General features: G+C 36.2%; 3 protein-coding genes and 1 pseudogene across 6 annotated transcripts in view; 2 read left to right on the top strand and 2 right to left on the bottom strand.

The window, feature by feature from the left end:
- The window catches only part of ADAMTS6 (ADAM metallopeptidase with thrombospondin type 1 motif 6), a gene marked incomplete at its 3' end in the record, with an annotated part of 238,514 nt that extends 227,359 nt beyond the window's left edge, over window positions 1-11,155 (bottom strand). The window contains exons 1-2 of the mRNA XM_008049780.2: window positions 10,604-11,155; window positions 3,270-3,645 (exon numbers count right to left, since the gene is read on the bottom strand). Coding sequence (XP_008047971.1) covers window positions 3,270-3,366 — 97 coding nt within the window. The remainder of the gene's footprint in view (window positions 1-3,269; window positions 3,646-10,603) is intronic.
- LOC103251181 lies at window positions 1,169-1,762 on the top strand (annotated as a pseudogene).
- A 16,962-nt stretch (window positions 11,156-28,117) lies between the features above and the next one.
- CENPK (centromere protein K) lies at window positions 28,118-67,831 on the bottom strand. The gene is made up of 12 exons (XM_008049778.2): window positions 67,749-67,831; window positions 64,578-64,583; window positions 60,607-60,611; window positions 60,341-60,494; window positions 58,702-58,758; window positions 53,282-53,354; window positions 42,610-42,656; window positions 36,900-36,982; window positions 36,705-36,803; window positions 36,265-36,391; window positions 31,414-31,467; window positions 28,118-28,955 (listed from the first exon to the last, which is right to left on the bottom strand). Exons 4-12 carry the CDS (start codon window positions 60,455-60,457, stop codon window positions 28,797-28,799), a joined length of 816 nt encoding a protein of 271 aa, XP_008047969.1. The 5' UTR covers window positions 60,458-60,494; window positions 60,607-60,611; window positions 64,578-64,583; window positions 67,749-67,831; the 3' UTR covers window positions 28,118-28,796.
- Window positions 67,832-70,097: 2,266 nt separating this feature from the next.
- PPWD1 (peptidylprolyl isomerase domain and WD repeat containing 1) overlaps window positions 70,098-72,089 on the top strand; it is a 23,762-nt gene continuing 21,770 nt past the window's right edge. For 2 of the 4 annotated variants that reach the window (XM_021708419.1, XM_021708418.1), the window contains exon 1: window positions 70,098-70,355. Coding sequence is in view for 2 of the 4 variants with exons in the window: in XM_008049774.1 (XP_008047965.1) it covers window positions 70,166-70,355 (190 nt within the window). In the remaining 2 variants the exon portion in view is untranslated. Of the gene's footprint in view, window positions 70,356-70,672; window positions 70,703-72,089 lie in introns of all 4 variants that reach the window. The other 2 variants (XM_008049775.2, XM_008049774.1) reach the window with 2 other exon arrangements.

Raw genomic sequence — 72,089 nt, 5'->3', positions numbered from 1 at the left:
AAATAACAAGCAATGACAAGCACACATATGTAAAAGAAAAGAGTTTAGGTCAGATAAAAATCTGTTTATACCCAACGAGAATCTCTATAGTCTTGTAGAAGTTATTATTTTAAAAAAGCATCACTAGAAAAATACTGCAGCCACTTTGGAAAACAGTCTCACAGTTCCTCAAATTGTTAGACATGGAATTATCACATGATCCGACAATTCTACGCCTGAGTATATTACACAATAGAAATGAAAACACATACCCACATAAAAACATTCACATATGAATGTTCTTACCAGCATTATTTATAATAGCCAAAAAAGGGGAAATAGTCCAAATTGCTATCAATTGATGAATAAACAAAATATGGTATATCCTCACAATGGAATATTATTCTACAATAAAAAGGAATGCAGTACTGATACATACTACACAAAAATGAGCCTTCATAATAACTGCTCTCATAATCAAAGCTCATTATTGAACGTTTAACACATTATGCTAAGTAAAAGAAGCCAGTCACAAAAGACCACATACAAACCATTTATATGGAATATCCAGAATAGGCAAATCTCTAGAGACAGAAATTTAGAAACTTAGAGGTTGCCTACAGCTGATGTGAGAAGTATTTTGGAGGGAATTTGGGAATGACCGCTTATCAGGCACAGCGTTTCTTTTTGGAGTGATGAAAATGTTCTAAGATTGATGATGGTGATGGTTGTAGAATGCTGAAAATACTAAAAACCACAGAATTGTATACGTTAAATGGGTGAATTATATGATGTGTGTATTATAGCTCAATAAAACTGCTAAAACATCAGGTTGACTAAAAAATCAGAGACCTGTTAAACATATTTTCCTCACTTAGATGTACTAATTATTACCCATCTAATCTACTTCCTCAGCCATGCCTTCCTTCAGCTAGATTTACCACTAAGAGAAAACAAATGTCTGCCCATTGCCTCATTTTTCATAAATGGAGTTTACCAAGAGTGCCTGGAGAGCTAAGCTGGAAGGACACACGGCACTTCCTCTGGCATGGAAATGCCTGCCCATGTGTTTGTATTTGGACCCAGACTCCAGTTCGGGAACAGTCTTATAGCTGGATCACCAGGGAAGAGAAGTTCTAAAGCAGAAAGAAGGTAGTGCTTCTTCCTGGACACTTATGTACAGCTAGAAATGGGGACTGGACTATCAGCCCAGACATCTATCCTGTCCAGCCTATCTTCATTTCAGTCCTTCCACATTGTTATTCTGGGTTTGGACTGTGCTGGGAAAATGACCGTTTTATACAGGCTGTAGTTCAATGAGTTTGTAAATACCGTACCTACCAAAGGATTTAACATGAAGAAAATTAAGGTAACCTTGGAAAATTCTAGAACAGTCACTTTTCACTTCTGGGATGTAGGTGGTCAGGAGAAACTAAGACTGCTGTGGAAGTCATATACCAGATGCACAGATGGCATTATGTTTGTTGTGGACTCTGTTGATGTTAAAAGAAGTCAAAACTGAACTTCACAAAATAATGAGGATATCAGAAAATCAAAGAATCCCTGTACTGATAGTTGCTAACAAACAAGACTTGAGGAATTCATTGTCTCTCTCAGAAATTGAGAAGTTGTTAGCAATGGGGGTACTGAGCTCACCAAATCCTTGGCATTTGCAACCCACCTGTGCAATCATAGAGTTGGACTGAAGGAAGGACTTGAGACACTACATGACATGATAGTTAAAAGAAGAAAAATGTTGTAGCAAGAGAAAAAGAAAAGATGACTATCAATACCTTTAGCATCTCTGTGTAGCAGGTATTCTCTGGTCTGAATTTTGGCAGATGAAAAGATATCTACAGCCTGGTTTGCCTGTCTGCCCTCCTGGGTGCTATTAAAGCTTTGTTTTGTTGAATAATCAGATGCCCCACTCTGTTGCTTTATGGAAACTGACTAAATGCAGTTTTCTGAAAGTGGTCTCCCTATCCCACAGATCTTTTTGTACTATCATTTCTGGAAGCCAAGCAAGGATAGTAAATTGACCAGAACACAGCTGTGGAAATTTGACCTGAAGTTAGTGAAATAGAACTTTGAAGAGTGTTAAAAAAAATGGAGTTTACCCACAAATATAAACTCCCATGAAACCATAGCCAAATGGAAATAGGTTAGGAGACAGTATTTACTTCATTTCTTACAAAAAAAGAGTTCATATTAAATTAGTCTTTGCTTAATTGATCAACTTTGCTACGCATGGACTTCTAGATATCTCTATCAATCTATAGTAGTCTTGAAAATCTGGCTCATTGGCACCAAAAAATGATCTGTTACTATGCATTCATGGGAGGAAAATCCAAAAGGTATGACTTTCAATAATTCTATAAGGATTGAACTGATCCGTGGAAAACAAAATGACATTTACTCACAGGATCTTCTTTGTTAAGATTTCAAGGACATAAAGTTCAATTCTGCAAATTAAAATGATAAGGTTTAGAGACAGGGCGCAGTGGCTCATACCTGTAATCCCAGCACTTTGGGAGGCAGAGGCAAGAGAAATGCCTGAGCCCAGAGCTTTGAGATTAGCCTGGGCAATTTGGCAAGGCCTTGTCTCTATAAGAAATAAAAAAAATTAGCCGGGAATGGTGGCGCACACCTGTATTTCCAGTTACTTGGAAGGCAGAGGAGAAAAGATAGCCTGAGCCCAACAGGTCAAGGCTGTGGTAGCAGTGAGCCACTGCACTCCAGCCTGAGCAACAGAGTGAAATTTAGACTCAAAAAAAAAATTATAAGGATTAGAATTTGGAAAGTTGAACTTCTTATAATTCTCACTCTTTTACCCTGATTCTAGTCTTTGGGTGAATTCTTAAGTTTGGAAAGGCATTTTTTAATGAAGAGTCCATATTGAAAGAGTTATATATTGTAATTTATTTGGTTTATTTATCTTTTAAAGCATAGACTTTCGAATTCTCTTTGAACATGGTCTTGCCCATAAACCCTAGAAATAAGTGAACCTACTAAAGTTTAGTATTCAGACGTAGAAGGCTTTGGGGTCTATAGTTCTCCAAGAAAGACTGGTCAACTCTAAAATCCACTGGAAGTGAAATACTAGCAAGACAAGTTAAACCAACTTGTAGAACCCTTAACATTTATGAAACTAGCACTGAACTGACACAGTGGGTTTCCATTCTATCATTACATATCCCAAACAAAGTGTTCACCCAAACTAAATATTCAGAATATTTTCTTGTCTGACTAATAGCAATATTTTTTGTCAGTTTCAAAAGCAGCAATCCTACCTTGAGAACTGTATGCAAGCCTTTGGTCAACATGAAATTCCGATGAAGCCATGATGAGGCTCAAAATCCAGGTCAACGTCTTCCACAAAATTTCCATAATTTAGAAAACTGGATAATTTTTTTCAAGGGCTACCTATGTGCTAGAGAGTCAATATCATACCAAAATCGAAGCATAACAATTGTATTTCTTTAAAACTTGTTGCAAATTAGTTATTAGATGTTCCACTGTTTAACAGGCACTTTTTTCCAACATCCTGTGCTTTCTTCTATATCTGGATTCATTTTCTCAATTCAAATGAGCAAAATAATGATGGTAAAAATTTTCATAAGCAAAGCATTAGGCTGATTAGTTACTAAAGTATGGCCATTTTTTAACCTAGAAAAACAAAAACAAATTTAAGTTAACTGAAAAATATCCTGAATGGACAGACCTACTATATATTACTGAATGCATGCCAAAAGATATAACTACAAAATAGCTTAATATAGTTAAATTAGACCATTGTTGCTCTTTATAGTCTAGATAAACATTCACAAGATTAAACACAGAATGGTTAGCAGCATGATGCCAGAACTATTAATAATCAAAGAAGGAATCTAAAGAGAAATCATAATTCTTTTTAAAAACTTTGAAGATAACAATTGAGTTCAGTAAGCTAACTTCCTTTTGATAAAATAAAAAGTGGACTGACTTCACAGTGTAAGGTCATTATATGTAAGTGACAAACAATATATGATCCCATTCCATAACATGCTTTTTAAGCATACTCATCCAGAGACTGTTGTTGCTTTATGAGGCATCTATCATTTTTTTTCTGGCAAAATAGATCTACAAATACAGAGTGACATTTAGCAGCTGTCTGTGAACATTGAGACTGTACCACAAACTAAACTTCTAAAAAATTGAACCATATTTACTATAACCCTTGACTTTAGTCAGAAGTCTTATATGACTTATAAGACAATTCATATGAAGTACCTTCAACTCTCTAGAATGTAACTGAAAAGAAAATAAATTTTTGAAACTTCATTTCAGGTATCACAACAGATTCAAGTCCTATCTCAATTACTTTACATTCACCTAACAACCTCAATCAGAGTCTGTGTATTCAAATGAGATGCAGCACATTCAGGGTGGTATGACTAAAGAGAGTCTGTGCATTCATACTTTATACAAAACAACAGCATACTTGACTACCTGATTTCCCAGCATACAGCACATTAGAAGAAAATAACTAAGGAACTAAAAACTAACCACTGACAGCAAAATGGTGGGAAAAAAGGATTAAAAAATGAAAAGGTAGTTTTAGAATCCCAAAGCAATGTAGTTTGGGGTAGAGGCAAATGGTTCTTATATAGTTTAATAGCTCCTACTGTGTGTATAGCTGTATTATAGCTGAATATATAACATTCATAATACTGTGCCTGAGTCCAAAATAAAAAGGTAAATACTTTTAATACGATAAATTATTGCTAATGAGTTAGGGAAGTACACAAAGGATATTGAAAAGATTTTTATGCCAAATCCATAATATATGACATTATCATATTTAATAAATGTTTACTACATATCTATTGGTTAAAAAAAAGAATGAGTAAATAGTGGTTAAAACAGAATCACTTTAGGCATATAAAAGAGTATTTTGTAGTTAACTGGAAAATTAACTTATGTGGAACATGTCATTCCCCATGGAGCTAGAAGTATTAGTTATTACAACATATAAAACAACCACAACCATTTACAATTCCTTACGTCCATCTGTATAAGTTATTAAACTACTAAATCTTGGAAAAACGAATTCATTAATCAACAATATTGCCTTACTATGTTTAAAAGATAATGTTATAAGAACATCACAATACAGAAAAGTAGTAAGGGACAAAGGAAAGATTAAGACAATCCTTGCCCTTGGGGAACTCATCATCTAAATAATGAGAAAAAATTCAAGGCAGACTGACAAATACCATAATAAAGTTAAAATGAGTCGTTACAGGTAATCAGATGAAGAAGATGACTTCCAAGTCAGAGAAGAATAGATCGAGGAATGTTTTGAAAATGGGAATATCTGAGATAAGTCTTGGTAGATGAACGAAATTTCACAAGTCAAATTGAGGGAGGCAATCATTACAAACTGAAGAAATGTATTCCACAAAGTCTAGATGGCAAGAAAAAAATGGCCAATGGTAAATACCATTAGTAATAATATGAACAGTAAATTTGGTTCTTGTGTAAAAGACTATCAAGTAATATCTGGAAAGGCAGTTTAAGGTCAGACCAAAAATAAAGAACTGCCGATACCTATATTACTTATTTTAATCTCCATAATGATCTTGTGAAGTAGGTATTACTGTCATTATGGCAGAACAAACTGATGGCCCACTCTTGTGTAATCTCCTCCCCTTAAATAATTTGACTCTAACCAATAGAGCATCTCAACATTGAAGGAGTATCACTTCCATGATTAGATTACAAAAGATTCTGACTTGTATCTTGCTAGCTGACTCTCCCTCAGTGACTTAGAGAAAGCCAGCAGCCATACGGAGAGGTCTACATGGCAAGGAACCGAGAGTAGCCTCCAGATATTACCAACAAGGAACTCAGGTCCTCAGTCCAACAGCATGCTAGAAACAGAATCTTATCCATAATTTGTGGGTTTAGAAGCAGCTTCTTGCCCAGTTAAGCCTTCTGTAGAGACCCCGGTCCTTACCAACATTTTGATTATAGCCTTGTGAGAGATCCTAAATCAGAGGACATACTAAGCCATGCCTGAACTCCTGACCCAGAGAAACTGTGAGCTAATAAATGTATACTGTTTTAAGTTGCTAAGTTTGTGATAATATGTTATGCAGCAATTGATAACTAATATAACTGCCAATTTACAAATAAAGAAGCTGAAGCTCACAGAGATTAGATAGGTAGAAAACAGATTCACACACAAGGCTATCTGGCTCTAAAGTCCAAATTCTAGGCCAGGCAGAGTGGCTCACACCTGTAATCCCAGCACTTTGGAAGGCCAAGGCGGGAGGATTGCTTGAGCCCAGTAGGTCCAGGCTGCAGTGAGCCATGATCAAACCACTGCACTCCAGCCTGGACAACAGAATGAGACCTCAACTCAAAAAATAAAATAAGTCTAAACTATTTATATAATATCACACTTCCAGTTTAAGTCACTCTCATTTAAACATTCAACAGCAGTTGATAACAACCAATGTCAAATAAGATATTCATAAATAGTATGTTAATGGCAATAGTTTTTAAAAACCTTATATACAGCAATTGTTTCATCTCAAAATTAATTTTGCAATTATTTAAGCAAGACAGAAAGCACTACATATCCTTTCTCAGGCAAAAATGTAAAAAGAGATTACATCATGCCATTATTCAATAACAGTAATAAAAAGAATTTAGTTATTTTGATTTCCAACTTACATACAGTCTCCATATTCCAAACCTTCTTATAAGTTACTAAAATATAATTGTTACTTCATGAACTACATTCATTCTCATTGTTTTAATTTTTTTAACTCACTAGAGTATTTTGAATAATAGCTAACATTAAATGAGCCATTTCTGTACTTTAAATTGTAATCTTTCTTTAAATTAAACTAACACTTTTGGGTTAATTTTCTAGCAGAGGTGATGGATTTATATTGAACCATTTATCTTTCATTCCCCTATTTTTCTGGGTTATGAAACTAATGACAAACTTACAGTGTAATTGGCTGGGCTTAAGAAGAAACTAATATTCCCTCTTGAGAAATTTCCTGCTCTTCACAGTTTCGTAACCTTCTCTCTTACCTATTGTCCTATAAATACCCAAGTTAACTAAGCCAGTAGCATTGAGAAAAAAGGTAATATGTAACTATTTGGCCAGAAGTAGACTAACATATGATTTAAGGATTTGCAGTAAAAAGGGCATTGGAGCATAGTAGAAAAAGCAGGAGCCTTGAAGTTAAACAAACCAGAGTTACAGTCTTGGTTCCACCAGTAGCTACAATATCTGGCACATGGGCACTCAATAAATTTGAGTTTCTTTCTCCTGTCTCACTTTCACTCACTCCCCACTTTCTTTCAAGCTTCCAGTGCTCAGTGAAGAAACTTAACACTAAGTAAATGAGTTGGCTAGAACTCAACTAAAATCAACACAACTAACATATCTAACCACTCTTAATCACCTACACAATCAAAGTGAATGAGTTAACCTACTTTCTGACACCTGCTTGGGAGGTTGATGAGAACACCATAAACAAAAGTGCAGAGGCCCTGACTTTTCAAGATATAGTTTCCAAAGTTCAGGCTAACATTAAAATACTAGTCAATTATCCAAAAATCATAATGAATTAACCCTTTAAGTTATGTAGCAGAAACATTATTATGTTATGGAAAGCACAAAAGCTTTGAATCCTGGCCTGACTCCAAGTTACTTAACCTCTCTGTATCTGTTGCTTCATCTATAAAATCATGATAATGATATCTATTTTACAAAGATTTATTGAGAGATTAAATTAGATTATTATGAGGTAAAGTATCTGCATACTTAATTTTGACATCTAAATAATGTTAGTCCTCCCTATCATTATCTAACACCATTTTTCAAAGGCCTTCCTTCAAAAATAGTTTCATGTTTCTCTATTTCGCAAAATGTATAATGGTTAGATATGATAATGGAGTCAATCAACTAGGTTTATTATCTTTAAAGCAAACATTAAAGAACTTATTCATGATGATTATAACAATTTAGAATTTGAAAACAGAACCAAAATGTCGCTTTTACTTTGATTTTACATATGCTTTCTTTCCTAACAAAAATTTACCAGCCTGTAAAGCTAAGGGATCATTTACTTACTTCCATGGATCAAAGCTATACTAGACAAGTAGAGAAAAGATCAGACAACTTGCACTACTACAGTGATTCCCTCAGCAGTCTTCCCTACTTGAAGGGTATTACTTGCCTTTTTCCTCTATCATCTTAACTTCCCACTCAAGTGATCTGAGAGTAGCCAAGGTAATAATTTCCTCCCATGAACTATTATTATGAAGCTAAAGAACATGTATAACATCCTTCTCAACTTCTTTCATCCCTCTTAACTCTGGTTATTTATTTAAAGCTGATTTGGTCTCTATGGAAAAAGCAACAATACCATGCTCCCCTCAGGTATTTAATTTTTATATGTGAAAATTAACTTCTCATTTAATTTTTGACTTACTCTTTTAACAAATATTTATTGTCACCTAGTTATGCTAAAAACACAACTAGGCTTTAAGTACAAAGGTTTCCAGATCATTTATAAGCTTTGTGAGATTGGTTTCCAAGGAAAGGTGTAACTGAACACACAAATTACTTAAACTAACCTATCAAGAAAAGCAAGTGAGTCAAAAGAAAAATGTAAGCCACAATCTGCAAAAATCAAGTTCTAAACCACATATAACCCCAAACTTTTTTTCCAGATAACAAGGTAAATACACAGTATCTATATTATGACTTTTCCTGAAAACAGAAACATCTTTTTCTCTTAAGGTTAGCTTGATAATCAACCATGTCTTTTGGTAGAACCAAGAGCGCTATCTACCTCTTCCCCTTTAATGCGCTATTAACTCTCTTAATATGTTGACTTTCTTCATTCTCTCACTGAAGTCACAAATGATAAGATTTGGCACAAAGGCCCACCTTAAACCACTAGCAGTTACTAGTAGTTACCAAGGAAATAAAGAGGAAGTGGTAAGAGTAGACAAGAGTAGGAATTAATCTTACAGGTACTGGAGCCAGACGTGAAAAGTGTTACAATATTCCAAGCCTTAAGGTTACAGGTTTTTCCTCTTGGAAATCATAAAAATATTAATACCACTACACAGATTTCATTTGCAGCCATTTGTGGCAAATGAATGAATTTGATTTGTTTGAAATCAACTCATTTGCCTCTATATGCCGGTTTTCAGTAATCCAAAACATCAATGATCACATTTCAATACTAAATTAATATAAACCAGACTGCAGCTACCACTTTGCTGAAACACAGGAAAACAATTATCTCCAAAATTAATTTTCTTAATTTCTCTCAACTACACCAATTTTATTACATTTCTTTCCTTGTCATGAATTCTGAAAACTGTCATTCCCACCTCTTAATCAACATTAGCTAAAACTAAACAAACAAAAATAAATAGAAAAGTAGTCCAAAAAACCTGAACATAAACATAAAAGAATATGTTGAAAATCACACTCCAGTATCTTTTTAAAAGTTCTAAGCAGTGGTTCAGTTTCCCTTTTCCTCTTTGCTCTGCACACCCTCACTCCCCCAGCACCTCCCCCCCACCCCCCCATTCCACTTCGCCCAGACAGAGGGTAACAGTCTGAGCTGCCCTGGTTGAGTTGATCCTAAAGTTAACATTCAGCAGCCCATTTCCAGACAGCAGCGCTAAATCTATTTGGATAAAACGCGTGTGACCCAGACAGTTGGCATTTGGCCCAAACGCGTTGCACCGGCAGCTCAAATAAAAACAAGAGTAAGAAACTCACTCTCTTGTTCCCTCTCAGTGTGCTTTCTCAATTTCTCCCTCTCCTTGCCTCTAGCACAAGGAAAGAAATGATCAAAGACGGGAATTGTAACACACATGATCAGAAAGAGGCTTTCCAATACCCCCTTCCGCACTCTTGATCCCCCTCCCCAATCCCTGAACTTTGGTCCCACACACCATATATACAGACATACCCCGATAAACAAGGCTCCGGAGGGTTATGAGTCTAGCACGTCCCAAGTGGCCAAAAGTAAATCAAAAACACACGCTTCCATCTCTTTGATTAGCCTATTAAGAGCTTAACATATCCTAGAGCATCAGGACTACAACTGGCACATTAATGCTACCCGATGAGCCCAAGCATAAAATATGCACTTGTCTGAAGACTTAAGACACTGACATGAAACTACAAAATGCAGATTTTTCTTTAAGAAAACTGGAAATCAGTTTAAAACATACACATCGTTATTACTTTCCCAATTGCTATTTGGTGATTAATTAAAAGACTACAATAATCATCATAAAGTCCACTCCACAAAACATGTACTATATATCATACAATAAACATACTTTTTGCATCATAAAATACTTGCAAGTCCCAGATTTCTACAGCCCCCAACTAGTCTGGAGTTAAAAAGATTTCTATCTGTAAAATGAGTTCAGTCAAGCTCACTCATTGCCATAAAAAATAAAAATAAAAAAAATAAAAACACACACAGAGAGAAAAAAGTTTTCCAAGCGTTATTCGGAAGACAAGCAAAGCACAAGTTTTTTTTTTAAAAAAAGGTTTCATTGAATATTGTGAAGTCTTCCTTACCGTTTTCATCTTCAAATTCTGATAAAAAGTAAGTTTCAAACAATAGAGATTGCACTGGACGACTCACGTACTCCCTCTCCTAACTTTTTTTTTTACCCCCCTTTGCAAAGCCACACCAGCAGTTATTCTGCAGCCAGAATAAAACCCTATAGTCTGGCTAACCCGGGCTTTAGAGAACGGACTTTCCGATTTGGCAGAATAAGAGATGCCTTCACTACATCCAGCCTATCACCCTGAGATGCTGCCTTTGCAAAACCCCTTTCTCTCCCCCCCCCCAAAAAAAGGGAAAGGAAAAAAAGAAAGAAAGAAGGGAAAAAAGACTTATTGGGGGGTGGAAGTGGTGCCCTCTCCTTCCTGGACAGCTTAGTGCCTTTGCTATGCAAATAACATGTGCAGAGCATCAAAAGGTATCAGGAGAAAAGAAGACAAGAGGAGCAGGAAGGGCAGCAAAGTTTTGTTGAAGTAGCCCTAGATCTCACTACCGGCCCCCAGCCAACTTGAATTGCAGCAGGAGAAAATTTTGGCAGCTTTTCCTCGGAGGCAGAGCACACTGACGTCAGTCTGCAGATGTGCCTGGGCTGCGTCGGGTGCGCATGTGTCCTGGGTCGTCACGTGGAGGGGGAGGGGAGGTAGAGGTACAATCGGGGTAACCAACTACCAGCCATTCAGAAGGGCTTAGACAATGTCAACTTTTCCACCCTGTGAATGAGAGCAATTCTGGCCCCTCTAACCTCTCTCCCCTATCCCACTCCGCCTCTTTTCCTCCACCTCCTCCAACCTCTTTTAGAAATTCTAGCCTGGTTTGTTATTAGTTGTTTCTTGGAAAAAGGAAGGGGGGGGGTGGGGGAGGAAAGAATGAATGACTTTAGATGGACGAATGTCACCGTTAAGATCTCCGGTGTCTTTTTCCGTGTATTTCATTTAAGTCCACACAATAAAAATGTAAAAACTTGCACATAAACAGTGCCTTTGAGGACACTTAAAGCAAAGCTCAGATCAGCGGAGCAGGCGGACTTCAAAACTCAGTAGCTACATGTGTACAAGACGCCTGTGTGTTTTATATATACTTCAGCAAGTAAGGTCAGCACCAAAAGAGAAAGTAAACTAAGACCAGCACATTTTCTATCTGATTATCGACCTCAGGTTATGTGGGGCTTTAAAAGAAAAAAAAAAAGTGGAGGAGGAGGGAGAGGGAAAGAGAAAAGCTTGCATTATTTCCAGATGAGGGTGAGACTGGAGGGTGCTTTAAAGCGCAAACGGGAAAAGCTGCAAGTGGAGTGTTGGGGTTTTTGTTTTTGTTTTTCTTTTCTTTTTTTTTTGTCAGTACATTGAATGAAACTTCAATGACTGCCCAAATGAAAATAAACCCGAAGTCACCACCCCAAAAAAAGAAGGGAAAAAAAACAGGAACCCTGCTGCGATCTCAAGATAAACAAACAAAACCTCAAAAACTGGTTCTTCAAGCTTCCAATCCCACCCTTCCTCCCCCCAACACACCAGCTGCCAGTTCAGACTTTAAGGGTAAAATACTGCTACAATGTAGCACTTTCACTTTCATTTGCTGGGATAAAGCCACTGGCATTAAACAGTGGAGAAAATGCCCAATATGTTTTCTATGTCCTAAGCAAGCAAACAAAGTCTGGCACACAGATCGGAAACAGGAAAAAATGTGGAAATAGCTCAGGACAAATGCCGCCTTTCAGTAGTGTAATCTGCTGCATCATTTATCTGTCTCTACCGTTGAGTGCCGGGTAGGGAGCTGTTTAAGAGTTTCCGAGGTTGGGGGCAGGGGAAAATTGACGCCTAGAAATTCCAGTCCTTAGTGAGTGCCAAGTCGATTTCCGATGTCCAGAACCAGAAATGGGAACTGGACCGGAGGGAAGAGGTAGGGAGGATGATCTTTCTAAATACCGGCTCTTAAATTTCAAGCTTCTGCTAACATTATTGCCCATTTGATTTTTTTTTTTCTTCCTACGCCGGAGGTAGTAGGTGTAATTCTTCTGGTGAATCTATGAATAGTTGGCTAAAAGAAGGCATGAATCAGACTGAGATCGTCCAAGAATAGTTATTTCAATTCTTCTTTAAGGGTTGAAAGGGGAAAGCATCTGCCCACACAGTCAATAGTCCTCATCTTGACCTTAATCAGTAGTAGTTGGCTAAATGCCATGTAAAATGTAGAACTATGTCTGGTGGTGGCATTGGCAGTTTTAAATAAAGATGATTCAGGTGTGTGGTAGCTAAATCTCATAGTAATCATTGTAAACTCAAAAAATAATAAAACCGAGCATGGTGCTGTTTTTGCATCACATCACCCTTTAAATAGTTTTGAACCTTAGCATTCTTTGATTTTTCAAGAACTGACAGTAGATAGGTACAGCCTGCAGAAGAAAAAACAAAACAAAACAAAAACATAGATGTGAACAGAAAACATCGATACAAGCTATCTGAAAAATTTTTACCCTCAACTAAGATAAACTGCCCTACAAATTAGCAGCATTTTAAAGGAGTTTTTTCAATGGGAGTGAACTTTGGCTAATTACTTATTCAAAGAGTGCCATCCTGCGTCTAAACAGAGTAATGAAAATTTCCATCAGACTCCATGTCTCCTCCAAATGACTGAGTTAACACTGAGTTATTGTCGAAAAATGATTAAGGGTGGAAAAGGAAGTGTTAATTTAACTTTATGCTTGTGTGAACATGTTAAATTGTGTTGCAGGAAACTGCAAACATACACAAGTAGAAAAAGATATAATGAAACCTAGTGTAGTCATCAATCAGTTTCAGGTGTCAAAGCACAGCCAATTTGTTTCACCTAGATATCCATTAGTCCTTCCATCAAACCCATTGGATCATTTTGAAGTCAATCCCAGATATCATGTCATTATATCCATTAAGTATTTCCCTGCATTTCTAAAATGAAAGAACTAAATACATAACCACTACCACACCACTACTATTCTTAAAACGTTAATGACTCCTTCATATCATCAAATATTGGTACTTAGACTTCCCAACTGCAAATAAAACCTTTTTTAAAAAGCCTCTTTTTATTGGAATCAGAATTCACACATTGCATTGGCTTGATCTATCTCCTATGTCTATTTATTTGTGAACTTTTAATTGAAGTAGAATATTCATACAGAAAAGTACATAATTATATAGTTTGATGAAAAATGTTTACTGAATTTTTACAAAATGAACTTGCCCATGTAACCAACACCCTCTTAAGTCTCTTTATTAATTTTTATTTTATTATTTATTTTAATTGACTGATAATTGCATATACAGGGGATGCCAAGAGATGTATACACATTTTAAGAGATGTTATCCATGAATTACTTCTCAAAGCTAAATTAAATCACGGTAGCATTGTGTAGTGTGATGGTTGCTCAGCCCTGCTTCTGCCATTTTCTTTGTCCTGCCTGTCCCATGGTGACACTAGCATTCATTTGATTAATGCCATCTTTTGAAGAAACGTCATACTTAAAATGTGTCTACATTTTTTTGGCATCCCATGTATCTATGATAACATGATATTCTAATATATGTAAACATGGTGGAATGGCTAAATCAAGTTATTTAATATATGTATTACCTCATACTTGCCATTTATTTGTGGTGAGAAGACGAAAATTCTATTCTTTTAGCAATTTTCAAGTATATAATATATTGTCAACTGAAATCACCATAATGTATAATACAGCTCTTGAATTTATTTCTCCTAACTGAAATTTTGCATACTTGGACCAACATCTCTTCAGGGGCCCCCACCCCTTAAATCTATTTTAATCTTATCAATTCTCCTTCATTTTTTCTTTTCTTATACTATAAATCCTATCTTAATATCTTGCTATTAACATCTTACTATAGTTAGCACTTCTGTTAGCATGAAAATGTTTATGCAAAAAATTTTAAATTAAACCCTGGATGAATTTCAGTTACAGTAAAATTCTTTAAAATACAGTGACCAACTTTTTTCTCTTTCAAAACTTTTCCCTCCAGCTTTCCTTTTCTTTCTCCAATTAATTAAGAAATGAAGATTATGGGCAAAATGGAGTTGACAGCAAACTCCCGCATTTAGACCTAAAAAAAAAAAAAAACACCCCAAACTGCTAGCAGTCTTTAGAAGACCAATAAACTTAAGCAAACAGAGCTCATTCTGGAAACCAAAGATAAAATAAATGAAAATTGGGATGAGGAAGGAATTTGTATATATGTATGTATGAATTCCAAAGACTGAAAAATAGAAGCAAAGGCAGAAGAGTTTGAGAGTCAAAGAATAGGGACCGAGGAATTTTTAGAAGTAAAAACAGAGACCTTTTGTATTTTTAATACATTAACATGTGAATTAAAGTTAAATTTTTAAGTTAAAAATTGGTCTGTATTTTCAGAAAAATGAGATGAAGAATTCAGACTTTATACTTGCTTGTAATTAATTATTAAATCAAAGCTGGTGACTATCTCTAAAGAGAATTAATTATTAATTCTAACTCTGAGACAGTAAAACAGACTTAACACATTAAAACTAAATTCTACATACTTTCTACATTATACATTTTATTATTTAAACAAGATGGGATTTGAATTTGGTATAGTGAAAATATTGTCTAATCATTGCAGAATTTCTTAAAAATTGTGCAAGGGCTCAAAGCATAAAGGAAAAGATTGATGAGTCTTACTTTATTAAATTAAAATTAAGAGACCATTAAAAAGTGAAAAATGTAAGCCAGAGATTGTCAGAATTTGCCACACATAACTGAAACAGGATAAATATCTAGATATAGTTGACAAGCATCCTAGTTAGACTTAAAAAAAAAAAAAAGAACTTTCAGAAATCTATAGAGATAGGTCAAAAAAACTTCAAAATTACATAAATAGGCTAAGATCAATAAATAAATACTGATATGTTCCACTTCACTAGCAATTACAGAAATGTAAATGTTTCCCTTTCATTGGAGTGGTAAAAATGTTAAAATTTCATAATATCAAGCATTAGTGAAGATTTGGAGAACTGGGCATCTCATATACCTTTGATGGAAGTATAAAGTAAGTACAAACACCACAGAGAGCAATTTGGCAATATCTAATAAAGAAAAAAGATGTATATAATCTTTGACCCGGCAATGCCTCTTTTAAGTATATAATCTTAAGAAGTTTTCACACACAAGAAAGTCCCATTAATAATTATGGCAACATTATTTTTAGCAGTAAATAATTGGAAACAACCTAAATAATTATATATAAATAAATAAATACATTGTAACCTATTCTTACAGTGAAATATTATATAACAGTTGAATGAATGGCCTAAATCTACAAGTGTCTCCATGGATAAATTATTTAACACTGAGTTAAAACAATGCAATAAATTATGATGCAAATTAGAATTAAATGCATACATGATACCATTTATATAAATTTTTAATAGCACACCAAATATTTATTTCAAACTTACAAAAAATATGCCCAGGAAGAATATATGCTACATTGAAGATCATAGTTGCCTGTAGGAGAAAAAGAAGAGAATGGAATTAAGGAAGAACACAAAGTATGCACCAACCAAATCTGTAAAATTTTGTTTGAAAAACAAATCAATCTGAATTATTACTATAAAATGTTAACATCTGCTAATTCAGAGTGTTGGATGTACATGGGTATATGTAGGTATGTATGTATATAACTTTTTTTTTTTAATAGACTCTATTGCCTATGCTGCAGTGCAATGGCACAATCACAGTTTACTATAGTCTCGAACTCTTGGGCTCAAGCAATCCCCCTGCATCAGCCTCCCAGATAGCTGGGACAACAGGTAAATGCCGTCATGCCTGGCTAAGTTTTTTATTTTTGTAAAGGTGGGGACTCACAATGTTACCCAGTCTGGCCTTGAGCTCTTGGTTTCAAGTAATCCTCCCACCTCAGCCTCCTAAAGTGCTAGATTAGAGGCACGGGACACTGAGCTAGGGGGCTTTTATACTTTCAATTTGCAATCTGCAATATAGTGACATATTATGGATGAGCAAGGCTAACTGAAATTCATGTAATTTCAGTCTTTCTACCCAAAGTTTTCGATATTGGCAAAGATATTGGCAAAAAATTGTTTTATTTCAAACTCTCTTTCCTTTCCTTCCTTCAACCCTCCCCCTTCCTCCTTCCTTTTCTTTTCTTTTTTAAGAGATAGGGTTTCCATATGGGAATTCTTCCAGCCTCCACCTTCCAAGTAGCTAGAGTAGCAGGCATGCACCACCAGGACCAGCTAGGTTGGCTACTTTCTTATTAGAGTATGAGATTAATAGCAGGGGGAAAAAGAACTTTAGAAGAAAATAGTAGGCACAATACATGGGTCATTACAATATAAATAATATTTACTATTCAAAAAGGAAAAAAAAATTAAGTCAAAGGGTATCATTGAGCTAACAGCAAGGACCCTATTAAGCTAATAACAATTGTCTACTCTTTAACACTGTGCAGAGGGCTTGAAGAAGTATAAAAACATAAGACCAGGCCCCTTTCCTAAATAAACAAATTGGAAAACAAGCTTAAAACGTGATAAAATATAAAGGAAATGCAATGTTACATAATTTAGTGACATATAAGTGCTATGGACTTCAAAGAATAGAAAACTCAGTGAAGTCTAAGTAATGATTTTTCTGACATCCACATTGCCAAATCTGGTGGTCCATTTTATGGTTCTTTCTTGAATGCCCACCAATAGTCAACCCAGTTGATCACTCACATTGGGAAATACTGTACATTCTTCCCTTGGGTTCAGTCACACTATACTTACCTAGTTTCTTCCAAACTCAAGGTCCCTACTCCTTCTCTACTCAATCACTAAATATTAAATGCCCAGGGGTCAGTCTTGAAACCCATTCTCTTCTCTAAATACTCATTTTCCTTTAGCTAATATATCCTTTTCCATGGCTTTAAAGACCAGTGGCTCCAACATCTGTTTTCCTGAGTATCTAATAGGCAACACAAAGTTAATGTGACCTCAGTAGAATTCAACCTGTTCCTCTATCTTTTCCATTTAGTAAACAGCACCATGATTCACCAACTCGCTTATTCCAAAAACCTATGAGTCATCTTTTATTACTTTCTTGTATTAACTGTCCACTTAAGTCCTGTTAATTCTATCCCCAAACATGGACTAAAATATTCACTTATCCATTTCTCTCTCTCTCTACACATATAGCCGTAGGCCAAGTTCGCACAGACTATTTCCATCTTCTGATACAGCAACAGCCTCTAAACTTTGTCTACACCTATCACTCAACAGTAGACTGCCTACCTAGAGTTTTTCATCCCATTTATAATAAAATCCACACTGTTTTTAACAAACTAAAGGGCCTACATGACCGAGACACCTCTCTGACCTCCCCTGGCAAAACAAGTTCCTGCCACACACATCGATCTTTTTGTGCCTCAAGTAGTCCAAGTTCCTCTCCAGTAATGCTCCTCTCCATGATCTCGACACAGCTGAATACTTCAAGTCAAGCAGATCTTACTTTAGATGTAAGCTCAGAGGATTTTCATGATTAACTGAGGCAAAACTGTTAGTTTGTCTAATAGTTATACCCTCAGTCTGGGAGATAAAACAGATCCCGAATTTTATTTACAAGTTGAGTAAAATACAAAGGTGGTCCCCTTTACATCTCCAAGTAATGAACCATGACTGTGCAAAACAGTCATGGTAATTCTATTTCCTTTTGTCAGTGATTGATTTAGAATTGGCTGTATGGTGAAAAGCAAGGAAAACTCTGCTGTAAAATTTCTGGAGAGGATTTTAATCCTGAAAGAAAGACAGCAGAATAAAAGAAGAAAGAGCTCTTGATAGAAACACGTTCTGCTTTTTTTCAGCATTAGGCATTGCCATGTGATAAAGAAATGCATGAAGCTCCTGCATCCGTATTGTTACAATGAAGGGAAAATCAAGAGAATCATAAAGAAGTTACTCATGGCCAAGACATTCTTAAGCCACTGAAATAACAAAAAAAAAAGTGAAGACAAAAAATTGTTATTTAAACTGTTTAGTCTGCTATTGTATTATTTATTTGCTGCTGAAAGCATTTTATAGACTATACAAACTAAATAGCTACCCAGTAATTCACTGGCACATCATCTCACTACAGATTATGGTAGCGATTACAACTATCTGGAATTTTCTTTGCTTGTCATACTAATTCTCAGATAATCTTCATAATTTATTATATACAATAACAGAACTCAATATAAAAATAAAAAGGCATATGAAGGGATAAATCTGTAGGATCAAAAACGACAAAACGTACACAGTGGAAACAAAACTACAGGAGATCTAGATAAAGGAGTTACCACACATGAACTTTTAAGTAACTAGGTTTAATGTGCTCAGAAACTAAAACGATAAAATTGAGAATTTCAACAGAAAACTAAAAACTAAAAAAAGAGCCAAACAGGAATTCCAAAATTGAAAATGTTATAACTAAAGTTAAGAACTGAATGATAAATTTAATAACAAATTAGACATATGAAAAGAGAATGAACTGAAAGATGGCTCAGAAGAAAATATTAAGGAAGAAGTTTGAATATAAAGTACAGAAAAGAATAGAAGGCCAGGCGCAGTGGCTCAAGCCTGTAATTCCAGCACTTTGAGAGACCAAGGCGAAGGGATTGCCATGGGTTCGAGACCAGTCTGGAAAACTTGGCGAGACCTCATCTCTACAATAAATCAAAAAATTAGCTGGACATGGTGGCGCACGCCTGTAGTTCTGGCTACCTGGAAGGCTGAGGCAGAAGGATCGCCTGAGCCCAGCCAGCAGGTCAACGCTGGGGTGGCCATGAGCATACCACTGCACTACAGTCTGGACAACAGAGTGAGATTCCAACTCAAGAAAATAGAAGAGATGTATAAATATGAAATATGAAAAAAAAGTGTAACATACCATTGATACACCATAAGGAGGGGAGAGAATGGGGCAGAGAAACATTTGAAGAGATATGGCCAAGAATTTTGAAACTGGAAAAGAAAAATAACAAAGCTAGAATTATTACATTAAGGTTAAAAAACAAAAAACAGGACCACTGACTTCTGATCTACCTAATGACATCTTTAAAATGTTCCAAAATTGCTGAATTAAAATTATATCCCATGGAAAATATTCATCAAAAATAAAATGAAGACATTTTGAGAAAATCAAAAGGTGGGACAGTTTGTTGTCAGAGTTCACACTATAAGAAATATTAAAAGTTTAACTAAAGAAAAATGATCCTAGTTGAAAACCCAGTAATTATCATGATAAAACTATCCATAACATCTTATAAAAACTATATTAAAATTATTGAAGCCACTAAACTAATATTGGTACAATATTATTACCTAAATTGTAGACCCTAACCACATTTCACCAACTTTCCAATATTGCACTTTTTCAGTTCCAGAAGTTTATATAGGATCCCACCTTGTTCTGGATCAGGCTTTGGCTTAGGGGAATGTTGTGGCTGTATCTTCATCTGTTTTCTGTTGCATAACAGAAAGTCTGAAACTGGGTAATTTATAAAGAAAAGGAACTTATATCTTACAGTTATGGAGGCTGAGAATTCCAAGGCTGAGAGGTTGCATCTGATGAGAGCCTTCCTGGTCCTACGGACTCTGAGTCTCAAGGTGGCACAGGGCATCACATGGTTGAGGGGTCAGGTCTCTCTTCCTCTTCTTATAAAGCCAACAGACTCATTCCCATGATAACCCTTTAATCCGTTAATTAATAGAATTAATCCATTCAAGGCAGAGCCCTCATGAACCAATCATCTCCCAATACTGCAATGTTAGGGATTAAGTTTCAACAAGAATTTTGGATGGGACATCCAACCATAGCAGGCTGATTGATCTTCTATCCAAAACACTCTCCATATCCAATAAGGTTGTTTCTCTTTCCTGTCATTCATGTGTTCACTGGAGGAGCAGTTTTAAATAACTGCTTCTTTGCACTCACAACTTGGGTGTTTAGTGCCAGAGGCCTGGCTTTTGTCCTATCTTGGTTTTCGACGTGCCTTCCTCATGAAGCTTAAGCATTTCCAGCTTTTGATTTAGAGTGAGAGATGTGTGATTTCTTCCTTTCACCTGAACACTTAGAGGTCACTGCAGGGTTACTAATTAGCCTAATTTCAATATTGTTGTGTCTCAGGAACTAGGGAGACTTGAGGAACGGAAGAGACTGAGGAATGGCTGGCCGGTGGAGCAGTCAGAATATACAAAATATTTAAATTCAGTCTTATATGTAGTTCTTGACTCCTCAAAACAATTACAATAGTAACATTAAAGAGCAATAATTATAGATCACAACAGATAAAATAATAATGAAAAAGTTTACAATATTGCAAGAATTAGCAAAATGTGACACAGGGAAGTGAGCACATATTGTTGGAAATAATGTTAGTGTGTACTGAGTACACTATAGTATAAACATAACTTTTACAGGCCTTGGCAAACCAAAAATTCATGTGACCCACTTAATTTTTTTATTTTTTTGAGTTGGAGTCTCACTCTGTTGCCCAGGTTGGAGTGCAGTGGCACACTCACAATCACCCCAGTGTTGACCTCTTGGGCTCAGGCGATTCTTCCGCCTCAGCCTTCCAAGTAACCAGAACCACAGGCACACACGACCATGCCTGGCTAATTATTTATTTATTTTAGAGACGAGGTCTTGCCAAGTTGTCTGGGCTGGTCTCGAACCCGCGGGTTCAGGCAATTCACTCACCTTGGCCTCCCAAAGTGCTGGGATTACAGGCTGAGCCACCAAGTCTGGCCAACCCGCTTTATTAAAATATTCATTTTATTGCAGTAGTTTGGATCCAAACCCGCAGTATCCTCAAGATGCTGAAGATATTGAATACTAAACATGCCTGTAAGACTATATTTAGCTTTGTGAGAAACTGCCAAACTATACAAAGTGGCTGTACTATTTACATTTCTACTAGCAATGAGTAGCTCCTGTTGTTCCACATCCTCACCAGCATTTGGTTTTGTGACTTTAATTTTAGCCATTGTAATAGGCATATAGTGGTATCTTATTATTTTAATTAGCAGTTCTCTAATGACATGACATTAAGCATCTTTTCTATGCTTTTTTTTTTGCCATCTGTATGTCTTTGTGAGGTGTCTGTTCAGATCTTTTACCTACTATCCTCATTGTTGAGTTTTAAGAATTCTTTGCATGCTCTAAAAGCAAAATCTTATCAGATATATTTTGAAAATATTTTCTCCCAGTCTGGCTTGCCTTTTCATTCTAACAGGATCTTTCACAGAGCAGAAGTTTTCAATTTCAGAAAAGTTAACTTAATAATTTTTTAATGGATCATGCATTTGGTATTATAGCTAAAAAGTCATTGCCAAAGTAGTGTCAGTTCTTCAACTTTGTTCTCCAATATCTTGGCAATTATCCTAGGTATTAACCCTTTCCATATAAACTTTAAAATAGGTTTGTCAATATTAACAAAGTACATTGCTGGGATTTTTATTGAGATTTCACTGAACCTATATATTAAGTTAGGAAGACACATCTTAACAATAGATTTTCCATCCAAATATAAAACATCTTTTTATTTAAATCTTCTTTTAGTTTTCCTCATGTAGATCTTGTACATATCTTGTTAGATTTATACCTGCTTTCTTTCTCTTTTGGTGCTGATTTACATCATATTTTTGATTTGTAATTCCAAATGGTCATTGCTAGTACAAATAAGAAAGTAATTGAATTTTGTATATTAACCATAGATCCTCTTATAGTTAGGTTTTCATTCAAAAATATCTTTTGATTCATGGGATTTTTCTCTTACTGCATTAGCAAGAATTTCCAGTGCATCAGTAAATAGGAATGTGAGATCTACTTGCCTTGTTCCTGATCTAAGGAGGAAAGTACCTAATGTCCCATTAAGTATGTTACCTTTGGGTTTTATGGTAGATATTCTTTATGAAGTTGAGGAAGTTTTCATATATTCCTAGCTTGCTGACAGGTTTTTTTAAAATCAGAAATGTATGTTGGATATGATTTTTCTCCTTTATAGTAGTAATGTAATGGGTAACATTTACTGATTTTTGAATGTTGAACCAGCCTTCATACCTGGAATAAACGTCACTTTACCATGATGTATAGCTTTTTGTTATACATTTTTGTTTGTTTGTTTGTTTTTGAGCTGGATTCTCACTCTGTCACCCAGACTGGAATGCAGTGGCCGCTCCCGGCAACCGCAGCCTCGACCTGCTGGGCTCCAGCGATCCTTCCGCCTCAGCCTTTCAAGTAGCCAGAATTACAGGCGCGCGCTACCACGCCCGGCTAATTTTTGTATTGTAGAGATGAGGTCTTGCCAAGCTGCCCAGGCAGGTATCGAACCCACAGGCTCAGGCAATCTACTCACCTCAGCCTCCCAAAGGCGCAGGATTACAGGCTGAGCCATCGAGTCCAGCATATACATTGTTAAATTAGATTTGCTAACTTTTTGGGAGAATTTTTGCATCTGTGTTCATGAGCAATATTGATCTGTAGTTGTTATTTCCTGTAATGTCTTTTATCTGGTTTTGGTATTAGTGTAATGTTGGTCTCACAGAATGAATTAGAAAGAATCTCTTCTGATTCTATTTTCTAGAACAGAGAGCACAAAATTTGCATCATTTCCTCCTTGAATATTTGGTAGAATTCACTGGGGACAGCTTTGTTTTGGAAGGTTTTGGTTTTTTTTTTAAGTCAGTGTCACTTTGCCACTCAGGCTGGAGTGCATTCGCACAATCAAAGCTACTGCAGTCTTTACCTTCTGGGCTCTGGCGATCCTTCTGCCTTAGCCATCCAGGCACATGCCACCACACCCGCCTAATGTTTTGATGTATTGTAGAGGTGTGGTCTTGCCAAGTTGCCCAGGCTAGTCTGAAATCCTTGGTCTCAGGCAATCCTCTCACCTCCCAAACTGCTGGGATTACAGGCATAAACCATCGCATCTGGTCAGAAGTTCATTATCAATTAAATTTTATTATAGTATAAGTTATTCCTCCTTGTGTGAGTTTTGGCAGACTGTCTTTCACAGAATTGGAGCATTTAATCTAAGTTACATTTGTTGACACAGAGTAGTTTGTAACATCACAATATCAGTGATGATGGCCCCTCTTTTCAATCTTGATATTTGTAATTTTTGTCTTCCCTTTTTCTGAGTAGTGTGATAAAAGTTTTAAAATTGTATTTATTTTTTTCATTGAATTTCATTTCACTTTTATTATCTTTGTTTTTGTTTCCATTTCATTGATTTCTACCAATTATTTCATTTCTTCTGCATACTTTGGATTTCCTCTTCTTTTTCTAATTTCCTAAAGTAGCTGTTTATTGATTTTAGATCTTTCACTGTTTCTCAATATATGCATTTAATTGCTATAAATTTCCCACTAAGCATTGATTTTGCTACAGTTCACAAATTTTGGTAAGTCATGTTACTCAGAAGTGTTAAATTTAAATAATTGAGGACTATCTAAATATCTTCATTACTGATTTCTAGTTTAATCCCACTGTAATGAGACATTTTTCTTTCTTTTATTTTTATTAGTTGGAGTCTCACTCTTGTTGTCCAGGCTGGAGTGCAGTGGCAAGCTAATGACCACCACAGCCTCAACCTGCTGGGCTCAGGTGATCCTTCCGCCTCAGCCTTCCAAGTAACTAGAACTACTGATGAACACCACCACTCCCGGCTAGTTTTTTGTGATATATTGTAGAGACGAGGTCTCACCAAGTTGCCCAGGCTGGTCTCAAACCTCTGGGCTCAGGCAATCCTCTTGCCTCAGCTTCCCAAATTGCTGGGATTACAGGCTGAGCTACCACGCCCAGCCCTGAGACCTAATTTTTGTCTATTTTAAAAAAACTCCTAATAACTTTTATTGCTGTTTAATGCCCCTCATAATCCCTGATCATTTTCCTCGCCCTAAAGTTGGATTTTTATGAAATAAATGTAGCTACTCCAGCTTTCTTAGTCTGATTGGGTTGCCATAACAAAATATCACACACTGGGTGGTTTAAACAACCGAAACTTATTATCTCAAATTTCTGAAGACTGGAAGTCTGGAATTGGGAGCAAGCATAGTCGGTTTCTGGTGAGGGGTCCCTTCTCACTTGCAGACAGCCACCTTCTCACTAGGCCATCACATGGTGAACAGAGCAAGCTTCTTGTAAGGACACTAATGAGGGCCCCACTGTTATGACCTCATCTAATCCTAATTACCTTCCAAAGTTCATATCTCCAAATACTATCACTCTTGGAGTTAGGGCTTTAACATAAAAACTTGGAGGAAGATACAAACAATCAGTCTATAACATATTACATATCTTTCTCCATCAATTTACCTTTAATCTGTCTGTATTATCAAAGTAGATTTCTTACAGAAAACATATAGTTGAATCTTGCTCTTTAATCCACTCTGATAGTCTCTGTGTATTTATGTGTTTAGACCACACACTTTTAAAGTGATTTAGATAAGCCGGCTCGGTGGCTCAGCCTGTAATCCTGCACCTTTGGGAGGCTGAGGTGAGTGGATTGCCTGAGCCTGCAGGTTCGAGACCCGCCTAAGCAACTTGGCGAGACCTCATCTCTACAATAAATCAAAAAAAATTAGCTGGGCGTGGTAGTGCACACCTGTAGTTCCAGCTACTTGGAAGGCTGAGGCAGAAGGATCACTGGAGCCCAGCAAGTCGAGGCTGCGGTGGCCGGGAGCAGCCACTGCACTCCAGTCTGGGCGATAGAGTGAGACTCCAACTCAAAAAAAAAAAAAAAAGTGATTTAGATAGAGGGATTAATATCTACTGCATTTGTTAATGATTTCTATTCATTGCCCTTCTTTTCTCTCTCACTTTTTCTGCCTTCTCAAGTTTTAATCAAGCATCTTATATGATTCCACTTTCTCTCTTCTCTTATGAGGATTAAATAAATATGCAACAATCTACCATTATGTGAGCTGGCTTTCTGATTATGAAACAAAATTCATTAAGATGAGTGTTGTCACATTCTGGACATAGTCAAATGGTAGAAGAGAATAATCATCATGTAACATGAAAAATAATAACATGCCAAAAATAGTGGTTACCTCATGGTAGAGGAGCCAATATGGAAAATGTCAAAGGAAACCAGTTTTATCTGTAATGCTTGCATTTACTTTTTGCATAATTGAAAATCAATTAAAAATTGTATATCTCTACATGCTAAAAATATGTGAAATTCAATCAATACAAGGTAGAAGGACAAACAACAAAATAGGAAAAAGCAAAGTATAAAAATATAATAAGTTGATAGCAAGTAATTTTTCACTCACTGATTTTTGAATCAAGATGTCAAAGAATGTAACAATAATCATTAAATAAATGATCTGCTGCATTTAGCAACTGCTAGCATATTGATACACCTATACAAACTTTTAGAAAAAATAGTCAACATGTGGATATTGCAAGCATGAAAAGATTACGTATTTTTAATGTTTTCATTAGCAAACACCAAAAGTGTCATTTCATTTATCATGCCTAATGCAGTAATCCTTTACTAGTAATTATCATAAAATAAGTTGGGGCAACAAGTTGAATTCACTTGAAATAAAACTCAGGATAAGATTCAACAGGAGTTTTTCACACAGAACTGTAGTGCAGTGGCACAATCACAGCTCACTGCAGCTCAAACTCCTGGGCTAAACTGATCTGTCTGCTCAGCCTCCCAAGTAGCTACAACTACATGTACCCACCACTATACCCAGCTAATTTAAGAAATTTTTCTGGAGGGATTGCCTAGGTTGACCGCAAACTCCTGGCTCAAGTAATCCTCCCCCTTGGTCTCCCAAAGTTCTGGGATTACAGGCATGAGCCACTGTGCCCAGTCAACAGGGTCTATTCTACTGGGTTCAATTTCCAACCAAATAGACAGTTATTCTCTCCCAAATCAATCTATGTCTACATATTGACCAATGTTAAAGATATTTTGTGGTAGACTAAAACAAATTTTTATTTTTAAGTTAGGCTAACATAACAATTTGGTGTGTGGAGAAGCTAGAATGTGGTTATTATTTTCAGATATTTTACATTATCATATTTAATAGCCAATGAAATAAAAAAGTTTTAAGCCTTCATAGAATTCAGTGATCTTCTTAAATCACTAAAAAGTGATGGCCCACATCTATAATTCTACATTTTTTGGAGGCCAAGGTGAGAGAATCGCTTGAGCCCAGGGAGCTTGAGATTAGCTTGGACAACATAACGAGACCTTGTCTCTACAATAAAATAAAATAATAAAATAAGTGAAAATACATATAGATTCTGAGCACTTGAAACATATTTTCCAACATGCTCAAAGCCACAAAATACTTTAAGGGCTTTACACTTAGATGGGATAAAAATTAAGACATTCTACTATAATTTACTGTATCACTGAGCTCAAAAGTGAGTACCACAGAGCTGTGCGCCTCCAATCCCAGATACTTAGGATGCTGAAGCAGGATTGCTTAAGCCCAAGAGTAAAAGACCAGCCTGGACAACATAGTATAATGAGACAATCATCTCCAAAAAAAAAAAAAGGCCAGGCGCGGTGGCTCAACCTGTAATCTGAGCACTTTGGGAGGCCGAGGTGAGAGGATTGCCTCAGCCCAGGGGTTTGAGACCAGCTCAGGCAACTTGGTGAGATCTTGTCTCTACAATAAATCACAAAAACTAACTGGGCGTGGTGGCTTTCCAGCTACTTGGAAGGCTGAGGTGGAGGATCACCTGAGCCCCGCAAGTCGAGGCTGAGGTGGCCATGAATGAGAGTGCTACTGTACTCCAGCCTGGGCGACAAAGGCTTGAGATTCCAACTCAAAAAAATAAAAATAAAAAAAATAGTGGGCAAGTAATCTTGCTATGTAAGAAAACCTGGATTAATGAATTAAAGTAGGATGCAATCATCATCAGTAAAATGTGAAACAAAGACTTACCAGATAATTGACCAAGTTGTTTATTGCTTTTTCGTAACTTTCTATAACTTGCAACAAAGAGGACTTCACAGATAACTGTACCACCTGCTCTGCAGAACTACTGTCAGGCCTCCACTTCCATTTCCTCTCCCTCCATTAACTTAAAGGAAAAAAATGTTGCTCATTCCCTGAATTCCCAACTGGACCTAGGAAGTACTTTATATGTCATCTTCCCCTAAAAGAAGTTACAGTCTCTAAAATATAACAGTATATGTATTTTCTGCATAGAGACATGGTATACTGGGAATATTATTTGTCAACTGTAAAAAAAGACAAAGCAATTAAGGTAAGCAAGAAACCTGGACAGCATACAGTAGAAAGCATTTTCAAGTAAAAAAGTACACACATTTATCTTAGAAAACTAATGATATTAAATGGGGTTAGAATTCTCTTACTTTATCTTGTATGTAATCTTGAATGAGTCTTTTAAAATTAGTCTTATAATATTAATTTATCTGCCTGTGAAAAAGCCTTTTCTATTTATAAACATATGCCACATCACCAATAGCTAGAGATTTTTAGAGAGAATTTTATTTACAGAAAATTCACTGATTGGCAAAAAGTCAAGAGCACAACTTTTAACATAATCAAGAGTAGATTAATATATAATGTCAATGTCACTTGGTATATAATACAGATTATAGCTTTCATGCTAGTTTTATTTATTTTTTTACATTCCAATTTTAAACAAATCCAGAAATAAGACAGTATATGTAAAACAAATTTGCTAAATATTTTGAAATTATGCCACCTTTTATCTCAGATATAACTTCAATTTAAAAGTCATCTACAAATTAAATGACCTTTCCATAATTTCTAAATGTAAAGGAGTTAAACACCAAATGGAAATGAATATACTACTGTTATAAGGCTAAAAAGAAAAATATTATATTAACAATATCCTAAGTTGAAAGAATTTTCCAAAGAATAATACATGAGGTAAAGTACACATTAAATGTTTTATATCTAGAATATTGTTTACTTGTATTTTTGTCCATATACTTTAAAACACCAAAGCACTGACTAAATAAGAAAGGACCATTTTTAAATGAATAACAGATGGCAGTACATGTCATTTAAGGATAAAACGAAGATGGACTATGTGCTTTCATTTGCAAGTAATGTTCTTTATCCAAATAGTCCTGTGTTTCCTTTATCCATGAATGACAAGATTCTCTACTATGTGAAAAAGAGACCATTCTTTTACTGATGAAAAGCTTCTAATCTTATTCGAGTTGGGTCTTCTGGATGTCTCAAGGCAATTCCATTACGCAGCAGCAGCTCAACATAAGGTGGCCAAAAGGAATCACTAATTCTGACATATGGATCATGCGGAACATCAAATAACCTATTTATAAGAATCTAGGAGAAAATATCATTCAAAATATACTTTACTTGGGAAAAAGTCAATACAACTATAATAAAACAATAAAGTTTTTCATCAAAGAATGTTGATCTTTTACTCCTTCAACAACTGTTTATAACATAATTTTTATATACTAACTTAAATAATTGATTTTCTTTTAAAAAGACTACAGATATTAGTGAATGGAAAAACCTTTAAAATGAATATCTGCATATTAAATTTTGAAAACATTTCCTAAAAATGAGTTAGAGAGATTTACAATTCCTCCACTTTTCTTGGAATCAGTAATTTCTTTAAGACAAAAATTAAAATATTTAAAAAATTAATATCCAACAAAATATACACAAAATTGAAAAGAAAATAACAAGTACATTTTAAAATATGGGGGAGAAATCGTCAGTTCTGTGCCCTCACAAAACACCTATTCTTCTGATAAATCTCCAAAGCAGTCAATATCATTGTTATCACTTCCTTCAACTTCATATTGAGAATCTTTGATTTCATCAAGGATGGCGAGGTGTTACAAGCACAAATTTACAAGTTTTGAGTATTTGTATTAAGTTATACAGGCTAGCATTTTCCAGACTGCAATTCCATGAAACTGGTCTCCCTAAAGATGTTCTTAGTTCTTGAAAAACAGAGTTCAGTGGTCAAATAAGCTTGAGAAAGACTGCCAAAGTGAACTGAGAATCGCCTGTCTTTCCCAAATCCACTGGCTTTAGGAAACCTTTTTTAAGAAACAAATACTTACAATTCCTTGAATACTAATGCTCTATGAAACAGTAAAAAATGCCAAATGTAGATCAATTGTTATTTTGCCTCCTCAGATACCTCCCAGTACCTTTGCAACTACGAAACTAGAATTCGGAAGTGTAAAGGGGTTCCTCAGGGGCACACAATTAGTGGCAGATCATGGATTAGACTCTGTCTTTGAATTGACAGGCCAAAGCTTTAATTCAAAGATGCTATTATTTTAAGGAACATGGAAAAGAAAAGTCATAATTTATACAAATATAAAGTGACATAGAAGTAAATAAAATTAATCCATCAAGTTCTAATCTCAATCATATTTTATGATAATATCAATATCTCAATTTTTAAAGTTCTCAACTACCATTAACTATTTCAAGTCTCACATCCTGGGGAAAGGACTTTTGGCCTCATTTCTCTTGAATATCAAGACAAATAATTAACTATTTCTATTTTAGAGCAACTGCCCATTTAATACAATTTAAAATCTTTCTTATTTTGCATTTCTAGTTTTAAGTATACAGTATTAATCAAAGTAACATTTAAATGCTAAAAATTTAAATTTAAAATGAATATGGATATTAAGTTTTCTTTTTAACTGAATTGCTGTATGAATACTGGTTACTTTTATCACTGATATCTTGACCTAGGAGATAAACTTAGGATTTTAAGTTTTATATGGTAGGTACTATGTACAGTTTAAAAATTACACATGTAACAAATCTCAATATTTGCCACAAGTGACCATTTTTATTTAAAAAAAGAAAAGGTCAAGTCAACTATGAAAAACAATGGTCTTCTTACTTTCAGTATAAACTAGAGTAGCCAGAAATATGTTAAAAGATTTGAATTACAAGTCAAATAAATATTTGTATTTTGCTTTTCAAAGCAATAATATTCTATATTAAACTCTGAGGTATCAAAACTAGTTAGCTGGACAAAAACAAGAGACTTTAATGCCTAGTTCATTACATTAAAAAGAAACATGTTTTCTAAAATCTCTTTCTTCAAAACTTACCAATTATTAACAAAAGGAGTACACTGATTGGTAAATATCCTGTTCTTCAAACACTATTTTATTTTTTTCGTTGCCCAATTTGCCATGGATTCTTATAACAAGATCTTCTAAAATATCTAAAGTATTTGATAATCTGGTTGAAGTTCAAAAACATTTTTTAGAAAGATCAAATATCTTTTTACCTTAAAACAAGGTAAATATCAAACAGATGATGTTGGAATTATTCAGTACTGACATTATGACAAAAGAGATTTATATTGTTTAAGAACAATTATACATAAATTTCTACAACTTTGTGGAAAAAATACTTCAGCTCATTTACAAATTTCATATAAAGTACAGAGTTGCCAACTAAAGATTCCATCAATGTAATGGCATAGGATTTCACTATACAAATACAAAATAACATTTAAAAAAATTTTAAGTGTTTACCTGTAATAAATCTTAGAATTATGATTAGGGAATAGACTTTAATTTCATGTTCCTTTAAAAAAATGACAATTTTCTTCCCACTATTGAATAGAAGATAAAAACTAATTTTATAATAACTAGTATAAATATATTTAACAAAGATTGATGGATACTTTGAGAAGTAAAGCAGTGTTTTTTCTTTTTCAGTATAATTGTTCACAAATAAGCAATTAAGAGATAGTTTCAAGACAAAACAAACTACATAGAATGCTCACCTCTAATATTTCATGCAGTGTTATCAGCTGTGCAGTTGATTCTCCAATGTTTTGCTTTAAAAGAGAAATGTGAATAACAAACAATTAACATTTCAATTCTGCTAGTGGTGAAATATTAGACGGTATTATAAGATTTTAAAAATTAATATTCCTTAGTTACAATGGTACAAGGTAACTAAAAGCAAAGTCATAATTAGATGAAAAAAAAATTCTGAAGGTAAACCTTATTGTACTTGTCAGTCATAAAAATGAAAACCTTTATAATCATTGGACGATTAAAACTATCCATAAACATATAACAGATATATTATACATATTATATACTATATTACAGAAGAAAATCTAATATTTGAAATCCCCAGCAAAAGTTCCCCAAACAAGTGACATTTCAGACAATATTTACAGTTTCAAGATGCCGAAACTTGCTTTCCAGGGAGCCTTATTAATCTTTCTATATCTCTTAACAGTTTCTTATCTTAATTCAACGATTCTCTTTTCCTTAGAATGACAGAGATTAATCTTCATTCCCATTCTACCCAATAGTTCCTCGAGTATTTGAAAACAGGTATTATAAGGCCCAAGTATTCTCTTCTCCATATTAAGTATCACTAGTTCCTTCAATTATTTTTCATACAACATAGATTTGAGGGCCCACAATATCATGGCTACTCTCTACTATGCTCTAATTTGTCTTTTTCCCGCCTTCAACCAGTCACCCGCAATGATCTAGGTGTGATTCTACTATCAAAGACAAAAAAGAACACATACTTTTATAATTACAGATGCTAGAACTCTATCATTAAATTTAGATGGCAATAGCTTTCACACATCTATTTTTACCATGCTGATTTCTTTCTGTGCACACTATCATCTAAAATGCCAGCCGGGCTCGGTGGCTCAGCCTGTAATCCCGTGCCTTTGGGAGGCCGAGGTGAGTGGACTGCCTGAGCCCGCGGGTTCGAGATCCACCTGGGCAGCGAGACCTCATCTCTACAATAAATCAAAAAATCAGTCGGGCGTGGTAGCGCATGCCTGTAATTCCGGCTACTTGGAAGGCTGAGGCAGAAGGATCGCCGAAGCCCAGCAGGTCGAGGCTGCGGTGGCCGGGAGCGGCTACTGCACTCCAGTCTGGGCGACAGAGTGAGACTCCAACTCAAAATAAAATAAAATAAAATGCCAAAGTGTTTTTCATATATCCACCTAAAAAGGTCTCCCTCATTCTTTACTGTTTTAAGCCCAAGAAAGAAATTCTATGTATCTCTACTAAACATCACCCAATTTTATTTGGCTTTATTCCTAACCAGCTGAGAAGTACAGTCCTAATTCTGTTATCCAACATAGTTACTATGTAGACCTCTTACTTCCACATCATTTGTAAACTACTGTGTATTCTACCTCCTTATCCAAATTCTTGTTAAAATGCTCAGTAGGACAAGGCAGTAAAGATAACCGCTAGAAACTTCCTTCCAAGATAATACCAATCCTAATCAAGTTTTGAGTTCAGACATTCAATTAGTTAGAAAATTATCTACTATAGCTATTACTTTACTGATACCAAACATCACCAGAGTCCTGATAAAGCCCTGTAGAAATACAAAGATATTAGGAAATAGTAAAATAACACTAAGAAAAATCATATGATTCCCGAGTAGACACAAAGCTAGATCTCAAAATCTCCTAATACCTTACTAAATGAAAAAGAATGGTAAAAATCAGTATATAATTCACTAGTGATGAAAGCAGCACCATGATAAAACTGATTAATAAATAAAAAGGAAGGCATAGATTAAAACATAAAGGCATGAGACAATCTAAGGGAATACAGAGGAAAAATATAAAAGAAAATTCCATGAAATGCAATGTGAAATAAAACTGCCCAGAAAAAAAACAACCATCTTTTGCAAAGCAAAGCTGATATTGAATGACCAACACTTTGACATATCCTCTCATTAAGTTATAAAAGTTCAAAAATAAAGATTTGTTCACGTATACAGTCAGAAGCAAGTCATCTGCAGGCTGGTCTCAGACTTCTCTGTAGAACATTTCATCTTGGAAAACATGGAACAATGTCTACCAAACCTTGAGATTTTTAAAAAATGTGCTGAATATATCTTTTGGGTATAAGGTAAACAAAGTATTTTCACCATTTAAGTATTCGAAGAAAAAAAAATGAAGGGATTCTTGAACAAATGACTTGTTCATAAATTCCTGAATTTGAAAATTACTTGTTTCCAGTTTGTTGTTTTTTATATTAGTTCTCCAGAACTAAAATCATGTGAAGCAAAGAGGTATTTATCTGAGTTCAACAAATCAATTTTACTCATTATTTTTCTTCTTTCAAACGTAAGTAAAATTATATTTAATACTTATTTTTATTATTAGCATGTACAAAATTACATTGATCCACCCACCTATCAATCCATTTATGTTTCTATATGTACATGTGTTTAGGAAGGTACCTCAGATGACATTCACCTAATGTTAATTGTGATGTTTGCCTAACATTAATAATCTGACGGAGAAATTTTGGTTGTTTCTAACTTGCTTCTTTGTATAGATCTTTGAATTATAAAGTCTAGTGCTGTGAACTGAATTGTGTTTCCTAAAATTGAAGCCCAAATTTGACCAGATTTGGAAATAGGATCTAAAATAAGGTAATTAAGGTTAAATGAGGTCCTAAGTGTTGGGGTCCTAATTCAATAAGACTGTTTTTCTTATAAAAAGAGGAAGAGACACTAGAGAATTATATTTTTCCTGTGTGCACAGAGAAAAGCCCAACTTGAAAACACAGTGACAAGGTGGTCGTCTACACATCAGGAACAGAGACCTCACTAGAAATCAACGGTGACAGTACCTTGATTTTGAACTTTTAATTTCTAGAATGTGAGGTTGTTGTTTAAGCCAGTCTGTGGTATTTTGCTATGGCAGCCCAAGCAGACTAATTCATACATTATTACTGCTGAAGAGAGTACGAGAGAGAGAGACAAAAAGAGACAGACAGGAACCTATCATTTTGTAACCTGACATACAGTTCCTCTATGTCCTTAAAAAGGAAAAGTAAGGTTATCAAATAAGACTTATTAGCCCTAAAATAACTTATGGTAATCAATGCTTCCTTTTCAGAATATCTCAAACCCCTGGTTCTATTAATGGAAAAGTTTAATCTGTATAAAAAAGAAAGTTGAAGAAAATGGGGGACATGAGATTAGAAAATAAGTTGATAAATTGCTGCAAAATTAAGATCATTAAAGGCAAGGAATCATGAATCATGACCAATGTAATGGGCAATAAAAGGCTGTCAACAATGTTAAAAATGAATTAAGAAGTATAAATAAAAGAATGGGAGACATAGTCTATAACAAATGTGAAGTGTATAAGCAATTATAAAGAAGAAAGTGAAAAGTAAGAAAAAAGGACACTTTCTCCTTTTCCTAGTATACTCATATCCATTCAATAAATATGAATTCAGAAGGTACTACAAAATATGTAAGACAGAGATATAAAGATGAATTAAACACATCAAGTAGCTCAAAGGACATGGCAAGGGAAGGGAAAGATAGACATAAATGACAATAACAAAATCTGATAAACGCTAATAAAAGAACACCTAGAGCTGAGCTTGGTGGTATGCGCCTGTAGTTCCAGCCACTTGTGAGGTTGAGGCAAGAGGATCGCTTGAGCCCTGGAGTTCGAGTCCAGCATGAGTAACATAGCATGACCCACTTCCAATAACTAGTCGACTAACTGACTAATTAACTAACTAACTGAATAAATGAATGAATGGATGAATGAATGAATGAATAAATAAATAAATAAATAAGTGGACATTAAATTTATACAATGTTTTACTCCAAGGATGTTTATGCTACCTTAAGCAGGAATTTGCTCTTCTCACCAGATAGTTTTCTAGGCAGAAGGAATAGAAGGTATAAGGTACAAAAAAGTGAGAGGTCAGTAGAAGATATAGTAGTATGGCTGAATGGATTCATGTAAGAGGTGGATTAAAAAAAAGGTTGAAGACAAGGCTGAAGGGAAAGACAAAGACCAGCGTAGGAATCCATTATTCTAAGGAGTTTACAGAACTTTTCTCATAGGAACCCACCACAGATTTTATGCTGAAAAATGATTAAACTATACATATGTACACATATGTATACATACATACTTATGTGTGAGTGTATGTGTGTGTGTGTATATTTGAGAGATCATTCTGGTGCCAGTTTAAAAGCCTGTTCCAATTTCAAGTCTTATTTATTTATATTATATATTGTATTAAAGAAAAAGAACTAAAGTAGTTGTTCACAATCTTTCACCATTCAACAAAATATGGATGTACTTTTTTGGAAAAAGTTTATCATTTCATAACTATTAGTCAAATAGTCAATGGTTTACATTAAACAGATTTTTAAAATAATTCTTCTGATTTTAAAAGTTACATATATTCATCACGGAAATTTGGAGAATAGTGAAAAGCAAAACAAAAACAAAAGCTCACTTAATCCTAGCTCTCAGGCATAAGTACTATTACATTTTTCAGCAAAAATTAGATTCACACAGTTTAATCATCTGTGTTTTACTCATTTAACAATAAATTGTATTTCAATAACTCCTTTGATGGTGTTCAACACATTAATTTTAAAAGCTGATTTTCCTACCATATGAGTATAATATAAAAAATATGAAATTAATTCTATAATAATAATTAAGTTGCTTCTAATTTTTCCAGAAATATAATGATGTCATACTATTGTATGTATGTATCTTTGAACTATGTAAGAAAATCTGCTTTTAAATCTACCTAAAAGAATTACAAATATGATTACATACATGAGTATTTTCTCTAAAACTTACCTTTTTCTTTTTAAAATTTACATCAGGCAGAGGAAAATGGTCTTCTAGAAACTCACCCAAGGTAATCAAGAGTTTCTCCTTATATTCCTTTATATTGAGCATTTTAGTTTTCAGCTCATTAGAGATTCTAATAGATTTTTAAAAATTAAGAGAAACAATTAATTGATAAAATACATACGCAATTGTAACTGGTTATTCATAAAGTTGATTGAAAACTTTTTTGAAACTTCATTTACTCAAACCAAATAACTAGCTTTATAGTAATGTTCTCTAAAACATGTAGGGAAACCAAAGTCAAGTCATTCATAAAAGATCATGTAAGCAATAGTTAGCATAAGTAAGGGCAAAACTTATGATTTGGCAAAAATTGCCTTCTTTTCATATTTCATGTAACATAAAAAAACTTCCTATTTTAAAAACCTAGAACACAAGATTAATACCTTGATTTAGAAAATGTGACAACTTGATTTTTCAATTCATTGTGTAGTACATTAAGAGATTCCATAATCTGTTGCTGTTCACCCAACCACTGCTGCTCCCTTTAAACATGGAAAAACAAAACAACATCCAAATAAAACTTTAAATGCCACTTCAATATAGATCAATGGGTAGTAGTAAGTAAAATGTAAATATACCTTTCTAGATCTTCCTTTAATTTTTCATTCTTTGACTGAATAGTGGATAGCACCATTTCAAGATCATGTCTCAATTTTTGGAACTAGAACAAAATAATTTCAATTAACTGTTTAGTGTTTAATGCTATAAATAGTTGTATCTCTGAATGATAGCGAGATTTACACATTGGTATCACATACATCCATTCAGACATTAGTAATAAGAAAACCTAGCAGAAAGTGTTTGCAACGGTAAATATAGAGGAGGTGGCTAAGTTTTTGGTAATATCTCATGGTAAAATACAAAAATATAAGAAGTGGTTTTGAGAGGTAGATTTAAATTTCAAACTTAAAGGCAAATTAATGGTTTGTTATCAGTAAGCATGTACACTGGATATTTCTTCTAGGGCGATTATACAAAACAGACTCATTCAATATTTATTCAATCATTCAACCAGTAGTTATTAATCAGTTATAGATTACCACGCATTGTTGAAGGAGACAGGAGTGTACAGAAAAAAGAGTAGAATTCAGACAAACAAGTGATGACAAATGTATGAAGAAAAAATAAATCAAAATAAAAGTAAAAGCATGAAGAGTAAGAAATGGCTATTTTAGGTAGTATGACATGGAAAGATTTCTTTGATCAGGTAATACATGAACAGCAGAGAAAGAAGATTAAAAAAAAAAAAAAAGTCACTATCTAGCAAAAGAATGTTCCAGAAAGGGAAAATGTTAAGTAAAAAGACCCAAAGGCAGAAGTGTGCTTGATGCATTTGAGGAATGACAAAGAAGACTAAAGAAAATTATAATAAATTCTGACTTTATCGAATATCCTTTTTTCCTAAAACATATTAACTAGTGTTCCATCCTCCTGATCTCAAGGCTTTCCATTAGCTTTTTCTAAATCTAAATCAGTGATAAGTTAAAAATGTATATCATAAACCCCCAAACAACTATGAAAACAAAGAAAGGAAATAATAAGTTAATAGTGACAATAAAATGTGTTTAGTTTTCAAAATACCCAATTAACCAAGAAAGTAGGAAAGAGGAAAACAGAAACAGAGGAAAAATGAGATGACTAGAAACCTAAATCAAGATCTAGATTATAAAGCAACCATATTGATATTATATTAAACATGGTCTAACAATGGAATTAAATTAAAAATTAATAAAGGAAAGTTATCTAGAAAACTTTGCAAATATCTGGATGCTAAAAAACATACTTCTAAATATTCCATGGGTCAAAGAAACTATCAATAGAAAAATAAGAAGTTACTATAACTGACTGAAAATATGGCCGGACATAGTGGTTCAAGCCTGTAATCTCAGCACTTTGGGAGGCCAAGGTGAGGGGACTGCGTGAGCCCACGGGTTCGAGAATAACCTGGGCAACTTGGCAAGACCTCATCTCTACAATAAACCAAAAATTAGCTGGGTGTGGCAGTGTGTACCTGTAGTTCTGGCTACTTGGAAGGCTGAGGCAAAATGATCACCTGAGCCCACAGGATCAATGCTGGAGTGGCCATGAATATGCCACTGCACTCCAGCCTAGGCGATGGAGTGAAACTTCAACTCAAAAAAAAAAAAAAAAAAAAGAAAGAAAGAAAGAAAGAAAGAAAAGAAAAATATAACATCAAAATTTCTGGGATGAAGTGAAAACCTTATTCAGATGAGAAATTTATAGCTCTAAAAGTCTATTTTAGAAATAAAAGAAAGCTCTCAAATGAATAACCTTAGCTTCTATCACAGAAAACATTTTTAAAAAGCAAACAAAACCCAAAGTAAGCGGATAAAATAATAAAATAGGAAAAAAGAGAAAGAAGGAAAAAGCAATGAAACCAAAATCTGGTTCTTTGAGAAGGTCAAAAAAATTAGGTAGTTCAGCTGGGCACGGTGACTCATGCCTGTAATCCCAGCACTTTGGGGGGCGGAGGAGACAGGATTGCCTGAGTCCACGCATTCGAGACTAGCCTGGGCAACTTGGTGAGACCTCACCTTTACAATAAATCAAAAAAATTAACAGGGCGTGATGGCGCATGCTCATAGTTCCAGCTACTTGGAAGGCTGAGGTGGAAGGATCACCTGAGCCCACCAGGTGGAGGCTGCAGTGACCATAAGTGTGCCACTCTATTCCAGCCTGGGCTAGAGTGAGACTCCGACTCAAAAACAAACAAACAAAATTAGATTAATTACAGGAAGAGAAAAGACACAAATTACCATTATTAGGAAAAAGAGAGGTGGCATCATACAAACAATGAAACGATAATGGGCAAATGCCATAAACAATTTTCTCAATAAATCTGACAAATTAGGTGAACAAATTTTTTGAAAGACACAAACTTGCAAGGCTCATTCAGAGACAAAAGGAAAACATGAGTAGCCCTAAAGAAACAGAATTTGTGATTTAAAGTTTTCCCAGATGAAAATTTTCATTCATCTCTGATTTTTAAATTCAGTTTATAAGGAAATTCCAAATAGCAAAAACATGGAACCAACTATGCTGCCCATCAAAAGTGGACTGAATAAAAAAAATGTGGTACACATACACAATAGAATATTACACAGTCATAAAGAAAACAAAATTATGGACTTTGCAGCAACTTGGATGAATTTAGAGTCTATAATATTCAGCGATCTATCACAGAAACAAAGATCTGAGTACTACTCACTCAGAAGTGGACCCTGAACATTTACTATAATACTATAAGAAAAGGACTGGTAGTAGTGGGACACTGTGGGGGATAGAGGGGCACATAACATCAATAAGGGCACCCATGCCGGACTCGGTGGCCCAGCCTGTAATCCTGTGCTTTGTGAGGCTGAGGTGAGTGGATTGCCTGGGCCTGCGGGTTCGAGACCCGCCTGGGCAACTTGGCGAGACCTCATCTCTACAATAAATCAAAAAATTAGCCGGGCGTGGTAGCGCGTGCCTGTAGTTCCAGCTACTTGGAAGGCTGAGGCGGAAGGATCGCCGGAGCCCAGCAGGTTGAGGCTGCGGTGGCCCCGAGCTGCCACTGCACTCCAGTCTGGGCGACAGAGTGAGACTCCAACGCAAAAAAGAAAAAAAAAAAAGGGCACCCAATCTCAAACCAGGCGATGTGGGAACCAAAGGGAGGCCCAAACTTTACCTGTACAATGACCACTTATATATCTAACCATGAATTATACCCCACATCTTTAAGATAAAATTTTAAAAAGAGAGAAAAAAAAGAAAATTCTAGTCCCAGATGCTTTCACCTGTGAATGCAAACAAGCACTTAAAAAATTTAAAATATCGATTTTATATAAACATTTTGGAAGATTCCATGACTTGATTGATTTTTTAGAAAACTCAATGTAATTCTCCATACCAATAGACTAAGAAAAAAATCACTTAATTGTCTCAATAAATTCAGAAAGAATAAATGATAAAACAATATTAATTTATGATATATATATTTTTTTTAGTTGGAGTCTCACTCGGTTGCCCAGACTGGAGTGCAGTGGCCACTCCAGCCACCGCAGCCTCGACCTGCTGGGCTCCGGCGATCCTTCCGCCTCAGTCTTCCAAGTAGCCGGAATTACAGGCATGCGCTACCACGCCTGGCTGATTTTTTGGTTTATTGTAGAGATGAGGTCTCACTGCCCAGGTGGGTCTTGAACCCACGGGCTCAGGCAATCCACTCACCTCAGCCTCCCAAAGGCGCGGGATTACAGGCTGAGCCACCAAGCCTGGCTTAAATTATGATTTTAAAATAAAAGACTCAGTAGGAACTGAGTAATCACACCTGTAATCCCAGCACTTTGGGAGGCCAGAGCAGGAGTATTGCTTGAGCCCAGGAGTTTGAGATCAGCCTGGCAACATGGCAAGACCTCGTCTCTATGATAAATCAATAAACTAGTCGGGCATGGTGGTGCAGATTTGTAGTTCCAGCTACTCAGAGGGCTCTGGTGGAAGGATCACCTGAGTTCAGCAGGTCTATGTTGTAGCTGTGACCATGCCACTACGCTCCAGCCTAAACAAAAGAGTAAGACTCCGACTCAAAAATCAAAGAAAGAAACAAACAAAAAACTCTTCAAAACCTGTAATCAAAGAAAATTTCCTCAATCTGATTAAGAATATCTAAGAAAAACCTACCACTAACATCACACTTAAGTGAATACTTTCCAATAAGATCAGAAACAGGGCAAAGATGTCCATTCTTCCAACTTCTAATCAATATTTTGCTGAAGTACAAGTTTGAGGATAGTTTGATAAGCCCACAACCACACATCTATAAAATAAAATATATTTTAAAAAAAAATAAGCCAGCCGGGCTCAGTGACTCAGCCTGTAATCCCAGCACTTTGGGAGGCTAAGGTGAGTGTATTGCCTGAGCTTGTGGGTTCGAGACCAGCCCAGGCAACTTGGTGAGACCTCATCTCTACAAAAAAAAAAAAAATAAATTAGCCAGGCATGGTATCGTGCACCTGTAGTTCCAGCTATTTGAAGGCTGAGGCGGAAGGATAGCTGGAGCCCAGCAGCTTGATGCTGGGGTGATCGTGAATGTGCCACTGCACTCCAGCCTGGGTGACTGAGTGAGACTCCAATTAAAAAAAAAAAAAAACCAACAGAAAGATATCAAAATTATCCAAAATGGGAAGGTTAAAACAGTCTCTAATCTCAGATGACATGACTGCGTAGAAAATTATACAGAATCTGCTGGAGAATAGTTTGCAGAGGTGCTGTGTTGTACTGAATGGTGACAGAGAATTAAACACCTTGTTGTTTTTTTCCTTTCTGTCCTTAGAAACATATTCCTCCTTTCCAACTGAGACCCCATCAGAATGGCCTTTACTGCATATATTTCTACCAACATTCTGTTCAGGATTATTCAGATATTCTCTAAAAAGATTAAGGCTTTTTCTACAACTTTCCTATTATCTTTTTGAGTCCTCACCAGAACTGCCTTTAAAAGTCTGCTCATAGCAATGCAGGCTTTTTCCAGCACGCACTTCAAAATTCTTCTAGCCTCTACTCATTACCCAGTTCCAAAGCTGCTTTCTCATTTTTTGGTATTTCTTAAGGCATCATTACTACTTCTGAGTAGCAATTTCCAGCCATAGTCCATACAGGCTGCTATATAACAAAATACCATTGACTGCGCAGCTTATAAAAAGCAGAAATTTATTTCTCACAGTTCTGGAGGCTAGGAAGTCCAAGATTTGCTATCTGGTGAGAGCCTGCTTCCTCATGGATAGTGTCCTCTGGATTGTGTCCTCACATGATAGAAAAAGAGTCCTTTGGTTTCTGTAGTCACTTGTAAGGGCAGTAATCCCATTTACAAGGGCTCCGCACTCAGGACCTGCTCGTCTCCCAAAGTCCCCAACTCCTATTACCATCATACCTATTAGATTTCAACAGATGAATTTCAGGAGCACACAGGCATTTAGTCTTAGCAGAAAGAGAGATATATGTGTGTGGCCATCTAGCTATGTTTGTTTTCATTATGAAATTTAATTAACTGAAAACTAGATACAAATTAGAGTTTACATATTAGTCACTAACCCTAGCAACAGTGCTCATGTAAAAATTGAGTTGAAAATGCAAACCTTTAAAAATATTCTATTTAATAAAATATAATTAATATAAAAATGAAAAGTGAGATATGGTTTTAGAGTGGTCTCACCCTATTTGTTGTGATGTAAACTTATCTAAAACAGATTTAGTTATAAATTATTTGGGGTTACTTCAAATTCATCGACTTACCTCTTCTTTTCCTAATGTTACAAGAACATCTTCAGTAAGGGGAATTACTACAAAAACAAAACAAAACAAAATTATTCATACGTTAATTCTCAAAAACCAAGAATCTGATTTTGTGGTTTTCTAAGAAAACCCCTTCCCTCTCGAATTATATATTACATAACGTTTTATGAAGTGTGCAGTTTTTATTGAATTATTTTTACTTAACATCTTTGCACATATAACCAACTATATATAATTTTAGATGAATGATACTAAATGCTTCTTTTGTAGTGCGTTTTTCTTTCCTTCTTTTTTCCAAACCCCCAAAAGTAAAGTTAACAATCTACAGTGTGTTCCCCAAATGCTTTTCACTGTAGTTATACAATCCTTTGTATACATATATAATGCAAATATATACATATATACACATAAAAACATATACAAAAGTGTTATTTTCATTACTGACGGTTTTACACGAATGGGATCATAACATACATATTATCCTCATCTTGTTTTCACTCAATAAAAGCCCCATGGAAACACTTTCCATTCATCTAGTATAGATTTAACTCACAATTATTAATGTCTGCATAACATTCCATAACGTATTGAGTGATTTCCTTATTGACTGAGCATTAACTTTATATCAAGTGTTTAGTAACAACAAACAAAGATGCAGTAAGCATACAAGGAGGACCCCCTCAAAAACTGGAATTATTTTTTAAGGGTAGGCCCCTTGAAGTACAGGCTTCTCCCACTGAGTAAGTGTCCAGTGTCCTAGGAACCCACCAGCATCAATGTAACTGCTAACATTGTTGTAAGAGGCTGCCTTCAGCTTCAAGTGAGTTTTTCTTAGACATTGTCTCAACCTGTTTGCTCATAGCATAATGGGCACCTGCCCAAAGATCGCTGAGTATTCAGCAGTTTTTAACCAACAATGCCATGACCCCCTTGCCCCGCCCTCCCTATTTGTCTGATCTCACCCTGAGCAACTTTTTTTGTTTCCCTAGAAGAAAGAAGTCCTTGGCGGGGCTCAGTGGCTCAGCCTGTTATCCCAGCACTTTGGGAGCCCAAAGGTTCGAGACCAGCCCGGGCAACTTGGTGAGACCTCTTTTCTACAGTAAATAAAAATTAGCCAGGAGTGGTAGCGCACGCCTGCAGTTCCGGCTACTTGGAAGGCTGAGGCGCAAGGATCACCAGAGCCCAGCAGGTTGATGCCGGGGTGGCCGTGAGCCTGCGTGCCACTGTACTCCAGCCTGGGCAACGGAATGAGACTCCAACTCAAAAAAAAGAAGAAGAAGAAAGAAGTCCTCAAAGGGAAACAGTCTGCCATCACGGAAGAAGTGAAACAAAAAATGGCAAAAAGCACTAAAAGCATCAAAATTGACAAATTCAAAAACTGTTTTGAGCAGTGGAAAAAGTGATTCAATAGGTATATTACATCAAATGGAGAGTACTTTGAAGGTGGCTAAAGTCTAAACATGCAAGAATAAATACACAACTTTTTATAAATAAATTCCCGATTTTGGGGGGGTCTCCCCTCATACTTTTATTTATATCTTTATGTAGTGATGCTTTTTCTACAGAACAGATTCCCAGAAATGGAATTTCACAGAATAAAAGGTACATTTTGAATTTTAATAGAGGATATCAGACTCCTTTGTAAAAACATTTTTATGGGTGATAAAGAAAAAATAGCAAAAGGTATTATAAACTCTAAAACTTTTGCCAATCTGATAAATAGAAATAAATCTTAATTTTGTATAGCAAAATTTCAATCCTTGTGCTAAAAAATTTTCTTTCCTAATGAAGTACTATTTGAAATTTCTCAAATAATATACTACTGAAAACTTTCAAAATTATCTACTACTCTAAAGAGCCTTCTAACAGGAAAGAGCTTTTGACAGGTGTTCTGACACGCAGGCAGGCTTATATAAGTACCGATTGCAGGCAGCTCCAGTATGGCTAGTAAATCATTTCTAGAAATGCAATGAGAAGGGTTCTAAGAATATAAAGTTTAAAAAGTCTCCCTCGGGTCCCCTCCCACTGTGGGAGCTTTTCTGTCCTCTTAATAAATCTTGCTTTCTCAAATAAATAAATAAAAAGTCTCCCTTATGGCCACTGTGGTCAAGAGCAGCATTTTAACATGCATTCAAATAGTCATTTCAAAAAATATAATGAGCCGGGCTCGGTGGCTCAGCCTGTAATCCCACGCCTTTGGGAGGCTGAGGTGAGTGGATTGCCTGAGCCCGCGGATTTGAGACCCGCCTGGGCAGTGAGACTTCATCTCTACAATAAATCAAAAAATCAGCTGGGCGTGGTAGCACGCCTGTAGTTCCGGCTACTCGGAAGGCTGAGGCGGAAGGATTGCCGGAGCCCAGCAGGTTGAGGCTGCAGTAGCCGGGAGCAGCCACTGCACTCCAGTCTGGGCGGCAGAGTGAGACTCCAACTCAAAAAATATATATATAATAGCATAGATTCTAAGAATATAAAGATTTTAAAAAATCTTTCCAGTGTGGCAGCCTGTGGGACCAGCAACCCTATAAGACAGGTAGGAATTAGGAACAGGGCAGCTTATATGCTCAGTATTACCAGCACAAGACGTATGTTAAGGGATGATAATAACAAGAAAAATAAAAATTAAAAATGCACTGATATATAGCATAAAGAATACAATCCATAAGAATAAATTTAACTGAGGAGGCAAAAGACATATGCTGAAAACTACAAAATGCTGCTGAAATTAAGGAATATATAAAATAAATGGAAAAACATTCTGTACTCATGATTTGAAAAACTAACATTATTAAGACATCAATACTACCCAAAGCAATCCACAGATTCAATACAATCCTTATCAAAATCCTAAGGACATTTCTGCATAACTAGAAAAATATATCCTAAAATTCACATGGAATCTCAAGGGACACTGAACAGCCAAAACAATTTTATAAAAGAACAAAGTTAGAATTTTACATTTTGATATCAAAATTTACTACAAAGTTACAATAAACAAAAGAATGTGGTAATGGTATACAGACCAGTGAAATAGAATAGTGAGCCTAGAAATAAACTCTCACAAATGTGGCCAAATGATTTTTGACAAAGGTGCTAACACAATTTGATGAGGAATGAATTTTTTCTTCAACTAATAGTACTCAGAAAACTTGATGTACACATGCAAAGGAGTAAGTTTGACTCTTTCCAAACACCATATAAAATTAACTTAAAGTAGATCAAACATCAATACCTAATAGCAAAACTACAAAACTCTCAAAGGAAAACACAGATGAAAAAATGTTATGACACTAGATTTGGCAATGAGTTCTTAGATATGTCACCTAAACACAGGCAATATAAGAATAAGTAGATAAACTAGACCACATCAAAATTTAAAACTTCTGTGCATCAAAGGAAACAATCAACAGAGTGCAAAGGCAATCTTTGAAATGGGAGAAAATATTTGCAAATCAATATCTAAAAAGGTCAATGCCCAGAGTATATAAAGAACTCACACAAGTCCACAACAGAAAAACAAACTTGACTGAAAGACCTTCAACAGACATTTCTTCGAAGAAGATATGTAACTGGCCAAGAAGCAAATAAAAAGATGCTCAACATCACTTTTTATTAGGGAAATCAAAATCAAAACCACAGTGAGATACCACCTCATCACCATTAGGATAGAGTCTTAGTCTGTCTGTGCCGCTATAACAAAATGTGACAGACTAAGTAATTTATGAGTAACAGAAATGTATTTCTCACAGATCTAGAGGTTGGGAAATGCAAGACCAAGATAGCAACATCCAAAGACGGTGCCTTCTTGTTGTGTCTTCAAGAGGTAGGAGGCAAAATCGGAAAAGAAAACAACAACAACAACAACAAAAACTAGGATGCTCCCTTCAACTTCTTTTATAAGGTCACTAATAACACCCGAAATGCCTCATCTCTTAATGCCATTACATTGGTGATTTTGGGAGGCCAAGGTGAAAAGATTATTTGAGCCCAGGAGTTTGAGACCAGCTTAGGCAACAAAGCAAGACAGCATCTCCACAAAAAAAAAAAAAATCAAAAAATTAGCCAGGCATGGTGGCACGAACCTGTAGTTTCAATTTCTTGGGAGACTGAGGCAGAAGGATCACTTGAGCCCAAGAGATCAAGGCTGCAGTAAAGCATGATCAGGCCACTATATTCCAGTCGAGGTGATAAAAGAAAGACCCTTATTCTTTAAAAAAAAAAAAAAGTGGAGAAATTGAAACCACTGTCCATTGTTGGTGGGATGGTAATATGGTGCAACCATTATGAAAAACAGTATAATGGTCCTCAAAATATTAAAAATAGAACTGCCACATGATTTACTAATTTCCTTTCTGATTATATATCCAAAATAATTGAAAGCAAGGTGTCAAAGAGATATCTATACACCCATGTTCATAACAGCATTCACAGTAACTAAGAGGCAAAAGTAATCCAAATTTCCATTGACAGATGAATGGATATACAAAATGTGGAATATACATATAATGGAATATTATTATTCAATCATAAAACAAAGGGAAATTCTGATCATTACAACCTGGATGAACTTTAAGGACATTATGCTAAGTGAAATAAACCAGTCACAAAAAGGCAAATATACTATATGATTCCATTATATGACTTATCCAAATTAATCAAATTTATAAAAATGGCAGTTGTCAAGGGCTAGGGCAAGAGGAGAAGGAGAGCTGTTGCTTAATGTGTATAGACTTCAGATTTGCAAGAAGAAAAAGTTCTGGAGATTGATTGCACAATGTGAATATACTACACATTTTTAACATATACATTATTGTGCTATACATGTAAAAATGGTTAAGAGGGAAAATTTTATGTTTACTTTATTACAGCTAAAAAAAAGTTTCAAAACTTCAAACTTAATGGACACGCAGGGATTTGTGTATAACTATAAAAAAAAGAGCTAACATTCATGTTACTGAAATTCCAGGAGAAAAAAAATAGGGTGGAGGTTATAGAAAAAATAAGTGAAGAAATAATAACTGAAATTTCTCAAGCTTTGCAAAAGTTATAAACACACATATCTAAGAATCTGAGTGAATCCTAAACAGGATAAACCCAAAGAAATCCCTTCTATGATACATCATAATTAATCTTCTGAAAGTTAAAAACAAAGGAAAATCTTGACAATAGCCAGAAAATGATCAATACTTTCCTAGAGAGGAAAAGTCATCAGAACTATAGCATATTTCTCATCAGTACCAATAGAAGCAAAAGAAGGTGGACCACCTTTTCTCAAGCACTAAAAGAAAGTAACCATGAACTGAATCCAGTGAAAGTATCCTACAGGAATGAAATCAAGACATTCTCAAAGAAAAACTAAGAGAATTTGTCACCAGCAGATCAACTCTAAAAAGATTGGCTAAGAGAAGGTTTTGAAACAGAAGGAATAAAAGAAGGAATTTTAGGTCAGGAAGGAAGAACAACAGAAAGAACCAAAATATGGAATGAAGCTACCATACATCCTATAGTCACAAAAAAATGAATTCTGCCCCAAAAAACTGAGAAAGCTTAAAAGTAGATCTTTCCTCAGTTAGGCCTTTGATGAGAATCTATCAAGTGGCCTTGAGATCCCTAAGTAGAGGACCAGCTAAGCTGTGTCCAGACTCCAACTCACAGAAACTGAGATTATAAATGTCCTCAGACTCCTGTCCTAAAGAAACTGTGTGATAGCAAATGTATATACGTTAAGCCACTTAAAAAAAAAAAAAAAAAACCCAAAACAGGATTGGAAAACGCTGCTAACTGTAAAAGCTGGACTCTAAGTATAGTGGTGTTAACTGTAATAATATTCTCTTAACTACTCTTTAAGTTTGAAATTTCTATAATTAGGGGGCGAAAAAACCCCATTGCTGTCAACAGATAAAAAGCCCAAATGGATTGGTAATAAAAACCTGAAGTAAAATCTGTGACAGTAGTATGTTCCATGTGCTAATCAGAAAAATGTATATTCTGTGATTGTTGGGTGAAGAGTTCTGTATATCTATTAAGTCCAATTGGTCAAGTGCTGAGTTAAAGTTCCAGATTTCCTTGTTAGTTTTTGCCTTGATGTCTATGGCTGTTACTGGAGTAGTAAAGTCTCTGACTATAATTGTATGGTTATCTATGTTCTCTCTTAGTTTAATTAACAACTGTCTTATAAATCTGGGTGTTCCTATGTTGAGTACATATATTTTCAAGATGGGTTAATTCTTGCTGGTGGATTGAGCCTTTTATCATTACGTAGAGTCCCTTTTACCTTTTATTGGCTTAAAGTCTGTCTGTCTGCTATAAGAATAGTTACTCCTGCTTTTTTGTTTTCCATTTGCCAAGATCTTTCTCTAGCCTTTTACCTTGAGCATGTAGGTGTCTTCGCAGTGAGATGGGTTTCCTGAAGGCACCATAAGGTTGGATCGTTTCTCTAATTTGCTATTCTATGCCTTTTGAGTGGCACATTCAGTCCATTCATGTTTAACTTAATTATTAACATGTGAGGTTATATTCCTGTCATATTGTTATTAGGAAGCTGCTTTGCTTTTTAGGCTTCTGGTTGATTTGTATGGTCTATTAACTCTGTGCTTGCCTGTGCTTTTGTAATGGGTGGAACCATACTTTTATTTCTGTGAATAGAACTTTCTCAACCATTTCCTCAAGGGCTGGTCTAGAGGTGGTATTTTCTTTTTGCTATTAGATGTCTGAGAAGAATTTTGACTCTTCATTAATGCAGCTAAGCTTGGTGGGGGTAAGAAATTCTTCGCCGAAATTGCTTCTCTTTAAGAATGTTAAAAATGGGACCCTAGTCCCTTCTGGCTTGTAGGGTTTCTGCTGAGAAGTCCGCTGCAATACTGATGGGTCTTCCTCAGTAAGTGGTCTGTCCCTTCTCTCTAGCCACCTTCAGAATTTTTTCGTTCATGCTTACCTTGTGGAGACTGATTATTATGTGCCCTGGGGATGGTGTTCTCACATAATACCTCGCAGTTATCTGAATCTCTTGCGTCTGTATATTTGCCTCTCTAGTGAAATAGGGGAAATTTTCTTGGATGTCCTCTTGGAAGGCTTATTCCAGGGTGTTCTCAGTTTCCTCTTTTGTCTCAGGGACACCAATCAGCCATAGATTTGATCTCTTTACATAACCCCAAACCTATTGTAGTCTTTGCTGATTCTTCTTGAGCCCTTTCTCCTTATTTTTGTCAGACTTGGTGAGTTCAATAGTTTTATCCTTAAGCTGATATTCTTTCCTCTGCCTGGACTTTTCTCGTGCTCAGGTTTGTCATTGTTATTTGTCACTGTTATTTGAAATCCAAGGAGTTCAGATTGGACATTTCTTAGATTGCCCAGCTCATCTTTTATTTCCTGCACTGCTTTCATTAGCTGGGTAATCTGTGCTTCCATCTTCTCGTGGCTTTCCTCCACTGTTTTTGCCACCCGTAGTCTGAATTCTATGTCTGTCATCAGGGACAGGTCGTTCTGGATGGGTTCCACTGCTTGTGATCCAAGAGGTCCTTTTGTGAGTGATAACACATTAAGGCTTTGGTGATTACTAGTATTTCTTGCTGGTTCTTCCTAATCTGTGAAGACAGAGTCTTCTCTTTTTATCTTTTTGTTTTGTTGTTTTTTTAGTTAGATAAGGTAGCTACATTTGGGGTGGACTTTTGTGAGATTTATTTTGTATTTTTATTACTATTTTTTTATCACACAGAGGTTGAGTTGCATTCCTATTCCCCTGAGAGTGGTATCCTGTGAGGTCTCAACTACTGTGGGTCCTGCTGCTCTTCTGGGTCTAGCTGCCCTAGGAGGCTGCCACCATTTGGATGGTGCTGGAAGGTCCCTGTAAGGTATCCTATGATGTAAAGACACAGGGGTTGAATTATAAGGGGAGCTGGTTATTCATGTCTCTGGAGGATCCTCTGGAGAAGCTCTGATGCCTCAGTCTATGGATTGGTCTGAGAGATGTACACAGCATGGGCTTTTTTCTTATCTCCTTCTCAGAAGTTGTGTTACTATAACAGATATTGTAATGGGCTGTGCTGGTTGGCTTCCAGTCAGGAGGTGGCACTTAGAGGAAACAGTCAGCTGTGATGGTGGCTGTGGATTTTCTTGCTTGGCTTCTGTTTTCTTAGGGAAGTGTGCAGATGACCTAGCCAATGAATTGAGTTATGGGAACTCCCAGTCTAGGTCCCCAGGATTTCAAAGGTGGTGGGGGCTAAAGCTGGTTGGGGAGGGCTAGGTCACACTGGGCTGCTCTCCAGCTCCCTGTCACAGGCACAATTGCCTACTCCATTGGAAAAAGGTCCCCTGCCCACTGGGGCCACACCGCTGGGAAAGCTTAAGCCTTTTCTATTGTGCAAAATAGTTCACACAGGAAGACAGAGGTTGTCAGGAAGACAGGGGTACTGTACCTCTCCTTTTCTTGTCTGACACTGTCCATGCTCAGAACTCAAAGTTTCCAAAGCAACATTTCACCCATGAACTAGAACTGGCTGCTTTGCATTCCAATCCCCAGCTGTGAGCACTCAGTGGGGATGGGGAGAAGGGATGGGCCCCCTTGTAGGTGTGGCAGTGCTGCAGGAATGGCGGACCTCTTTGTTGCCCAAGATGTTCATGTGGGGAGAGGGGGATACCAGGACAATAAGGCTCTGCTCGACTCTCCTCCCCTTGCCAGAGGCCAGTTGTATTCAGAACTCAAAAGTTCTTTCAGCAACAGGAACTTGCCCAAACCAGAGCTGCCTGCAGTGTGAAATCTGTCCTTGGGGCAAATGAAGGCAGATGGGCTGGGGTTCCTTGCCACCCTAGAAACTGGTCTTGAATGCTGCCTTCAGGGAATGAGATCTCAGAAATGGTTTGTCTGTAGGCATGTAGAGCTCACATGGGTAGGCCATTACCCATGGGGGACTAGAGTACTGTGAAGCTCAGATGGAGAAGTCCCTCCCATTCTGTGAGCTTTCCTGACATTCTGTAACTGTTTGTCTTATTCAAAGTGGAAAATATACTCCAGACAGCCAGAAAAAAAAAAAGGAAAACAGTCTTATTGCTTATATACAGAAAGTTTAGTTGTCTGTATAAATGATCAAACCATCCATAACATTCCCTTAAACCAAAGCCTAAACTCTCTTCAATGCTATGAAGGCTGAAAGAGGTGAGAAAGTTGCAGAAGAAATGCCTGAAGCTAGCAGAGGTTGGTTCATGAGGTTTCAAGAAAGAAGCTAGAAACCATTGAGAGAGCAGGGAGACAGCCCACAAACTGGGAAAAAATATTTCCCAACTGTATATGACAAAAGTCTAACATCTAGGGTCTACAAGGTACTAAAACATGCTGAAAAGAAAAAAACAAACAGCCCCATTACAAAGTGGGCAAAAGATATGAAGAGATACTTCTCAAAAAAAGACATACGAGCAGCCAACAGATACATGAAAAAATGCTCAGACTCACTAGTCATCAAAGAAATGCAAATTAAAACCACACTGAATAACACCTATCTCCAGTCAGGATGGCCATCATCAATAACTCAAAAAACAAGATGCTAGAGAGGATGTGGCCAAAAGGGAATACTTCTACACTGTTGCTGTGAGTGTAAACTAGTACAGCCTCTGTGGAAAACAGAGTGGTGATTCCCAGAATCCACCTCCCATACAACCCCGCAATTCCCCTACTGGGAACATACCCAGAGGAACTCAAATCACTCTATGAAAAAGAAACCTACATACACATGTTTATTGTAGCATTAGTCACAATAGCAAAAACATGGAATCAACCGTGCTGTCCATTGAAAGAGAACTAGATAAAAAAAAAAAGTGATACATATACACAATGGAATATTACGCAGCCATAAAGAAGGACAAAATTATGAACTTTGCAGCAACTTGGATGGCCTTAGAATCTATAATACACAGAAATAAAGAACTGAGTATCACATGTTATCACTCATAAGCAGACCTTGAGCAATTACCATAAAACCGTAAGAAAAGGATTGGCAATAGTGGGAATCTGCCAGGGGAGCGGGGTTGACTTCATCAACCAGGGTACCTGCATAATGAACATTTGTATACTTAACCCTGAATTGTACTCCACAACTTTAAAATCAAAAATTAAAAAAAAAAAGAAAAAAGAAAGAGGCCATCTTCTTAACATAAAAGGTGAAGCAGCAAGTGCTGATGTAGAAGTAGCAACAAGTTAACCAGAAGATCTAGCTAAGATTATTGATTGGCTACAGATTTTTGCATCTTCTACTTTACAACTAAAGACAAAAATATAGTTGGCTCCAAGTAGACAAAACAGGGGACTTCACAGAAACTACATGGCCCTTTTGTAAATAAGTGGCTACAATAAAATAACTTTTTTACTGCGTTCCGTTCATTAAGAAACAATTTACCATTTTTACTGAGTATAATGCAGTGTCTATGAGGATAAAATGGTTATGATAATCTCTTCATAATCTAGATTATTACAATGTAATGTATGACAAGCATATTTATCTATAATAATAAAAGCACAAAATATTACCTAGAAAGAAAAAAGTTGAGTGATTTCCCAGTAATATAAATAAAATTTAGGAAATTTAAAGGAGGCCAAATGGATCTTGTAATTTTTTAAAAAATCATTAAATTATTTTACCATTACTTTGCTTACAAAATAATACAAATGTACAAATAAGAATCTTACTTTCAGGTGTTTCTTTCTGCCATTGACTGAGCTCAGCAGTTAAACATTTCACTTGCATAATTAATAATGATAGCTACAAGAAAAGAGAGAAAGTTTTCTGTAGAATATTAATACCTATTCATAGATAAAATACAGACATACTTAGTACTAACACTTTATTTAGTACTAGTTCCTAATATACATGGCTAACAAAATAGTCACTCCTAAACTATAAAAAATTATCACTACAAACAGAATTCTGCTTTAAACTTTACTAATTATAACTAATAAATTACATGCTATACCAGTATAAATTTCATATTAAAAAATGATAAATTTTTCTTTACCACTCAAACTAAAAGAACTTAATATACACTAAATTTATTTCCTAAAGAAATATATCTTAAAATAAAAAAGCATGTCATTTCTTGCCAATTTTTTAGACAAATTTGCTTCTAATATGTTCTTTCTCCTCTCTATGTCCTTTCAGAAAAAAATGTTTTTATTTAAGTAGTAAAAAAAAATTTAAATACCTATATAGAGACAATTACAAAATGAGACTCATTCAACAAGCCACATATAAAAACCATATTTATTGCACAATAGTTTGTAAACTGTGTAACCCTTAGTCAAAGATAAATTAGGGTATGTGTTTGGTATCAGGTGACTCTAGTCATTTTAATTTTGATAATTACAAACCTACGTGAAAATCTGTTGACTGAGTAGACAATAAAATTAGAACTTATGGAGGCTTATAATTAAATTTCAGACCATTCTTTATCTTCTATTTATAATTGTATTGATACAAGACAAAATCAAAAATGCAGTGGCTATTACTATAGTATGTACACTAAAAGGGAACTAAATACTGTCTTTTGTAAGGCACAGTAGTATGTTAAAATTGCTTGTTGAAATATATCAGAAGCCAAGCATGGTGGTATACGCCTGAAGTCCCAGCTACTCAGGAGGCTGAGGCAGGAAGATCACTTGAGCCTAGGAGTTCAACACAAGCCTGGGAAACAGAGCAAGACTTCGTCTCTATACAAAATACAAAAAATTAGCCAAGTGTGGTAGTGCAACCCTGTAGTCCCAGCTACTGCGGAGGCTGAGGCGGAAGGATTGCCTGAACCCGGGAGGGCGAGGCTGTGGTGAGTTGTGATGGGGCCACTACACTCCAGCCTGGGCAAGAGAGTAAGAACCTGATTCAGAAAAAGAAAAAAATCAGAACAACAACAACAACAACAAATCTCTTTGAAAGTTTTATAGAATTACACAAAAATGGGCAGGGCATGATGGCTAATGCCTATAATCCTAGCACTTTGGAGGCTGAGGTAGGAAGATTGTTTGAGGTCAGGAGGACAAGACCAGCCTGGGCAACACTGAGATCTGGCTCTCAAAAAACTAAAAACAAAAATCTACCAGGCATTGTACTATGTGGCCGAGGCAGGAGGATCACTTGAGCACAGGAGTTCAAGGAATCAAGCCACTGTACTCCATCCTGGGCCAGAGAGTAAGACCCTGTCTCTTGGGTAAAAAAAAAAGTGTGTATATATAAATGCGTTTACAGGTATTTAAAATCTTTACCAAGGGAGAGTTTAACTTTTTTTTAAACAGATAATTAAATAATAAGAATGTGAAAAAAATTATTTGTGGACTACATTGAACATGATTTACAAATGTTATTATTACTAGGAAAAGATAACACATTTTTAAAAAGTAGTATTTAAGCTAGGCAAATCAATCATGTAACCATAATGAATCCATATCACTTTTGCTCATATAAAACATGCAAAATGATTGATAATCTTTTTTTTTTTTTGAGTGAGAGTCTCACTCTGTTGCCCAGGCTAGAGAGTGCTGTGGCACAATCATGGAACTCACAGACTCTATGGCCTGGGTTCAGGGAATCCTCCTCCTTCAGTCTCCTCAGTAGCTGGGACTACAGGCATGCACCACCATGGCTGGTTAATTTTTTAATTTTTTGTAGAGATGAGGTCTGTGTTGCTCAGGTTGGTCTCAAGCTCCTGGGCTCAAGCAATCTTCCCATCTTGGTCTCCTAAAGTGCTGGGATTATAGGCATGAGCCATCATGCCAGGCCTCATTTTAAACCTAAAAAACACAGTAATTGCATACAGTTCAATCTCATACTATATTGATAAAACAAAGCTCTTAGCTTGCCAAAGTCCTACAAGGCAAGCATCACAATATTTCTTATATTGTTATAAAATTAAACATTCCTTTCTTTAGAAGAAAATAACACTAGTAATTCTAAAATAATTTAAACACAAAAATTTGAGAAATCCTACCAGTTTTTCAATTAAAGTATCTAATTTCTTGCTTTAGAAAATGGATTGGGTTTTAATATTGAAGTTTTGAAGTTTGTAAGTGTGCTGAAGAGCAAGCCCGAGACTGCTATCCTTAGAAAGGCCTTATTGCAACATTGGCCCATGGCCAGCATCTGGGAATTTTGATTTCTAGATGGTGCCCATCAACCAAACTAGTAAGGGTGGCTCAGTGTCCCTAATCTGGTTGTGTAAAGAATACGGTTTATGCTGAATACCTGCTTTCCTTCTGATAGTCTGGTATTTTGGTACCTTCTGGGAAAAGGGTGCATGTGTGACCAACTACCACATAAAACTTTGGACACAGTCTCTAATGAGGTTCCCTGGTAGACAACATTTCATACGTTTTGTTACAGTTCATTGCTGAGAGAACTAAGCAGGTCCTGTGTGACTCCACTGGGAGAAAAATCCTGAAAGTCTGTGCCTGGTTTCCTCTGGATTTTACCCTATGCTTCTTTTCCCTTTCTTCATTTTATTCTGTATCCTTGCGTTATGAGTATACTATATATGAGTACTGTGAGTCTTCCTAGAAAAACATCAAAGCTGTGAGTTGTCTTGGGGACCCTCAACAGGAAATCACATATTGTGAGTCTTGAATATTTTTAACTATCTCAAGTCATTGCATGTTTATAACTACATAAGCACTCCCCTAAAGTCAATGTTTGTTCAGTGCATGAAAATAATTCAAGAAGCTTATCAGCCCAATCCCTAGTGATTCTGATTCAGTAGGTCTCAATTTCTACAATGCAGGAACTACATTTCCAAAAGAAACAAGATGATAGTATACTCACTATATAACATTTTTGCAAGTATAATATTCACTTTTATCCCATATATTAGGGTATATAGAATCACAATTTTTTATGGACACAGATGACTTAATTTTATATCTTATATTTTTATACCATGGATCTAGTGTAACAAGCATCTCCAAAAGTAATAAATTCATTTTTCCCTTTCTTTCTCTCATTTTTAACTCAGTACTATCATATTCATGAACTTTTAATTTTTATATTTTTACAATAAATTAAAGCCATTGTTCTTTATGATACTAAATATGGAAAGCAACAGTATCCTCAGCTTGGCACTTCTGTCTTTTGAGATAGCCCCACCAGTTTTGGGGAACTATATATTTGACTTTGTCCTTAGTGTCTTTATCACTAAAATGCTTTTTAACTTTTTATATGGCGAAATACACTTAACTTTTATGCCTAGATTTCTATTATTATCCAAGTTTTCTCCTGTCACTGGTTTGCACAAATATTCTCCTAGCTTTTCTAAAATATTATTTTGGTACTCTAACTGTGATGTCTGTTTACAGGCTGAGCATCCCAAATCAGAAAATCTAAAATCTGAAATGCTCCAAAATCCAAAATTTTTTGAGTACCCACACAACACTCAAAGGAAATGCTCATTGGAGCAATTGGATTTTAAATTTTCAGATTTTAGATGCATAACCTGTAAGTGTAGGTAAATATTTCAGAATCTGAAAAAATCCAAAATACCTTGTCCTAAGAATTTCAGATATGAAATACTCAATCTGTATATAATGAAAAATAGAGCTCCAATTGTATTTTCTTCCACATGGATATCTACTTGTATCACTATCTCTTATTAACTAATTCATCCTTTTCTCACAGATTTAAATGATCATTTGTTATATAGTAGTCCCCCCTTATCTGTAGTTTCACTTTCTGTGGTTTCAGTTACCTGTAGTCAATCTCATTCTGAAAATATTATATATAATAAAATATTTTAAGAGAGACCACTGGCCAGGCATGGTGGCTCACACCTGTAATCCCAGCACCAAGGTGATGTGACTGTCTGAGACCATGGATTCCACAACAGACTGGGCAACTTGGTGACACCTCATCTCTACAATAAATAAAAAAACTAGCCAGGTGTGGTAGCGCACGCCTATAGTTCCAGATACTAGGAAGGCTGAGGTGGAAGGATTGCCTGAGCCCAGCAGGTCAACGATGGGTTGGCTGTGAGTGTGCCACTGCACTCCAGCCTGGGCGATGGAGTGAGACTCCAACTCCAAAAAAAAAAAAAAAAAAAGGAGAGAGAGAGAGACCACATTCCCATAACTTTCATTAGAGTATATTGTTACAATTGTTCTATTTTATGTTGCTGTTAATCTATTACTGTGCCTAATTTATAAATAAAGTTTGTCATAGGTATGCATGCATAGGAAAAAAACATGCACATAGGATTCAGTACTATCTGTGGTTTCAGGCTTCCCCTGGAGATCTAAGAACATATCCCCATAGATAAGAGGCAACTACTACAGAGCTGACCCTTGAATAACATGAGTTTTTGAACAGCATTGGTTCACTTATATGTGGCTTTTCTTATGCACCTTCTCTTCCTCAGCATACTCAAATGTGAAGATGATGAGGACGAAGACCTTTATGAGGATCTATTTCTTCTTAATGAATAGTAAGTATATTTTCTCTTCCTTATAATTTTCTTAATCACATTTTCAAGTCTCTAGCTTCATTGTAAGAATATATAATACAAATAACATACAAAATATGTGCTTATGCTATCAGTAAGACTTATGGCCAATAGTAAGCTATTAGTAGTTAAGTTTGGGGAGTCAAAAGATATACCTGAATGTTCAACTTCACAGGAAGTTGGCACCCCTGATCCCCATTTTGTTCAAGTGTCAATTGTATTTTAATTCTCAATCTGTTCCACAGATTCATTAATCTACTCCTAAACTAACACCGCAATTCTCTGATGACTATAATGGATATGTCAATCCTTTTTTAAGCATAGGGTAAAATCAATTAAGATTCTCCATAGTAAAATATCTGCAGCTATTATATCTAACACAAAGTAGGATAGTCTTTGTTCTAATTTTTAACAAGTTATCATAATAGCAATCAACAAACAATTCACTCAGTTGTTAAATATAGGTATAGCTGTTAAAAGGCAAAGAATAAAGAAAATGCTCTCTTATTTATAACAGCTTCTTACAAAAAGATTTTAGAATACTTCTTTCAACTCAAAGCAGAAAGAGTAGTAAGTTTTTGTTTCCAAAGTACAATGAATTCCACTTACCTATTTTTAGGAAGAAATAAAGATTCATACCTGAGCATTTGAATCAGTGAGTGTCTCAGTTCCAATAAGCGATAATTTATTCTGACACTTGATTTTAAAAGTAAAAAAAAAAGTAAATCACATACTATAAGTTATAGACAATTCCCTTTCCCATCCTTTTTGTACCAATCCAATGTAATACTTCTCTAAGACAATATACAAATATCTGATATGCAAGTTTAAATTCCTCACTTTCTAAAAGTCCAATGCTGTAGTCCCAGCACTTTGGGAGGCTGAGATGAGAGGAATGCTTGAGTTCAGAAGTTTGAGACTAGCCTGAGCAATATAGCAAGACCTCGTTCTCTACAAAAAAAAATTTTAAAAATCGTAGTCCCGGCTACTTGGGAGGCTGGGGTGGAAGGATCATCTGATCCCAGGAGGTCGACGCTACAGTAAGCTGTAACCATGCCACTGCATAATATAGTGAACCAAAAGCAGTTCTCTCACTAATTCAGAAAAAGTATACATATTTCAAACTCTACATTTTCTAATTTTTTTTTTTCAAGATTTTAGAGACAAGATCTTACTCTGGCCCAGGCTGGAGTGCAGTGGCACAATCATAGCTCACTGTGGCATCAAACTCCTGGGCCCAATGCAACCCTCCCACCTCAGTCTCCCACTTGGGATTACAAGCATCAGCCACTATGGCTGGCAAACATTTTCTAAATTGATTCACGTTTTCCATCATAATTATGTTTTCTTTCCACTTTTATATTCTCTATTTGTGGAAATAACCCCACCAACTACCCAATGGCCCAAACCAGGAACCTGAAATGAACTATGATTTTTCCCTTCCATTTCACATCAATTAACTTCTAAGTTCTTTTGGTCCTTCCTCCTTAATATCTCTTGAATCCATTCTTATGTTTGCAATGACAGTATGTAAACCTTCATTACTTTTTTACTAGGACTACTATAGAGCCTTATAAATGTTCTTTCTACCTCACTCACTCCTCACACTCCATTTTCTTCAAAGTCACCAGAGTAGTTTTCTAAGACTGCATATTTAATCATGTCACTTACATACTTATAATCCTTTAATGGTTCCTTATAGTATATTCAATAAAATCCTGTATGTTCTAGCCCAATTACCTCTCCAATCTAACTCAGAAGTCCTTCTTGTCCTAATTTACATTGTCCATAATATTCTATTTAAACACGCTCAACTCTCCCAACTTTTACATATTTTGTTCTTTCTGCTTTGTACATCTCTCCTAGTTTTAGAGCAAACTCCTATTTATCCTCTAGAAATGACATCAGTAATTGCCCCTTTTAGAAAGCAATTCAAGATCCCCTTCAGCCTGTATTTAGTATTCCTCCTAAACGTAGACTTTACATTTCCAACACAACATTTCTAATATTATATTACACTGTAATGTAACGGCTGTGCTTTCAAAAGATGATAATCTCTTTGAGGGCAGGGACTGTCATAATTTTTTCTTTCTATAGCTCATCTAGTATGAAGTTTCTTGAATGAATGCTTACAGGTTTAAAAACTATATAAATATTTATCATACATAATAATGGCTTTTGTGAACAGCATAATCATTTCTTTCCTAAGTCTAATTATGATTGAAATTGATTTAAATCTTATATTAACTTATTATTACTTTGATCTTTTGATACTTACTTCTTCCATATCTTTCCACATTTCTTCACACTCTTTAATAAGTTCTTCTTCAGTATTTATAACATCTTCCACATCTGTAGTACTATCTGGATCTAGGTCTTGCTGATCCATTGACATATGCTTTGGGATTTTCTTAGCTTTATGATAAGAAAAACTAAAGTAAAAATATTTATTAATTCAGCAGTATTTGTTGAATACTTGTTGAATACCTGTCAGATATTCATCTAGGCACTTAGGATATAGCAGTGAACAGAATAGACAAACACCTCTTCTACCATAAAGATTATTCTAATTAAGGAAATAGACAATAAACCAAAAAATAAATAGTATAGTATATAAAATGATTTATAAATGCCATGGAAAAAAGGCAGAAAAAAAAACATAGGAATGCTAGAACAGGGATAATATAATGTGAAATAAGGTCACTGACAATTTGACAATTGAGTAAAAAGAAATGATGGATGGAGATACGCAAGTTGAGGTATGGAAACATAGAAGGGAAGAGGCTCCAGGCAGAGAGAACTGCAAGTGCAAAGGCCTTGAGGCAAGAATATGACTACTATGTTCCTAGAACAGTGAAGCAGCCAATGTGACAAGCAGATTAAGTAAGGCAGAGAGTTGAAGATGAGGCCAGAAAGAAGTGGTGCGATTATAAGGACTTTGTAGGCCATTTTAAGAGCTTAGACTAACATGATAACCAATTAGAAAGTTTGAAATAGAGGAATGATATTATTTGAAAAATATTTTTAATAGTACAACTCTGGTTCACTACAGCCAATAAGGACAGAAGCAGGAAAATTAGTTAGAAAGTTATTGCAACAAACCAAGCAAGACTGTACACCAAGATATTGACAGAGGCAGTATAAGATGTCCAATTCTGGATATATTTTCAAGATAGAGCCAAAAGGATTTCTTAACAGTATGTATATAGAGTGTCAACGATAGAGAACAGTCAAGTATTACTAAAACACTTTGGGCCTAAGCAATTGGAAGGATGGAGACGTCAGTTACTGAGATGGGGAAGACAGTGAAAGAAACAGATTTGGCAAAATATGGGAGGAATGCTGATTAAGAATTGAGTTTAAGCCGGGCTCGGTGGCTCAGCCTGTAATCCCGCGCCTTTGGGAGGCTGAGGTGAGTGGATTGCCTGAGCCTGCGGGTTCAAGACCCACCTGGGCAGGCGAGACCTCATCTCTACAATAAATCAAAAAATCAGCCAGGCATGGTAGTGCGTGCCTATAATTCCAGCTACTCGGAAGGCTGAGGCGGAAGGATCTGCAGGTCGAGGCTGCGGTGGCCAGGAGCGGCCACTGCACTCCAGTCTGGGAGACAGAGTGAGACTCCAACTCAAAAAAAAAAAAAAAGAATTGAGTTTAAGACATACTAAATTTGAGGTATCTATAAGGATAATTGCTGATTAAACAATTGGACATACATTTCTATAGTTCAAGGGAAAGTTTCAAACTAGAGATATTAATTTGAGAGCCATCATCACACAGATAAGAGTCCTGCACTGCATAATGATGCTTTGTTTTTGTTCTTAGTCAGGAGTCTCACTCTGTCGCCCTGGGTGAAGTGTATGGCACCCTCATGGCTAACCAAAGCCTTGATTTTCTGGGCTCAGGCGATCCTTCTGTAGCTAGGACTACAGATGTACACCACCACACTAGGCTAATTTTTTTATTTTTTGTAGAGAGGAGGTCTCACTATGTTGCCCAGGCTGGTCTCGAACTCCTGGGTTCAAGGGATTCTCTTGCTTCAGCCTCCCAGTGCTTGGATTATAGGCATAAGCCACTGCACCCAGGCATAACAATATTTTGATCAACCACAGACTACATATATGGCAGTGATCCCATAAGATTATAATGGAGTTTTAAAAATTCCTATTGCCTACTAATACATTGATGATCATCCTGACACTGTAAAGGCCTAGGCTTATGTGTGTATTTGTGTATTAGTTTTTAACAGAAAAGTTTAAAAATAAATGCAAATAATTTTAAATAGCAAAAAGCTTATATAATAAAGACATAAAAAAGAAAATGCTTTTGTATAGTTGTACAATGCATATGTTTTAATCTAAGTATTATAAAAAAAAGGGTCAAAAAGTTTAAGAAATTAAAAGTTTATAAAGTAAAAAAGTTATAGTACACTAAAGTCGATAATTATTGAAGAAACATTTTAAAATACATTTAATGTAGCCTAAGTGTAAAGTGTTTACAAAGTCCACAGAAGTATACAATAATGTCCTAGGCCTTCACAGTCACTCACTATCTCTGACTCACATGGAACAACTTCGGTATTGTAAGCTCCATTCATGGTAAGTACCCTAACAGGTATTCCATTTTTCAAACCTTTCATAACATATGTTTTACTGTATCTTTTCTATGTTTAGATATGTTTAAACACACAAATATCATTCTATTAACAACTGTCCACCATTTTCAGTCCAGTAACATGCTGGACAGGTTTGTAGCACAGGAGCAATGGTCTATATAATACAGCCTAGATATTCAGTAGGCTATACCATCGACGGTTGGGTAAGTACTCTGATTTTCACACAACAAAAATTGTCTAATGATGCATTTCTCAGAATGTATCCCCATTGTCAAGTGACATATAACTGTACTTAAAGCCATAAGGCTGGGTGAAATAAGGAGAGTGTACAGCTAGAAATGAGAAGATCTCCAGACCCAGAGAGATTGTAGAGGTGAGAAAGAATCTTCTAAATAGTCCAAGAAGGAGCACCCAATAAGGTAAGAGAAAAATCAATAGTAAGATATCCTGAAATCCAAGAAAGTATTCAAGGAAGGAGTGATGAACCGTCAAACACTGGAGATAGGTCAAGTAAATTGATAATTGATAATTTATTTAGTAATATGGATGGGCAGATCATATTTCCCAAAAATAGTCACAGCAATATTTTAGGTTGTCACTACTCCTCGAGGCAGAGTCTTTTTCCTCCCTGTGAATCTGAGTGTGACTTTAACTGTTGTTATGAACAGAATACAATGGAAATGACATCACATGACTTTCAAGACCAGATCATAAAAGGCAGTATAGCTTACATCTGACTCTCTCAGAACACTCACTCATGCAACACTCTTGCTGTGAGAAAGCCCAAACTAGCACAAATTGAAGACACCACATGGAGAAGTCCATGTGGCAAGGTACTAAGGTTCCCAGCTAAAAGCTAACATCAATTCCTAGACATGCACATGAATAACTTTTCTGGTGATTCAGTCCCAAGGCTTTGAATCTTCTAGCCAAAGCCCCACACACTGTGAAGCAGACAAGCTGGCGCCTACCATGTCCTGCGTAAATTCCTAATGTACAGAATCCATGAGCTTAATAAATGGTTGTCTACATCTCTATATTTTGGGGACATTTATCACAATAATTTTATTGGAGTAAACACAAAAATGGACACCACTGTTAACCTTTATAAGAGCAGGTCAATAGAATGGTAAGAGTGAAAGCCTTGGAGTGGACTTGAGAGAGAACGGAAGGATTTGAAAATATTCAGTATATAAAATGTTTTTAAGAATTTTTTTCCTAAAGGAAAAGAGAGAAATAAGGTTACTAGCAAGGGGAAGATATGGGGTTTAAAGTGACTTTTTTTTTTTTAAGATGGGAGAAAATACAGCATCTTTATATGATATGGTAAAAGAAGAAAATACTGCTGATACAGGAGAGAAAGGAAAGAATGAAGAATGGGATCTAGCACAAAAGTAGAGAGGTTGGCTTAAGATAAATGTATAAGCCATTCATATCAAGAGTGTAGATTCAGATAATTGAGCAGATGTGTTGATAGGAGCTTGTGGGTTGTTTCTCTTTTCTCAGTAAAATGGTAACTAAGGTCATCAGCTGTAAATGGTAATGAGGAGAAAGTATTGGAAGTTTAAGAGCAGAAGAAAAGAAATACATAAAATAGATATATGAGAATGGGAGAGGTTAATGTTATAGGATTACTGTGTAGCATTGCAGGCCCATTGAGATTAGTAGTCACAAGTTTAAACTGACACCAAAGCATGGTTGTGTGTTTGCCTCTATAGCAGGGGTCGGCCTCACAGCAGGACTAGCCAGCAAAGCTTCATCTGCATTTATAGGCACTCTCCATCGCTGGTACGACCACCTAAGCTTCACCTCCTCTCAGATCAGCAACTGCATTAGATTCTCACAGGAGTGCAAACCCTATTGTGAACTGCACTTGCCAGGATCTAGGTTATGCACTCCTTACGAGAATCTAATGGCTGATGATTAGATTCTAATCATTAGAATCTAATGCCAGTGATGATAGCGCTGGGGAGCAGCTACAAATACAGATTAATATTAGCAGCAAGGTTTGACTGCATATCCCCACACCCCATCTGTGGAAAAATGTCTTCCTTGAAACCAGTCCCCAATGCCAAAAAGGTTGGAAACCACTGCTCTATAGTGTGGTAGCACAGGTACAGACACAGACAAAGTGAAAGAATGACCACAGAAGTGAGTAGCTAAGATAAAATGGAGAATATAATCACTAGAGGAGAGAAAGTCAAGAAAAAGAGAGTTCAAGTTATTGAAAGGATCATCTACAAGGATATTAAATAACTTAATAACCTTATAGATTATGAAAGTAGTACTTCATGATATAGTATCCTTATAGATTATGACAGTAGTACTTATGATATTTATGATAGTAATACTGCAAAAAGTAACAGTGAGCCAGGAGCTACAAATCAAGGAATGAGGTTGAATAACACAATCTTGCTAAAAATGACTCCTGCAAAAAATGGTAGGTAGTATAATGTGGTGGCATGAGATAAAAATTGAGCAATTTTAAGGAAGCAGCGAGAACAATAAGGAATGATGATGACATCTACCCCACAACATAACCAGAATACTTCCCCTCCAAAATTTTTATTCAGATGGAACTTTTAAGTTTTATATTGTTCAATCAATAATTAACAGATAAGTTTTAAAGAAGACATAAATAAATGGAAAGTTATGTCAAGTTCATAGAATGGAAGACTCATATTGCAAAGATGTTAATTCTCCCCAAGTTGGTCAACCAAATCGTTTTTTAAAATTTATTTTATTTTAAAGATGTGGGGTACAATTCAGGATTAAGTATACAAGCGGACATTGTACAAATCCTAAAACTTTCAGTTTCTTTTTTTCAATGGCATTTGACAAATAAATTCTAAAATTTATATGTAAGTACAAAGGATATAAACAGCCAAGACCCTGATGAAAACTATGATAAGCGAACTTGCCCTGCCAGGTACTAAACTTCTTATGTAACTGTATTAATTATGACTATGGAATTGGCACATGAATAGACAAACTGAACAACAGAACACAATACAAAGTCTTTCTTGACTTTCTAGACTCACATGCATGGACATGTGACTTGTAACAGAGATGAAAACACAAATCAAGGGGAAAAATAATAATCCAAATGGAAACATATTTTATATATAGTACTGCTTTTTTCCCCTATATATTTTAGCCCATATATATCTCTCTCATTCTTTTTAGCAAACTGAATATTATTTGGGGAGAAAAAGCTCTGGATTCATATCTCAATATTTGCATCACTCCTCATTTCCTCAAAAAATCTAAAAACAGAAATCATTAAAAAAAAAAAAACAGAAAGAAAACATGGAGAATTTCTTAAAATCTTGAATTAGAAAATACCTTTCTAAGCAAAACTAAGTAAAATCTCTACATAAAGATTTTTAAGTTCTGCATGGACAAAGATCTCACCAAAAAGGTTAAAACTGAAAACCCCCAAACTTAGTAAAAACATTTCTAATATATATGGCAGCCCAAGACCTAATATTCTTAGAGTATAATGAGAATGGCTAAAACTTCATAATAAAAAACAAACCTAATATATAACAAAAAAACCAACTAAAAAATTATTACCACAAAAGTCAGGACACCAATTACTTGTGGAGGGAGGTGGGAAGAGAGGAACGACGGGTTGATACAGATGGGCCAAATGGAAAGACCTCCAAAATGATTATCAAAGTTTTATTTCTTGACTTGTATGGTGGTAAGTTACCTTATGATAATTCATGAACTTACATTTATTTTGTATAGGTTTGTGTCTACATTTTATAATAAAAAGGCAAATAACAAAAATAATCCAATGGAAATGAGAATGGAAAGCTGGTCATAGTGGCTCATGCCTGTAATTCCAGCACTTAGCGAGAGCAAGAAAAGAGCCTTGCTTGAGTCCAGGAGTTAGAGACCAGCCTAAGCAACATAGCCAGACCTTGTCTCTACCAAACAAACAAAAATCAAAAAATGTGTCAGGCGTGGTGGTGCTTGCCTGTATTCCCAGTTATTTGGAAGGCTAAGATAGAAGGATCGCCGGAGCCTGGGAGGTTAAGGCTGTGCCTGGGCAACAGAGTAAGACTCTGACTCAATAAATAAATAAATAAATAGATAAATAAATAAAATGGGCAAAAGACACAAAGAATTCAAAGAAAAAAGAACAATTACCTTTTAAATATAGAAAAAATGCATTCTTAATCTCACACATAATTTACGAAACTGAAAATTACACAAGTATGATTTTTCATTGAGACTGGCAATAATGTAAAATTTGATAAGAAACAATATTGAGAAACATGTAAAACAAAAGTCATGCAACTACTTTGTAGGATAATAGGTAATATCCATAAAAAAATTAAATACATTTATTTTAATCCAGAAATTCTAGTCCCAGGAATAATCCTACAGAGAGATATGCTTGTATAAGTCTACCTAAATATGCTTATTCCTTCATTATTTATTTAAAAAATTACAAATGTATGAATTCTGTAACCAGTCTAGCTTTAAATCACTGCTTTGATACTTACAAGCTGTGGAACTTGGACAAGTCACTTGAATTTTCTGTGCCTCAATTTCTGTATCTGTAAAATGAAGTTAATAATGTTACATATTCCATAAGGTTGTTATGACAATTAAATGAGTTTATACATATAAAGTTCTTACAATTGTACCTAGCATGTAAAGAGCTTTATTGGTGTTAGCTATTAACAATATGAATGTCAATTACAAGGCTAAACATCTTACCTCTTATGCTCATAAGATATAGTTTAAGTTCACAAAGCCAAAACAAATCATTAATGATTTAGAATATTTTAAAGCAGAAAAGCAAAACTTTATATGAATATGTCTAATTTATCTTAAATCAGAAATTAAATACAAATTAATCTTTCCCAACTTTGTAAAATACTGACCACTAAAATATATAATCAATATGCACAAGTAATGCAAAATTATGTGTGTGTATATGTCTGCACACGTGTCTGCACGTGTGCAGACAGCTATTCAAGAAATTAGCTGGCTTGGAAATTCAATGTAGCAGTAGAATAGAAATATTAAGGATTTGTTTTTTCTGCCATGTAAAAACACAAGAAATGAGCTGTCTGCAACTTGGCAAAGGGCCCTCACCAGAACAGAAAATGCTGGCACCCTGATCTTGAACCCCTAGCTTCCAGAACTGAGAAATAAATTTCTACTGTTTAATTCAAAATTTTTTTTAAAAAGTCCGCATGCTTAAAAGATGTACCTTTATCTCCTTCTCACATTTTGTATTCATAAGCCTATCTCTCTGGAAAGAGAAGAATTTTTTGAGATTCCCAGTTAGGACTACAATACTCAAGCATTTATTGAAGAACAACAACATCACTTTATTTAGGAATAACATTATGCCATATCAGCTTAAAGAAACTCCTACTATTAACTGGGAACAGTCTAATACTCATGAAATAAGTAAAAGTACCCATACAGTTCTAAAATATATTCATTTATTCAACAAATATGCTCTTAATTTATGTCATGTGTCTGATGTCGGTTATAGTTATGTAGATGAAAAGTTTCTGTCCTTGGGGAGCTTACATTCTCACAAAGGAGGGACAATATAAATAAGTGATACGATTTCAGGTAATTAGAAGCGCTATAAAGGAGGTAAGTTATATAACACAGACTGTAAATACTTTCAGAATTCAAGGTAGTGGTTAGAGTAACCTACATGGAAGAAAGGAATTAGTACATAATAACATTTCATAAATGTTAACTCGCTCCCTACCATTATTATCAACTTGAGCCTCATTATTATTGCCATGATCGCTGAAAGATGAGAAGTTGTAAAGGTGAAAGCTAGACTGCTGTGGAGATGCTCTCAAGCACAAAAACATTAAACTGGGTTGGGGTGCAGTGGCTCATGCCTAAAACCCCAGCTCTTTAGGAGGCAGAGGCAGGAGGACTGCTTGGGCCCCAGGAGTTCAAGACCAGCCTAGGCAACATAGCGAGAACTCAGCTCTACAAAAATATTTTAAAAATTAGCCAGGTTTGGTGGTACATGCCTGTAGTCCCAGCTACTCAGGAGGCTGAGGCAGAAGGATGGTCTGAGCCCAACAGATCAAGGCTGCAGTGAGCTTTGAGGGTACCACTGTACTCCAGCATAAGTGACAGAGTGAGACCCTGACTGAAAAAAAAAAGAAAAAAAAAAAAAGGGCAAGGAAATTTGTGAGACACAAAACCTAGTGGTCTAACAAGAGCAAAAGGTAGAGAAGAAATGAGACTTGCTAGGTAGAGCGATCAAATAATAGAAGCCTCTGAAATTAAAAAAAAAAATTAAAACTTAAAAATAAGTGCCTACTGTAGGCAGTTCCTTCCTTAAATCTGGTGCCTACCTCAAGGCAAAACGTAGCAAAGATTCCCTTGGATAAAAATAGGCAGCCATGAGGCTTTTGAAAGCAGTACTGTAAGAAGGCAATTTTGGCAAGCTGCATGTGATGGATTTAAAAAAGAGATTAAAGGCAGGCGCGGTGGCTCAAACCTCAAATCCCAGCATTTCGGGAGGGCGAAGGGGGAGGGCTGCTTGAGCCCAGGAGTTCGACACCAGCTTGAGCAGCAAAGCGAGACAAAAAAAAGCAAAAACAATTAGCCAGCGGTGGTGCGCACCTGTAGTCCCCCGAGCCGGTGGCACCAGTTACTAGGGAGGCTGAGGCAGAAGGATGGCCAGAGCCCAGGAGGTCGAGGCTGCGGTGGCCGGGAGTGGCCACTGCACTCCAGCCTGGGCGACAGAGTGAGACCCTGACCCAAAAAGATTAAGATAGTAATTTTACAATATGGGGGTGGGGAAGCAGAGTCCAGATGACCGCAGAGAGATGACAGCCTGGACCTTGGGGGGGGGGGGGCGGAGACAGAGGACTACCAGTCCCGCCGTGAGCCAATCAGGTTACTCGAGGCGACTGGTTCTCCACCCCCACCCTCGAAAACAGTAACGAGCACGCCCCACCAGCTTCAGGGAGGGGGTGAGAGCATAAAGTTAGGAGAGAAGACGCGTTTGGGAAACTTGGAGGGAAACTCGCAAGTCAGCCGGTTCCTTCCGTTCAGTCCCGTCTATCAGTGCCCCACCCCCACCCCCATCTTTCTCTGGTAACCGGCGGGGTTGCAGAGAAGCACGAGACTCAAAACCCGGCGTGGACTTCAGGTACCCAGGTCCCAGGCGGTATGGGTCCCCCCTCGGGGCTGGAGTTCCAGGTCCTGTGAGCTGCCTGCCCTGGCGGCAAGCTTCAGCCATCCCGCGCTCCCCCCAGCATTTCTCTTACCACCACAGAGCAGCCGCCTTCAGGGCGTCTCAGCCCTGTGTCGCCAGCGCTTCTCGGGCAGCGGCTGTGCGCGCGCTGCTTGCTGATTGGGTCCGCTCCTGCCCACTCCAGCCAATCCCGAGCTCGCTCGGACGCTGACGCGGAGTCTGCGCCGCTGCTCCGCGGTTGGTCACCCAGCTGTGAGTCGCGCCTTTATGGCGATTCGGACGACATGGCGGCAGAAAGTGGCAGCGATTTGCCGCCGAGAAGGAGAAGGCGCCGGGACCCAGAGGAACCGGAGAGAGCGGAATTCGGCGAAAGAGAGGTGGCAGTGGCTGTGTCCCAAGAGAACGATGAGGAGAATGAAGAGCGCTGGGTTGGGCCTTTACCTGTGGAGGCAACACTGGCCAAGAAGAGGAAAGGTAGCTGTACCGATAGGGCCAGGGCAAATTGGATGCTGCCTCCGCGGAGTGGGAGGGTTGAGTTCAATCCAGACCCGAAGAGGGATGCTGTGTGTGTTGGTGGGGTTTTGTGCTCTCAGAACAGAGGGTCATCTTCTCACTTCTGTGGCCCTTCCGTATTTGCACGTCTTTCCGAAATCGTGGTTTGGGCTTAGTACTTAGTACGTAGCGTCTTTTTTACATTATCTAACACTTGATCACTGACTTGTTATAACAGATGTTAAAGCTAATATTTGCCTGTACTTATGTGCCTGGCTTCTCTCATCGACTCCCCACACCGGCCATATGAGGTTGGCATTTCTAACTCCGTTTGGCAGGTGTGGGAAAGAGTACTGGTCCTCTTTAAGACTTTAGTTCGTGAGTAGTGTTGATGTGTTGAGGCGTGGGAGGAAGGCAGTGCCTATTTAGAATATATAATAACCCTGACCCTTCCACTAATGAATTTTCTGATCTAAGGAAAGTTACTTAAGCTTCCTGGATGCCAGTTTTTTTTTTTCTTCCGAAATCAGAGGTCTGATTTTCAGACCACACTCATGAGATACGATGTGCTGAAGCATTTTGCCACTAACATGGAATAATGACAGATTAATGTCAAATAAAAGAGGTGGACAAAGGAGTAGATTAAGTTTTATTGTTTTCCAAATTTGTCTGTGAAATGTGTTTCTTAACATTTAAGACGATTCAAATGTGGTCTTTCTAAACTCAAATCTTTGTCCTCTCCATTACTTAAAACTCTTCAGTGATTTCTCATTATTTTCATAACACAGCCCAAACTCCTTAACATGGTATATGAAACCCTCTATGATATGGTCTCTTCTTACTTCGCTGGTTCATCTTTCATTATCCTCTTCCTTACTTTGTGCTGTAGCCATTCTAAACCACTTGAGAATGGACCGTGTACTGTTCCTTCTCTGGGTGCCTTCGCAGATATCATGGCATCTCTACAGGGAATGATTTCCCTCAATCCTTGCAATGGGCAACTTTTGTTCCACCTTTAGCACTTAACTGTCACCCTCTCTGGGAATCCTGTGACTCCTCCAGTCTGGACTGGATTTCTTAACTCTGAGCTAGTTTTACAGGTAGCCTTCAAATTTTATCTATCCAGATTTTGAAGAAGCTTGTGTGTGTGTCTGGACTGGATTTCTTAACTCTGAGCTAGTTTTACAGGTAGCCTTCAAATTTCATCTATCCAGATTTTGAAGAAGCGTGTGTGTGTGTGTGTGTGTGTGTGTGTGTGTGTGTGTGTGTGTGTGTGTGTGTCGGTGTCTCACTCTGTTGCCCAGGCTGGAGTGTTTTTATTTTTACTGTAGAGACGAAGTCTTGCCAAGTTCCCCGTACTGGTCTCAAACCTGCAGGCTCAGGCAGTCCACTTGCCTCGGCCTCCCAAAGTGCTGGGCTGAGACACCGATTTTTTTTAACATTATAAGTTGACACCCCTGAAGTGCACTGTGCTTTTTACTGCCGGTCCTCATGTTAAATATTTCTGTAGCAACATTTTTATTCATGGCACTTGCTGCAGTTTGTATATTTATTCATCTGTTGTTGTTGCCACGTTAAGACTGTAAGCATGTAAGAACTAGGATCATGCCTATTTTGCTCCATTGCTTGGTGTACACTGCTTTGCATATAACAGGTCTTCCCTAAATCTTTATTTAATGAATGAATATAATAATATTAATGCTATTATTTAACTAT

Source organism: Carlito syrichta, unplaced genomic scaffold, assembly GCF_000164805.1.
Source record: "Carlito syrichta isolate Samal-C Ts95f unplaced genomic scaffold, Tarsius_syrichta-2.0.1 Scaffold136712, whole genome shotgun sequence".
In the NCBI taxonomy this organism is placed as follows: Eukaryota; Metazoa; Chordata; class Mammalia; order Primates; family Tarsiidae; genus Carlito; species Carlito syrichta.
The sequence above is the reverse complement of the archived record's forward strand: the minus strand, read 5'-3'. Positions and strand labels throughout refer to the sequence as shown.

Bases quoted from the DNA above. Each gene is read 5' to 3' on its own strand.
- CENPK (XM_008049778.2), bottom strand. From the start codon at position 60,457: ATGTCAATGGATCAGCAAGACCTAGATCCAGATAGTACTACAGATGTG. The intron at 58,759-60,340 runs GTAAGTATCAAA...TTTAAAATCAAG, and splicing joins TGTGGAAAGATATGGAAGAA to TGTCAGAATAAATTATCGCT. The intron at 36,804-36,899 runs GTATATTTACAT...CCATGTTTAAAG, and splicing joins TTAAAGGAAGATCTAGAAAG to GGAGCAGCAGTGGTTGGGTG.